The sequence below is a fragment of the Vigna angularis genome, chromosome 7 (assembly GCF_016808095.1).
Source record: "Vigna angularis cultivar LongXiaoDou No.4 chromosome 7, ASM1680809v1, whole genome shotgun sequence".
Classification (NCBI taxonomy): Eukaryota; Viridiplantae; Streptophyta; class Magnoliopsida; order Fabales; family Fabaceae; genus Vigna; species Vigna angularis.
The window spans coordinates 26099045-26169310 of record NC_068976.1 but is presented as its reverse complement, the minus strand read 5'-3'; the positions used below and the strand labels follow the sequence as shown (position 1 = coordinate 26169310).

General features: G+C 32.1%; 7 protein-coding genes across 14 annotated transcripts; 5 read left to right on the top strand and 2 right to left on the bottom strand.

Annotated features, from left to right (window-relative positions):
- Positions 1 to 1165: 1165 nt before the first annotated feature.
- On the bottom strand, positions 1166 to 2415 carry LOC108337533 (transcription repressor MYB4). Its single transcript, XM_017574086.2, has 3 exons — positions 2117 to 2415; positions 1783 to 1912; positions 1166 to 1655 (listed from the first exon to the last, which is right to left on the bottom strand). The coding sequence occupies exons 1-3, from the start codon at positions 2244 to 2246 to the stop codon at positions 1256 to 1258; spliced, it is 660 nt and encodes a 219-aa protein (XP_017429575.1). The 5' UTR covers positions 2247 to 2415; the 3' UTR covers positions 1166 to 1255.
- Positions 2416 to 17580: 15165 nt separating this feature from the next.
- On the bottom strand, positions 17581 to 21467 carry LOC108338405 (uncharacterized). Of its 2 annotated transcripts, none has more exons than XM_017575258.2 (6): positions 21198 to 21467; positions 20013 to 20310; positions 19708 to 19814; positions 19452 to 19584; positions 19135 to 19329; positions 17581 to 18238 (listed from the first exon to the last, which is right to left on the bottom strand). In XM_017575258.2, exons 2-6 carry the CDS (start codon positions 20292 to 20294, stop codon positions 17810 to 17812), a joined length of 1146 nt encoding a protein of 381 aa, XP_017430747.1. In that variant the 5' UTR covers positions 20295 to 20310; positions 21198 to 21467; the 3' UTR covers positions 17581 to 17809. The 2 variants fall into 2 exon arrangements, with proteins under 2 accessions (XP_017430747.1, XP_052735956.1); XM_052879996.1 differs by lacking the exon at positions 21198 to 21467 and adding an exon at positions 20884 to 21164.
- Positions 21468 to 28420: 6953 nt separating this feature from the next.
- On the top strand, positions 28421 to 37953 carry LOC108338122 (uncharacterized). 3 transcript variants are annotated; one of them, XM_052879993.1, is made up of 16 exons: positions 28421 to 28557; positions 28701 to 28774; positions 30259 to 30323; positions 30401 to 30588; positions 30788 to 30870; positions 31326 to 31383; positions 32280 to 32339; positions 32691 to 32820; positions 32914 to 33137; positions 33281 to 33373; positions 33453 to 33524; positions 34829 to 34861; positions 35577 to 35702; positions 36777 to 36833; positions 37417 to 37512; positions 37614 to 37953. In XM_052879993.1, the coding sequence occupies exons 4-16, from the start codon at positions 30493 to 30495 to the stop codon at positions 37659 to 37661; spliced, it is 1176 nt and encodes a 391-aa protein (XP_052735953.1). In that variant the 5' UTR covers positions 28421 to 28557; positions 28701 to 28774; positions 30259 to 30323; positions 30401 to 30492; the 3' UTR covers positions 37662 to 37953. The 3 variants fall into 3 exon arrangements, with proteins under 3 accessions (XP_052735953.1, XP_052735954.1, XP_052735955.1); XM_052879994.1 differs by lacking the exon at positions 30259 to 30323; XM_052879995.1 differs by lacking the exons at positions 28421 to 28557; positions 28701 to 28774 and having other exon boundaries at positions 30404 to 30588.
- Positions 37954 to 40546: 2593 nt separating this feature from the next.
- Positions 40547 to 44746, top strand: LOC108338121 (receptor-like cytoplasmic kinase 176). Its single transcript, XM_017574838.2, has 6 exons — positions 40547 to 40982; positions 41781 to 42097; positions 42310 to 42445; positions 42534 to 42676; positions 42754 to 42877; positions 44164 to 44746. The coding sequence occupies exons 1-6, from the start codon at positions 40931 to 40933 to the stop codon at positions 44592 to 44594; spliced, it is 1203 nt and encodes a 400-aa protein (XP_017430327.2). The 5' UTR covers positions 40547 to 40930; the 3' UTR covers positions 44595 to 44746.
- Positions 44747 to 48138: 3392 nt separating this feature from the next.
- LOC108337176 (uncharacterized) lies at positions 48139 to 51954 on the top strand. Its single transcript, XM_017573642.2, has 10 exons — positions 48139 to 48440; positions 48535 to 48610; positions 48713 to 48810; positions 49116 to 49217; positions 49370 to 49456; positions 49687 to 49803; positions 50148 to 50251; positions 50845 to 50984; positions 51084 to 51220; positions 51321 to 51954. The coding sequence occupies exons 1-10, from the start codon at positions 48249 to 48251 to the stop codon at positions 51477 to 51479; spliced, it is 1212 nt and encodes a 403-aa protein (XP_017429131.1). The 5' UTR covers positions 48139 to 48248; the 3' UTR covers positions 51480 to 51954.
- A 2699-nt stretch (positions 51955 to 54653) lies between these two features.
- On the top strand, positions 54654 to 58473 carry LOC108336449 (uncharacterized). Of its 4 annotated transcripts, XM_017572908.2 has the most exons (7): positions 54654 to 54992; positions 56949 to 57039; positions 57164 to 57274; positions 57347 to 57440; positions 57531 to 57613; positions 58055 to 58146; positions 58326 to 58473. In XM_017572908.2, exons 2-7 carry the CDS (start codon positions 56968 to 56970, stop codon positions 58327 to 58329), a joined length of 456 nt encoding a protein of 151 aa, XP_017428397.1. In that variant the 5' UTR covers positions 54654 to 54992; positions 56949 to 56967; the 3' UTR covers positions 58330 to 58473. The 4 variants fall into 4 exon arrangements, with proteins under 4 accessions (XP_017428397.1, XP_052735952.1, XP_017428395.1 ...); XM_052879992.1 differs by having other exon boundaries at positions 56952 to 57039; positions 58055 to 58473; XM_017572906.2 differs by having other exon boundaries at positions 54655 to 54992; positions 58055 to 58473.
- A 1877-nt stretch (positions 58474 to 60350) lies between these two features.
- Positions 60351 to 69597, top strand: LOC108336602 (DNA repair protein RAD4). 2 transcript variants are annotated; one of them, XM_052879990.1, is made up of 14 exons: positions 60351 to 60482; positions 61202 to 61267; positions 61350 to 61435; positions 61605 to 61892; positions 61982 to 62074; positions 62527 to 62619; positions 62740 to 62841; positions 63540 to 63589; positions 64163 to 64903; positions 65937 to 66180; positions 66260 to 66454; positions 66554 to 66706; positions 68415 to 68624; positions 68978 to 69597. In XM_052879990.1, the coding sequence occupies exons 1-14, from the start codon at positions 60440 to 60442 to the stop codon at positions 69380 to 69382; spliced, it is 2769 nt and encodes a 922-aa protein (XP_052735950.1). In that variant the 5' UTR covers positions 60351 to 60439; the 3' UTR covers positions 69383 to 69597. The 2 variants fall into 2 exon arrangements, with proteins under 2 accessions (XP_052735950.1, XP_052735951.1); XM_052879991.1 differs by lacking the exon at positions 61982 to 62074 and having other exon boundaries at positions 60382 to 60482.
- Positions 69598 to 70266: the final 669 nt, after the last annotated feature.

Sequence of the window (70266 nt, the reverse complement as noted above, 5' to 3'; positions counted from 1 at the left end):
AGAAGATGTTCAGTGTGATTATAACTTGTGGGCACTAGTAACTTCTGCGTCATTGACAAGAAACAAAAAGCAGGAAAGTAAGTACACGAACTAACTTTAAGCACAATAAATTACTTTAAGAAGCTTTGAATGTTCATCCTGATATTGGTGGTTGTTTGGTCTACTTGGTCTCAGAAATGGAACTGACTTTAAGGAAGAACAAGTAGATTTAGCAAAAGTTGTGGCTCAGAGAAGGTTAGGTCTTGATATTAGTTTGACTTCACAGTTGGTTACATCAGTCCTTTATAATTCATGAAGACTTACTATATACAATATAATATCTCTTACATATACTTTTCATTTTCCATGGACATCTTTTCATAAAAAAATACTTTATGTAGTTGTTAAAAGTTAATAATTATTCCCTATTAAAGTCCTTGTATTTTTTATGAAGTCAAGATTGGGAAAAAACTTTTTGATGCACTTATTAAAACTTATCAAAGCTCTTTACAAAATCACTAATTTATATTTATTAGAAAAATATACTGAGTTCATTTATCAAAAGAGAAAGGTCAAAATATTTCTTAATATGTACTTCGAATTAACTTGAGAGTTTGTTACTCTTATTTTTTGTCAAAAGTTACACTCCAAAAATAACCATAGCTAGAAGCTTGGTCCATTTGTAGAATATCTAGTGCTACTGTCAGACAGCTTTTGCATGAGCCTTATGGTAGCTGCAACCACCACTCTTAAGATATATAGCATTCACTTGAAAACTGAATGGAAATTGTACCGAACACTTAACTCTCTGATCTTAATGGAAATCTTGCATTCATTGAGGTAACTTGATTCTTAATTATTTTTTGCTTTGGCCATATATATGAACAAGTGTTCGAATTCCAATCCTGAAAAAACTAAAACTCTGACAATTTGCATGTTATTTTTCTCCGTATTATTTATAATCAAGGACTATTTTGCAAGAAGAAGCACGCGAACATAGTTTAGGTCATCAATATTATGAATATACAAAGGACACTTGCCATTACATGAAATATAAAACTCATGTTAAATCCTCCAATAATCTATCTTCCCTAAGATTTCCTTGTATAGAATTGTAGTGTATTATTTGGTGTATTAAATACGACTATTTTAAAAAGATAATAAAATCTTAAAGCTTCTTTTTAAGTGCTTTTAAAAAATTATTATTATTTCAAAATTATATTCTGTAACAAACATGCACTACTACTACTACTGGTATAGTACTTGGCAACATGTGCTAACAGTTGAGATCTATTTCCATGTCCAGTGTCTTGGTGGACTCGGAATTTTGTACAGGCTTGTCTTCCAAAGCACCAATCATAGAAGAAGGTAAAGCAATTGTTAGGTCAAGATTCAAAGAGGGTGACGAAATTATTGCTGATTCTTGTTCTGTGAAGGAAATCCTATGATGAGTGGCAGCAAGTGGAGATTTGAAGATAGGAACTTTATTATTCATGGATTCGGATGTTGATGCAGCCTCGGCAGAAGAAGCATGAGGACGAGAAAAGCTTTGGTGTGGCTTATGGTTATTTGGATCAATTCCCATCTTTATCAGTTTTCTTCGGATGTGAGAATTCCAATAGTTCTTCACTTCATTGTCTGTTCTTCCAGGCAATCTTCCAGCAATGAGTGACCACCTATATTTTCAAACATATGCATCCAATTAAAATGAATTATCTGCCAAAAGTTTCTCATAATGTGTTATATTTGTTAATGAAAAAGTTCTTATTCAATTTTCATAACTGATATAGTAATTGAAGTTACCTGTTACCAAGGAGGGCATGGAGTTTGATGATAAGGTCTTCTTCATCTTCAGCAAAGATTCCACGTTTGATATCTGGTCGCAAATAGTTTAACCATCTGAGCCTGCAGCTTTTGCCACAACGATGCAACCCTATATATATGTTGAACGACAAATGATTACAAAAATGGTACTGTAAGGAATTCTTGTACTGATAACAGTTGAATGAATTTCCATATGTAAATGAAACGTTTTCTTCTTTATAGCTTAAAATGATTCAACTGTGTTAAACCCTCTTGAAACTGCAACTCTCTCCAATGATAAACCCTCATGAGTGGAAGTAAAATAAAGACTAACCAGCAGCTTTGGGAATGGAACGCCAACAACCTTCACCGTGAACTCTGATGTAATCAATGAGCTTTTGATCTTCTTGCTTAGACCATGCTCCTTTATTGATGTTTTCTTTGTCACAGCAAGGTTTTCGCATAGTTTGTTTCTTTGTGAAGTCCAGCTTTGTAGGAGGTTGAGGTTGTGATGAGAGAGAGAAAAAGAAGGGATGGAAGGTCTGACAAACGGCAGAAGAGAGGGTAGATGGATATATATTTGTAAAGGAGAGAGGATGAAGTGTGGACTTGGACTGGTGGTTTTGCTGTGTTGTTGTTGGTGGTGGTGAATGGTTATTATAGCTTAGTGTGAAATGTGTTTGTTTTGGTGATATGATAGGTTAAGGGCATGCATTTGACCTTAGGTGTTCTTAGCTTTCGATTGCTTACCGTTAAGTAAATGTCCTTGTCATGAATCTTAAACATCTGCACACTATATAATATGGTGGTTATTGGGTCTAATTCACAGTTTTCGTACAGATATACAAAAAACTCTGGTGTCTGTAATAGCTTTTATTTGGAGAAAGTAACGCATGATAAGCCAAATTTTGGATAAAGACAGAGATATATATATAACAGGCATCAAACCGCCCAAGATCACTCTCTGCATGTCCTTCTTGACCATCCTACATCTAAAGCATCTTTCCACAAGTTTATCCATGTCAATTCAATGATTCAAACTTTTACTTTTCCAAATCTAAATCAACTTTTGTAAAGTGAAATTTATATTTACTTATATCTTTATGTCTAATACATGTAGTAACTTTCATTTGATTACATGTTTAAAAGTCATGATACAGTTGGAATACATATTTTTGAGGTAAAAAAAAAACTACAAATGAAATTTGTCTTAAGAGAAAAAGTGAGTGAGATGAAGAGCAGATTTATACGTATTAATGAGATGCATGTGATGGATGAATGCAAGTGAAGAAGTTGATGTCTCCAACCACACAGCGTGACTCATACGAACATCATCGTAGACACGGAAACGAGGTTGTTTAGTTCTAACCAAAATATATATATAAGAACAAACAGGTCCATCGTGCTGCAATCATGAATCATGGACTTATACCTAAACTCGGTATATATATATAACAAGCTAGCTCAACAACAAGTCGCATCTGCACTTCCTTGTTTATGTCGTTGTACTTATATTATATATCATTATCTAATATGATAAACTTATAAGATAATTAAACACCATAATCACATATATAGATAGACATAAGTAACTTGGTAGGCAAAAGCATAGTTGTGCTGCAATTTATTTTAAAAATTACTTAAATGAAATGGGAAAATTTGAACAAAATTACAAAAAATGGATTAGTAGTGCTAATGTGAGACAACTTTAATGTGAAAAAGTTGTATCAAGCATTTTTAAAATTGAAATCGTACTAATATGATACAACTTTAATTTTAGAGTAAGTTGTGTCACGTGACACAACTTTTATCAAAATTGAATTAAAATTGTGTTATCATGATAATTGACATTATTATTATTTTTTATTTCATTTATTTTTATTTTTTATTGATATTTTTATTATTACTTTGCATATAGTTAAGATTTTTATTTAATAAATTGTGGAAATATTATGCACATAAATAGAAATTCTTGAAGATTGAAGAATATTTTAACAAAATCAGTTAGCAACAAATTTTGTTATTTCAATTACAAAATAATCAAGTACAAATTCTTGGCTCATTCTGGAGGTTTGACAAAGTTAGAGAGACACACCTTAAGAATATAGGAAACTAGCTCTAAGAGATATGATAGAGGTTCATTTTGGACGTTAGAGACATTGCTCATTATTTTTTTTTTAGTGTTCAAACTATATGAGTAATTAACTTTCTTATTAACAAGGGTGTTGGACGTGATGTTAATTCTTTATGATTTTTACTATTCAATATATTTCTTTTCCATCACTATTGTCTTTTATTCTTGTTTTTAACTACATTATGTTTGTATGTTTGATATATAGTACCTACTAATTGAAAAATAGTTTGGAAAACCTTATTAGGATAGAATCGCTGATAGATTTCACATGCTAGACATATATGTGAAACAATTAGTCATTCAAAATATTAAGATGTTGAACTTAATACAAACTTATAATAAAATTTTCTAAGGCATTAGGGTTTTTACTATTAAAGTTTAAACTTGTCGCTAAGACATTAGGGCTTAGTACATGTGATGTGAATGCTACATTCTTAGAAATCTGCAATTTGGTAAAAATTAATCAAGTACTTAATGAAGTTATCCATTTAAATTTGTTTCCTTTTTCGTTGGAAAGTAATGCAAAGGTGTGGTTACATTATTTTCCTCACAATAGTTTGATTGTTTTGATTGTTTGGGATGATGTTGTTATAAAATTTACTCATAACTTTTTTCCTCAGTCAAATAAAGAAAGCAAGTGATTTCATCATTCTATCAGGATTTTGTTAAAAGCCAAGCATGAGAAAGATTCAAATGATTACTTAGAAAACTCCTATGCATGGATCTGATGAGCCAACATAGATCAACATAATTTTGGAAAGACGAGAGAACAAACAAAATTGATGTTAGATATGTCTCAATTAGAGGTATGATAAAATTAAAGACACCCAATAAAGTCAAGGTATTGATGGAGAATATGACTTCCAATGATTATGAAATGTAGAAAGAGAATACTCTAATACAAAAAAGGAGTGTATTGAAGCTTCAAACTCAAGATGCGTTGTTAGCTTAAAACAAACTAATGACCCAACAAATAAAAGCTCTCAATGGAGAAACTATGAGCATTGCCTCACATTTCTCAACCTCAACACCAATAGCAAGTACAATCATGTTAATGGGCAATGTGCTATGTAGAGCCCGACTCAAGAATAGGCTAATCACATGGGCAATCAAGGCCACCAAAGTAATTTTGGGAAATCAAGGATGGAAGTCTCATCCATGGGACAGCTTGTACCATCAAATAGGACACAACAACAACCTTCATTGCATAATAGAACATCAAAACTTGAAGAGAAACTTCAACAATTCTTGGAAATGTGACCATGTACAAAAGCATCAATTCGTAAGTTGGAGACTAAATGGGTAAATTGACACAAAAGTTGAAAGAGAAATTTGAAAATAAAATTACAACCAACAATGTGGTAAACCTTTGGAGCATAAGAAACTAACTCTAAGATAGATATGGCAAAAAGCCTCATTCTGGAGTTGGAGGCGTTGCTCATTATTCTTTTCTATAATGTATAGGAGTAACTAACTTTGTTATTCACTAGAATTTGACGTAATGTATCTTAACTCTTTTTGATTTATACTATTCAATATTTTTTTTCACTTATATTCTTGTTCTTAAGTTCATGATTATTGTCTACATGTTTAGTAACACCTATTAATTGAAAAATAGTTTGGAAAACCTGATTAGAATAAGACAACTAATAGATTTAACATGTTAGCACTAGTAAAAAAATAGGGTTTTTAAATCGCCTATTACGCCTCGGTGTTTGAAAACCCGAGACGTATAAAAACGCGGTGACAGAAATGTAATTTTAGAGACACTATACGCTTCGGTTCTTCTAAACCCCTTGTCTAACAGAGTATACTGTCTCGGTTGATTAAAAGACCGAGGCAAAAAACTGTGGTGACCACTTAAAAAAAATAATATTTTAAACTGCAGATCAGACATTTGCTTTTTTGAAGAGAGATACTACACCGGTTGCAGATTAAACGAAGTCGTATCACATTTATGCTTCGATTTTATTGTAACTGATGCCTATATTAGGGTTTATGCCTCGTTTTTTCTTATAACTGATGGCTATAGTTGGGTTCGAGGGTTAAAGTTCAAAACTTTATTCACTTTCACTATTCTTCTTCCCAAGTCTCTGCACAAAACCTCTTTGCCTCGCCGTTCACCACTGCTCTTGCTTCGCCGCCACACCACTGCACCACCGCCCCTGTCGTCTCAGTTCCCACTGCCAGGTGCCCCATTACCGTCGCTGGCTCAACCTCTGGGCGTCGTGGTTTCGACTGTTCTTCATCATCACCACTGGTCCTTGCCTCCCCGCCGTCACCACTACCAAGTGCACCATTACCGTCGTCGTCTTCGTCGCTAGTGTTGCTGATGTTCATCCGCCATTGGTGTTGTTGTTGTTGTTGGTCCGATATGTTCTTCTCATCAACCACCGCCAACCCCTCCTCCCTCCTCCACTCCTCCTCCATCGCCTCCCTCCTTTGTTTTCTGATTGATGCATGTGGTGGGGTTTGGCTGGACTTGATCTGAATCGATAAAAGTTTGAAGTTGTGGAGAGGGGAAGTATTTTTGGTGTTAGCTTTTGATTTTTTTGTTTGATCTTGAAGTTTTTTTTTTTGCTGCAACTCTTGGTTGGTCTTGGGGGATTCACCTCTGTAAGGTACCGAGTGAGGCTCTGTTGAAGAATTGAAGTGGTTTGGAGCTAGATTGTGAAAAGAAGGTTCTTTTTTTCTTGGGGCTTTTTGTCGGTGATGAAAGGATTGAAGGGAGATTTTGTCCTTTGGTGAAATGAAAAAGCATATGGGTTGTTCGATGAACACACTGTAAGGCTCCCTGTTTTCGGATTTTCGATGAACAACATTTGGGTTGTTCTCTGATGTATTGAACTGGAAGAGCTTTCCAGTTGTTGTCACCACCTCAGACATCCCCTTACTCAAAAGGATCCTTAACGACACATTGCCCTCTCCAATCTTTACCACCGCCTCACCTCCGACGACATCGTCTGGGACAAGTTCATTAGCATTCGCGGCCACCACTTGAGGCCTTACGTGGTCGACGACTAGTGCTTCCCTCTGCTGCCCTTTCTCCTCATCTCATTCTCTCCCAGCGGGATGGGCACCCCACGCAGAACCTGTTCGATGGAAGGCTCGTGAAGGGAAGATCCGTGGTGGAAGAACTGATACTACCTCGGTTTTAAGAGAACCGAGTCGAATCCTAGATACTGCTTCTGTTAAAGAGAACTGAGGCAAATCCTATTGACTTTTTACCTCGCCTGCATATGTCTCGGTTCCCAAACCGATGTCTATGGCTGAAAAAACCGATGTCTATTCCTTTAACTGTACTAGTGTAGATATAGATGTGAAACAATTAATCATTCATAACATTGGAATAACATATAATAAAAATTTCTAAAACATTAGAGTTTTTATTATTAAATTTTAAACTTATTGTTAAGACATTAAGACTTCTTGTGAATTAATAAAATGTATATTATTTAGTATTTATGTATGAAATATAACCTAAATGAAATCTTTGCCATATAATAACTATAAATTTTATTACTTTCTCAATTTTAAAGTTATTTAATATGAATAACAATTTTCAATTTTTTAAAGTTTTTAACCTTAATTAATTAATTAACATAATTTTCAAAATAACATAAGATCATGTGAAAAACAACATTTGAACTTATTCACTTTATTATTTATAAATTTTTTCATTTGTCAATTTTTTAATACATCACTTAGTTTAAAATGTAATAAATTAAAATCGTATTAAATTAATATGCTTTTAATTTAAAAATATTTTACATTAAATCACATAAGTCTGGAATAAATCTAGGCATATAACGTGACTAAATTATATCCATAGTTTGTTTTTTTTTTTTTTTGAAATCTAGCATATCTATAATTTTTCAAAAATATTACACGAGAGTGCTTTTGGAATTTGGCATATCGTTAATGAAACGGAAGGAACAGTAAAATTGTGTATTCAGTCACGGGAAAGGATGCACCTTAATTTGTTTGACTTTTGTGGGGACATTAGCTAACTAATCATTTCAGAATAATTACTTTCCCTTTTCATTGCTATGTTTTATTACATTTAACCAAAATATTAACCATTTTTACAGTCACAAAAGAAGTAGCTTTTCAGATTTCTCCACATTATATATCCCCACACCCTTCTAAATCAAAAACTTCGTTACAATTTCATTAATCAAGTACTATAATTAAACTTAGAATATCCTGATTGATTTATAATCACTCAATCAATTGTTCTATAATAATTAGTTAATTGTGCAACCAGTTCACATATAATATAGACTTATCTATCAGAGGTAAACAATGTTAAAAACTTCAACTCAGCAATAATCATTGACTGGATATAATTAAATTTCTTTAACCTAATTGTATTTGATAAGAATTAAACTTCACATGAAATACTACTTATTATGTTATTTTAATATTAATTTTGATCATGTTTATATGAAGTAGCATGCTTATACAATTTTGAAATCTATGGACTTTAGATTGATTAGCAATGTTAGATATTATATTACTACTTATTTTCATCTTTTTTAATTATAGTTACTTTAAAATAATCACAGTAATGAGTTATTTTCCTAAAAAGAAAAGATTTCAAAATATGTAATTAAATTTGAGAGAGTCTTAATTTTATTTGAATTAAGAGTAAATATTTTATTTAAAAAATGTAATGAAATAAAATATTTTATTATATTTTAATTAGTAACGCTTGAATTTTACGGTAATAGTTGATCCGAACCCATCGAATATAATTGACCATGGGTAACATTTAATTAGACATTATATTAATAGTCATTACGTAATCAAATGTAACGAATTTAATTATAGTAAATTAGTATTTAATGATATTAAAATAAAATGGAATTGTTTTATAATAATTTTTAGTGATATTATTATATATGTTAGAATGGATAGGATTGCATTCACACCATGTAATTTAAGAATCCAAAATATTTTAGAAAATTCATAAACAGTAGGAAAATATAATATTTTAGTGATATTATATGTTAAATTATTGTTTTTTGTATTTTGTCTTGAATCCGTGAAAGCTTAATATATAATATAACGATGGTGAAGAAGAATTATTTGGACTGGTAGGTTAGTCGAAGTTCAACGTCTAACGGTCTTACTTTAGTCTGTTAAAAGTAGATTCAGATTAAATATCAAAATCGCTTTTCTGCTTTGTGGTGAAGAGTCATCCAATTTTCACACACTCATTTCCACCTTATTAATTATTCGCATTCACTTCTAACATGCCAAACAAACTAACAACAAAATTCTTAATATTATTATTATTATTATTATGATATATATATATATATATATATATATATATATATATATATATTAATATATCTAATAATCTTATATGATTTAAGAGTTAAAATCAATACTATTTTAATTATATTTTATTCTTTTAATTTTCTAAGATATTTTTAAGGATTAAACCATTTCTTCAGTCTTTGATTGAGAATTTATTACAGTACATCAATAGTTTTATATAATTTAGGTTGTGTTTCTTTAGAAGTAATATATTATTGAAGAGTATTTGTGTAAACAAATTTGTGTTGGTTAGTGTGTTCGTTTTGATAAATTTAAAAGTGAAGAGAGAGGATGATTTGGAGAATTAGTTGATTTTTCATTCCTAGCATATGAGCAGCTGGGATTTGAGACTATAAAAGTGAAAAAATTAATTTTACCCTGAAAATTCTACTGTTGTAATTAATTCCAAGAAAAGAAGGAATCGATTCCAACTGTGTTTTAGTTTTGTGAATCAGTGTAATAATAATAAAAGTTAAAGACGAGTCAGAAATTCACGAGTTTGAGGTTGAAAACAAACCAAGAACTCATGAAAATGGAGAAATCTTGAGGTTGAAGACAAACCAGAATCTCTTGTAACCTTCCATGATGCAAGGAGGTGAAATTGATTCCTTGATAGAGCACGTAACAGATTACGCTAACACTGTAACCGATTCCAATAACTTGGAATCGAATACGTGAAGTAGGTAACCAATTCCACGAGTAACCGATTCCAAAATTTCTGTAACCAATTTCATAACCTTGGAATCGATTACCTGCGTTTGAGCTTTTACTTACATTACTTATTTGAATGCAGTTTCTGATAGTTGTTTCTGAAAGTTTTGGGGATTCGTATAATTGATGCCTAATGCTAAGTATGTGAGGAAGCTGCTACTTGAAGATAATTTCGTGCATAATCCATCAACCAAGCACATCCTGAGATTGTTAATGCTATCCGCTTCATTTGGTGTATGATTTTAGCACCATAAACATTCTTAAAATTTATTGTACTGTTTTCCAATAATCATAATGAGCATTGTCTAATGCAGCATATATATGAAAAATCATGGTATGATAGTTAATATACAATGGGAGATGGTTGTCAGCTCAAATGCAAGCATGAAAATAAATGTTGCTAAGCTGTTGAAAGTTATTGGAAGCTTATGCTTCCTTAACACCTGCTTACATATCATAATGTATTAATTATTTAATTATTTTTTTATTCTGTAATAAAAATTATTTTTACCAATTATTTATAAATATTATTTTATATTAACATTAAGGACAATTTGTAATTTTTAACTTTTATCTATTAAAACATTTTTTTAACTATCACATCATTCAAATTTCATATAAATTTTACTTTCAAATTCATTATGAATCATGTTCAAATCCTTTCAAAAACAACAACATACAATTTACTCTCAAATTTCCTCAAATCCATTTACTTTCTCCCTCAATTAAACACATTACACGAACTCCCCTAATCACAAACCACCAAAATTCACCCAAATTGAACTACTCAACCACATCCAGCACTGAAGTCACCTCTACCATGAACAGTCACCACCGTGTTCCCTCCACTAACAACCACCATAAACCTTCGATTCAACTCTCGAACCACCTCGTACAACCTCTTCAATGCTCCTTGCAACACTACACTTTTTAGAATAAACCAAAGCTTTGGAATGGTTTCAAGTCTTTTAGAATCGATTCCAAGTTTTCCAAATTTGGTTCCAACTTTTCCAGATTCGTCCAAATTTTCATAAATCCAGTTTCAAGTCTTCATATATTCTGCTAACTCCTAATATGGATTCTTGAAACTGAACTTTCCAAGCTAAAACCGAGCTTTTTGAACTTGTTTGTTGACCTTGTCAAGCTTGTCAACCTTCCTTGCCAAGCTTGTCGAGCTTGTGCCGAGCTTTCCAAGCATGCTTGCTAAGCTTTTCGACCTTGTCCTCTATTATCGAGCATGACTCTAGTTCTTAACACTTCTTGCCACAAACCACGAACATTTACCATGCACACACATTCTGAAACTCACGTAGCTCAAACAAACACCAAGTTATCTCCAAAGTTTCAACAAAACACCATAACACGAGTGACACCAAGTTATGTCCAAGGAAACATCACAACACAACTCCCCACCATCACTGCTCAACTAATAATATACACCAATACATCAACCAACTATTTATTGGTGCATTGAAAACATGAATTCAAGACTCACATGTAAATGATTAATGATTCAAAGTTGTATTGCCACCTCTGAAATTAGAAATCTCTCACGTATACTTCAAGTTTCTCTCTGCTACATGTGAAAAATAACATTGCATGTCAAAAATAGTTGTATGTGAAAAGAAAGCAAACAAACTTAAATCTCTTCTCTGTAACAAGATGTCAAATTCAAGTTAATCTCACAAATCCTCTCTTTGCATCACTCTCTTATTTCTAGAAAAAAAAAACACAAAAATCTTTCGGATCATTGTTTTATTCTCTTCTCAGTCATTCATTAAAAAAAAACAATGTTAAAAGTTGAAGACAAAATCAATTTAAATACATTTTTTTCTTTAATCCTTCAAATAGACTTTTGGTTGAAATAATATTAAAATTCTTATAAATATATGATTTCTAACTTAATGTGAAAATTATGACAACATTGTTGAAACTCTAATTTTAAAGTTTGTCTGTGAATGAAAATTTAAATTTAAAAACTATATTTATAATATATTTTTTATCAGCCAAATTTTGTAATTGTTATAAATAAAAGAGTGTTTTGATTTGTGTTTTTATTTTATGTTTTGGAGATGTTTTAGGTTAATTCGAAAATCCTAATCCAGAATAAGTATAAAAGGATGTGTAGGTTGTACATGGTTTGACTTTCCTGCCAACATTCCTCACATGTGTGAAGTGCTTAAAAGGACGAAATAGGAGGACTCATGTCACCTACTTCCAATCCAACCACATCTCAGTTAAACCACGTCTGCATCAAAAAATTTAGTAACTTTCACACCAAACTACTTTTCTGTAGTTATCCCATTTTCTGCCATTTGCAACACCCTACACAAACACCAAGACCGCTTGAGAAAATGTGTCTACAAATGTCAAATTTTGGATTCAGCACATAACACATAACCAATATGTTCTTTCATTTATTATTTTTTTGATAAACTGATAAGATATAAGCCAAACACAATATTTTTTTTTTCAAAATTATTAAAATAAGTCAGATTTTAAAAAGAAAATTACAAAAATAATAAGTCGTATATGATTTTACTGTAAAAGAAATATCAATAGGATAGGTTTTGACCATGACTTTGATACCATACTAGAAATAGGATTTAAGCCTAACTCAACCTCACAAACCCAATTTGTATAGTAAAATTTGCAACTCACTTATATATTATAATTTTACCTTATTTCTAATCGACGTGGGACATTCAATACACAACTTACATGTTTTCACAATTATTATTAAATTTGTCCATTTTGATAATTGTAAAAAAAATGACACCACTTTTAATACTTTTACTGAAATATCACAAGATAATGTCTATGGTTATAATAAATTTTGTCCCGTATAAATTTGAAGGTTATTAGTTAAGTTAATTATTGAGAATTTACGGTAATTTGTATGGAATAATAATGAGTTTTGATTCCATGATTGAGTTTGGTTGTAGGTTGCAGAAACATTCAGAATGGCAAATGGTTGATGTTTGAAGGATTTATGGTTGTTGTGGACAGAGATTTTAGTGCCATAATTGAGGAAATGGTGGTTGGAAGGGATATAGAACTTGTTTCTACTTTATACAATATCATGTAAAAACGTGAAGAAACGATAGTGTTACAAGATCACGATAGTAATAAAGAAAATTACTATAAATATTCAAACAAACTTAAGAGTTGTACTTTTCACTTTTCCGAAATCGAATTTTCGGGTAAGAACACTCTCATTGTGCAAACAATGGGTATGTCCAAAAATTCAAGGTTTATCATTGATCTTTTTTATATTTTCCTTCTTTATTATATACCATGTAACAATTCTGTAAATTGTTTTTTACATCCCAATTTAAGTTTATTTCTTACAAAAGCATTGTTTCTTACTTTTATAATGAAATAATTATCTTGGTGTGACTCCTTGCAAATTAAAGTTTTATTAAATTTTAAGTTTCAAATACATAATTAATTTTAATATTTTCATTTTATTTTTTATTAAAAAAATTATATATTAATTACCTAAATTTTTACATTTTTCAATTAAATTTAATTTTCTTATTAAGTGATATGATTATTTCTATTATTATCAAAAGAATAATCATAAAAGCCACTGGTGAGTTTTATATTCATCACAGTATCATTTATTTTATATTAGCCAATATATAATTATCACGGTAAAAAGAGAGAAGTAAACAAGATGAGAAAATATAAAAATGAAATAATAAAAATTTAATTAAAAAATATAAAAATCTTGAGTATTCAGTAAAGTAAAAAATAATAAAAATTTAATTAAAAACAGTCAAATTTATCACTTCAAATATAAAGTAGTAATATTTGCCGGCCCAAAACGCAATAAAAAGACAGATTTGGATTTTTATACACGTAATCCAATTTATCTCTTACATTATGAACGTCATATTTTTTTTCAGAAGCAGATGTTCTATTGTTTATTGTTTTAATCGCTTTAGCCATTTGGTTCATAGTTAAGCACATGCGAATTCTATGTTATAGTGACAACTTTTATAAATAAAGATACGAGTCTTGAATTTATGAATGTTGAATAAAGATCATGCCTATTAATGTAAGTGTCACAAAAAAAATACACAATTATATTCAAACAAACACATCTACACATGTACAAAAATATATTTTAGATCAGATCAAACATTAAGTAAGCTCGAATCGAAAATGAATAAGAGGATCGCATAAAGAAACACGCCAACAATTTTAGATTACCAGTATTATAGAGGAACAGAGAAGATTTCATAACTACGATGCAAAATGTGACAGACACAATAGTTAGACAAAGATAAAGAACTAAACTTAGAGAAATCAAAACACAAAGAATAGAAACAAAAGATTGGTGATAATGAGCAAGAAGAAATGATGCAAAACTAATCTTTAAGCACTAACTCAACAATTCAATAATAGTTAATATATAACATTATGCATCAAAGTGTGCAAACAAGTATCCGTTAATCTTATACTGGAGCGGCATAGTAATATCCATAGTAAACTTCTAGTAAAATAATGAGAAAATTCGCCAAAATGTTTCAACAAATTTATAACGGAAAACAGTCTACTACAAACATAAGAAATAAATAATCCATTCCTATCCAATTCAACAATTTAATAGAACCTAAAATTTTAGGCCACTTCTGATGAGGAAGGATCAAATCTGTCATGATAATATTCTCAGAAAACTTAACACTGTGAATGCAAATATATAACATTAGATACTGAACAAAAAAAAAGTTTTCCCAGAATCCTTCATGGAGCTTAGATGGATTTAATGATCCTAAAGACCCCTCACCCACCCAAAATATGATCCTCAGACAACCAGAGGACTGTCAAAAATTACCATTTTAGTGCAATTCAAAAACAGATATCCATACTTTTGCCATCACAAACACATTCATCTGCTGAAACAGTTAAGTAAATCATTGAAATTTAAAACGATTACTTTTCTATTCAAATTACATGTAGTAAAGATTTACTCTTCACATCTTCTTTGCAAGCAAAAGATCCAATCCAACAGTGTTCTTAAATCTTAGAAAGAAGCACGTCAAACATGATCAATTGGTTCCCCTACTTAATATGATACAATTGTAAAGGACATGTAATGTAATTGAATTGCTTTCAATTATATAAATTTAAAAAATGGCATGAACTATATAAATTCAGAAGGCGAATTGGCATCAGGTTTTACATTACCTAATCCAGCTCCATGATGCAAAACCTGAGGAGGTAATGCCCCTAATCCATTACTCAATCCATCAGTTCCAGACCCAAAAAACTGGCAAAGGAGCCTTGCCATGATACCAAGAACCTGCATTTGATTCTGGCACGCCTCAACATGCATCTGCATCATCTGCTTCTCATGCTCAACCTGCATTGCCACCATCCTCTGCCTCCACTCCATCTCCTCCTCCTCCATCTTCTCCTCCACGCGCTTCCGCCACCGCCGCTCCGCATCCAGCTCCCGCTCCAACCTCATCCTCTTCTCCAGCTCCCTCCTCGCCCACCTCAACTGCCGCTCCTCCAACTCCATCTCCCGTTCCTCCAAACACTCCCGCCGCCGCTCCCGCCGAAATTCCACCTCGCGCCGCTTCCTCTCCCGTTCCGCTTCCACCTTCTCCCGCCGGAACTCCCGCTCCCGCCGCCTCTCCTCGCGCTTCACCACCGCCTCCCTCAGTTCCACAACGGAACCCAACTTCCTCACCTTCAACATATCCTCGTCTTCATCACCACAGTCCTCCTCCTCCTCTTCGTCCTCCTCATCATCGGAATCAACCTCAAACCCTAATTTACCGGTGGTGAGGGGTTTAGGCGATTCCAACAACTGCACGTCGCCGAAGACTTCTTTATACTTGAGAAAATTCTCCCAGTGATTGTTCCCGTCCTTCCAATTGAAGTGGTGAGGCGCGAGGCGAATCTTCTGCTTGACGCCGAGATACTGGTGGCGCATGTTCTGAACCTTGATGGAGACGTCGCGCCAGGACCACTTGAAGGGGAAGGAGGAGGGGTCGCGGTGGTGGTGGACGGCGTTGACGTGCTCCGCCACGGGCTTGAACTTCTTCTCGCGCGTTTTGAGCTTGGCGAGGGTCCCCGAACGGAGGAGGTCTGAGTATTTGGACAGTAGGGTTTGCTCCTCCACTTCCGACCACTTCTTGCGCTTCATTGACGGTGGATTCCACTCAGATTGCGTGATCGATTGATTGCTCGATGCAGAATGAGTTTCGTTTTAAATCAACGCTGAAGCGACCGTGCTTTCCTTCTACCCTCTTCACACTCTTTTCTTTACCACAAATTACAGACAATCAGAGTGAAGTGAGTGGGTCAACCAACCAAACCAATGCCTTTTCCTTTTCCCTTTTATACTTTACTTCTTCTAATTACCATTAAATGGATAATCTATAAATTTTCCAAATTCTCTTTTACTTTTTCCAAACTCATTCAAATTTTTAAAGTTAATTTTTTTTATCATGTTGAACTTTAATTTGGCGAATTTAAATGTATAAAAAGAAAAAGCTAATTTTATGGGTTTAAATGAAAATGATAGGATCAACTTGAATAATGGTCTCGTTAGGTCAAGTTTACAAACACTTAAAGATTCCCTATAGCTTTAATGTCAATATGTTGCTAACCAAATGTTCACGTCATTTTCAGCACCACACACAGAAGACTAAACTTTTAATGCCACTCAACCTTTTCATATGGCTACATCTTGCTTGTCTCAAATATTGAAAGGCGTGTTCATGAGTTAGAGCACTTGCATTGAAATTTTTGTAGGAAAAATGTTCACATTTTTTGTTCTATACTTCTGTGGTTTTGATTAATCCAAGAATTCAAATAATCATTGGCTCTTTAGTATGTGTTTAATTTCACGATAGAGTTGAATTATATTCGCATCAGACGAGATTTTCGTAAATACGATTGTCAGATGAATTGGGTTTTGCTACCAAAACGTCTATTTGACTAAAAGTAATAAGAAAAAAATAACGTTCGAATTTGGATGAAAACATGTTTTTGTATGTATGTTAAACCTAAACATCAAGTCTAAAGTGGTAAAAGATGCAAAAACTACAAACACGAATTAAATTTAACGTAATAAATTCCAAACTCTAAAAAAATCATTTTTATAAAATTAATTTCATTCAAAATAATTTTTTTGAAAGGGACACCGAAACTCTCATTTGATGGTCGGTTAGCTGGTCATTGTTAATTTGTTTCGCCTGTGTGTGTGTCTAACATGTAAGTATTGCGTATTTGCTTTGTCAGCTCACTGCCAAAATCCACAAGAAACTGCCTCCTCGAGAATTGCCTTAAACCTTAAATCAACAACTTCCGTAGTGACGGTTGATGTCTATACTTAAATACCAAATTCACTTCAAACAACAACGGAGATGAATGCATAATATGCAAAACCTATTATGAAGCCTTTTTATTTCATTATGTTTTTCCAATTATTGGACAGTTGACGAAAGGGTATTTCTTCTGACATCTCCTAATTTGTTGGCTAATTTGCTATTCATTTTGGAAGGAACTTTTTGGAATCTAAAATTACATTCACAGAAAAGCCTACTTAGAAAATCAATGAGGTGATGAAATTTAAAGCCTTCAAGAAGACCAGCCTTGTAGGATAACTGACAAACAATTAAGGAAATTTATATATCTATCAAATATTAATAATAATCAAAGGTAATATAGGTAACCACAGCTAGGACGAAAATAATACATTATAAATCTTGGGCTCAATACGTGCTTCGACCACAACTCAATCATCTCAATTGTCGCGCACTGTATTTACAGAAGGAAATGATAGGCAAACCAGGAAACCAATAAGTCCTCTAACTGAATTTGATGCGCGTGTCATGAAACAAGACCTTCCCGAGCGATGCTGGTCACACGAAGTACAGCTTGCGCACTTAGAGGAGAAAGTTTTGATTGACAGAAGCTTTCCCAAGAACTCATCTCTGGATGCTCATTCACAGTATGATCATTGGCAGTGTGCTCATTGACAGTGTCATCATTGATAGTGTGTTCATCGATAGTGTGCTCGTTGACAGTGTGCTCGTTGACAGTGTGCTCGTTGACAGTGTGCTCGTTGACAGTGTGCTCGTTGACAGTGTGCTCGACGACAGCAGATGCCATGAGATCATGAAATTTCTCATACACGTTTTGAAGCTCAAGAAGTAGAGCTCGAGCTGCTTCCCTGGACTCAGGTAGCTGGTCACTCAACTGAGATGCGGCTACTTGGATCAACTTGTCAATCCCATATGTCTTTATGCCTTCTGCGCCCTTTTTAAATAAAAGTTCAAGGATACAAAACTGGACCTGTTAATTAATGCTCCGCATCCAAATTGCAAAAATAGGCTGGCCATATTCATTATCCTTTCTAGTTCAACAAAATCCTTCCAAATTCCAATTAGATAATGCAGGGTAATATACTTAAATATGTAAAAGAAACATTTTATAGAAAAACCCCTCCACCCTTTGTCAAGGTATCTATTGATGACGCAAACTCTAAAAAAATAGCAATAAAATAGAACTGATCTCTTTACATATATAACTACCTAAGCAAAGAGCCTGAAAATAATTTTGAAAAGAACAATACAAAGAAAGAGAAATAGATGAATGAACATATATTTTCTTTACAAACAGTTTCAGAGCATTGCACGATAGACTTAAAATAGAGACGAAGCCATTGTTACTGGCAGGTCAGACAGATTAGAACCAAGCAAGAAACAGTATATTTACTTAATAATCAAAGAAAAACTTTATATGGCATGACGTACAATATCAATCAAGACAAGTGCTCCTCATCGGCTAAAGAAACATCCTACTATTTGGTGAGGCCATGTTTCGTCATGTATAATAAAAAAATATTATATATTGGCAAGTTCATGACAAACCATTCTAAAATCATAAAGGAAGGTTTGTTGGATAAATTTTGGACAAGCTGATCAAGTTTAAAATTCTACAAATATATCCATAATCAAGGCAGACATTTTTGGACATCAAAGTCATCCGTTAGGACAGTTCATTTCCTGCATCATTAATATGCTACTTAACGTTTTAACTTTCCTTTCTTTTCATTTTTTTGAAGATAAAATCACTTTGTGACAAAAAGTAATCTATAAGAGCATGTCTTAAATATCACCAATATGGGCAAAAATCATAAATGTTTCTCATACCAGTCGTGGAACACTTCGAGAAAAGCACATAGATGCCTTTGCGCGAATACGAGGATTCTTGTTCTTAAGATATGGTTGCAATTTTGGTAATAGAGAAATGGGGGAAATCCATGTAGTCATTGATATCAAGGCTTTCTCAGCTGCCTCACATACAAAGCGTTTGTCCTGTGAAGCCTTGAGAAGAAGTTGTACTAGCTGCATTCACCATATATGTTTCAATAGAACATGTTAATTTGCAAATAACACTATTGTATATAGAAATTCCATTTTGCTTAAATGAGGAAGTTTATTAGGCCACATAACGATAGTTGACTTACCAGAGGATCTAGTGAATCTATTATAAGATCATTATATGTGCTGAAAATGTCAGCAGATGTCATAATCGCAGTTTTACAAACAGCGCTTCTAGGACTTTTCAGGGACTTTGCAATAGATGTGATCACATCTCCCCTGTTTACCAGATAGAATATGAATAATTAAACAAAACCAATTAAAAGGAAAAAAACATTATTCAGATATTTTAATTTAAAAAACATATTCTAATCTAAAGAAAAAAAAGTGTTTGTTACTTACAGCATATCAAGCATTGCTTCCTTATGAAATATAGATAACCGCCGTACGTTATTTAGTGTATCACAAACCAGGACCCAGTCCTTTGAGTCAAGTCCAGCTAAGAGGGTCTGTAACAAAACCAAATAACTACTTTCACATAATACAAGTGTTGCATTTCACACATAAGTCTAATAACCAGAGGTAAATTGCTAAAGAAAAAAATGAAACATCCTCATTATGTAAGCATTTGAGCAAGGCCAGTTTCAATGGTTATCAATATTAAAAAACATGCCAGTTCCTTGACTCAATAAGTGGATAAAAAATACCTTGAGACAAGTATCAATATCTTCTAGATCATTCAAGTTCTCAGATTCAATGTATTCTACTTCTGCATTCACAACCTCCGCACCAGAATTAACAGTAACAGTCAGATTTCCATTAACAGCAGGAGAAACCAAGGAGGAAGAAGTCTTTTTCTTTTGCCGTTCTTCAATATTTTCATCAGCATTGTCTACAGAAGGCTTGGTTAAGCATGCCTTACTGGAGTCCTCATTCTTCCTTTCAGTTCCAAGAATTGTATTGAGATCTCTAAGAGCTTTCTCTGACATCCCTGACAGCTTCAGTCTAGATCAAAAGAAAGAAATCAAATCAAACTCAATAATAAGTGGTACACAAAAACACCATTCATTTTCTGAAAACGAAATCAATGTAAAGAATGAATTTAACAACCAAAACCAAACACTCAAGTCAAGATCTGAACTTAACGATAAAGGCACAGTCATGAAAATATGATGCACTTCCATAACGCTCCCTCCCCCGACCCAAAAAGAAAATACTAACTCTACAAGTCCATTGAATTTAAATGACTCTTTCTCATTCTCGATTTCTGATTCACGCCTAGTTTTCCATCCTCCCCAAACTTTGGTATTTCAACACTGTTTCTCTTCCTGTTCTCAATCTCATCTATCCGATAAAAACACAAATAATCGAATTTCCAAAGAAAGTCAATCAATAAAAAAGCCAATTCCAATTTTAGAATTGAACTTCACTTCAAGGACAACAGACAGATACAAAGCAAATCACCACACGCAACACTCTCAACACACACACACAAAAAAAGCACAATTCGAAGTACTAAATGTGATTCACGAGTGTCAAGACAGATAAACACTACATAAACGCAGATCAAAACATTACCAAAATCAGAATACAACGCAGATAAAAGCCATAAACCAACAGATTCAATGCAAAATTGACGGCGCGCAGCCAAATCCGCCAAAAATCTCCAAGAGAAAAAGAAAATACAAAACAAAACAGCAAGATCTCGGTACGTTCCACACTACACTGCCCGAATCTCCAATCACAAACACTCGCATTTCAATCCTAAACCCTAACACCACAGCATTCAATTCGAATACAGAGAAACAAACGAAACAGTAATCGCAATTGCGCGCACGGATCACTTCAATTTCAGTGAACAGTAGAGAGAGATATAGAGAGAGAGAGATTACAAATAAAGATATGAGGAAAGAGAAAGTGATCGGAGCAAAAATGCAAAGAATGCGATGAGTAGCTGAGAGAGTAGTGAGCGAGTTACGAAGACTCAGTCAACTCAGTGTGAAGAAGACGGAGAGAGAGAATTAGTGTTTTTAGTAACCGACGAAGGAAGAGTGATGACAGTAGTCGCACACCCAAAACGACGGCGTATAAGGTACCGGGGCCGGCAAAATAGCGGGGCCAATAATAAATATAAATTGCATTTGCATTTGCATGTGAATGTGAATGTGATGGGAAGCAGAATCAGGTGAACCAAATTAATTCCACCTTTTTTTTCTTTTTTTTTTTTAGATTTCTTTTTCATATTTAATTATTTACCTCAATCGTTTTATTCGAATCACCAATCAACCCTTTGGTTATTATTTTTTAATAATTTCGAATTTTGATTTTGATTGCAGTAATTAAAACGATGGTTGTTTCGAATTTTGGTATATTATCGTTGTTTCTAACGTTAGGTGACATGTTTCTCCAGCAATCAATGACGCTCCAACACGATAAAGGTGTAAGTTTTGCGTTTTGAAATGATGCTTTATCATTTTGGACAAGGATTAAATATTTAATTAATTAATTCTGTTAAATAAGAGTGGAATAGGAAAAAATAAAACAATTATGGAGAGAAGGTTAAGTTGACAAATGTCAACTTAAGGTATTTTTCAAGAGTCACTAAATTACTCTTTGACCAATTAAAGGCTGCTTCTTTTAAAAGAAATATTTTATACATGTAGATTTGAGAATCAAATACTTAATTATTTTCTTATAACATATAATTATCTACCTATTATTACAATAAAGGTTATAGATTAGTACTTGACTGAGATCCTTAAATCTTAATATTTTAAAATTAAAAGTAGATAATTTATTAGGTTTATTTAATAAAATGCCAAGTATACTAAAAGCATTTTTTAAAAGATTAAGTACAGCATTTCAATAAAACACCGTTTTTTTAGTTTTCATTGAACATGGCGACGAAAAGATATTTTTTCATTCAAATAATATATTTAGTTTTAAAATTTATTTCTGACTGAATTATATAAATATTATGTGTATTGTAGATTGGATAGTAAGACGTTAGAACAAACCATCATCAAAATTAAATTTAAGTAATCGATTAACTATCAAGACAATTAATTACAATATTAAACAAATAAAATGTGTTTACTAACAAATAGTTAGTAATCAAAAGTTGATTTCAAAATTTCAAAAATTCATTTCAAAATCTTTATAAATATAAATATGAGATAAGAAAATAAATATAAATATGAAATAAAAAAATAAATATAAATATGAAATAAGAAATTAGGTAATTATATTTATTACATCATTAATATTTAAATTGTTAAATTTTAAGCGGATTTTAATGTTAGAATGTCTTTTACATATATCTTTCAAAGAGTTTGAAAAAAGAATTACAAAATACTTGAAAGAATATGTTGATTTCGATCATACCCTCCAAAACAATATGATTTTTTTAAAATTAATATTTGAGTTTTAAAGAGTTAAATTTTGAATTGAATTTTCAAATTTATTTTCTTTCTCCTTTAAAAGAAAAGGAAAAAATATTTGAAAACACAATAAAAATTGTCTAATTAATTTGTAAATCTATTATTTTGTGAAAAATATATAAAGAGACTTTTATTTATGTTTTTTCATTTTTTTTAATTTATTTTTCAGTTACAATATTTTCACATTGTTTTTTTTTTCAAATATTTATATAAAAATTACCCAAGACAACTGAAAAATAGGACACTGAAAAAAATGAAGATGATGATGGTAGTGAGACTAAAACCAGACAACAGAAACAGGGAACAAAGACAGTGCTTCTCATTTTAGCTCTAGAGGAAAAAGTATAAAGCAGTGGTCACCATTTAACCAAATTGTAAGGTATCCATTCAAAAGGTAACAATCATAGGTACTTCTGGCAACTAAAAAATATATATTAGCATTTTTTTTATTTAAAATTTAGTCTCTTGTTAAGGATACTGAGATATAGTAAGTCTTATTAAAATTTAATTTCAATATAATATTAAATTTATGTTAACCTTTCAACTTTAAACATATAATTTCAAATAATGAGATATAAAAACCGTCATTATACATATAATGCATTGCTTAATTAGGTTGTATTTATAGTTTTGGATTATAGTATTAATTGTAATTGCATAAAGTTAAACCAAAGGTTCCTTGATTATTGGAGAAAACACCTTGAGTTGAGAGCTTACAATATAAAAAGGTTGCAGGTGATTTTTTTGCATTAATGCAATAACGTGTGCTGTCAATCTTGTCCTTTTTCTCGGCCATCTCACTGTTGGAAGTGTTCATTAAGATAAGGAAACATCTTCCATTCATTCTTAAATCTAAACCTTTTTTTTTTAACATTCTTTTAAAGAATCAACCCATGTTCCCAATAATAATGCAAATAACAATATGTTCACACATTTAATTAGTGAAATACAGCACAATTAATCACTATAGATATATAGTATAGAGAGATTATTAATTTAAAATAATTATTTAGTAGTTTGGTATGTTCGTATAGAAATAAGTTTGTGATATGATTTTAAAGTGAACTATTATTGGGTGTAGCAAATGATGAGTTGGTGTCGGCGAGTTATTGTTGATAAAATATAGAAAATGGAGTTATGTTATGATGTTGAAATATAGTTCTTATTGAAAGATAACTTTTTATCACCATTGAAGTGTTCAGCCAGAAATTGAGTGAATCATTTTATGTTTGATTTTCGTTTATCATGTTACAAAGTTTTTTTCCAGTTTAATGGAACATATATAAATGTTATTCGTAATGTCTTGTGACTGGAAACATTTTAAGTGAATTTTTTTGCTGGGACTTCGAAAATATTGAAAGGAAAAAAAGGTATTTTAATTATTTTTTACATTGATTCGTATTAGACTATTCAATGTACAGGAATAACATTTTATTTGTTTTTTATTTTTCAAGTTGAAGGCTAAAAGAATGAATAAAAGAGATAAATACTTTTTTTATTTTCCAAGTTTAAGGCCAAAACAATGACAGTTCTTCTTTCCAATCTTCTTTTTATTCCAACAATGGATTCATTGTTTCAACTTTGAAATCACATCTTAAAGTTAATTTCTATGATATTATCCGTTTTAAAATCTGAAATTTTTATTAAAAATTTATGCTTAAAAGGTACCTCAAAATATTGAGGGAAGAATATATAAAATGAGATACCAAATCGAAATTCACCGAATCTCACTAAATTAAAATATTTATCTGGTTCTTGTATTTATTAAAAATTAGGTTATTATTAGTCTTAAAGATTTTTATAAAGATCTTTATTTTTAAGATGGGTAAAAATTAGGTCTTTTTTATTAGTATTATATTTATAATATTATATTAAATATGTGTCAGATGTTAGTTTTATTTTACCTTTTTAAAAAGTTAATTTTTTTTTATTAATTTATTTTAATTAAAAATATATATAATTTTCTACATATTAAGTAAATATCAGGTCAAGTGTTAAGTCTGAATCTCAATTTGATTTTTATATTTAATATTTTGATTTAATTTTGTTTTAACTTTTTTTAAATTAAAAAATTTTGTTTATTTTTAAATTGAGATTAAATTTAACTTTTATATAAATGTTATAAAAATATTTTTATTAAAATTGGCATTTTAATTAAATATATTTAACAAAATTAATTTTATTTAAATTTACATTTATATTAAAATTTATTTATATATTGTTTTAAAACTTTAAATGTATTTCTGTAGATATTTTATTACATCAAACTTTAATATACATTTTTATTTGAATTTATATTTCAAATAATTAAATATAATTTATAAAAATATAAGTTTATATTTCAAATACTTGTATAATATTATATATTAATACTTTATATACAAATGTTAAAGTTGGTTTAAAAACAATAATTTTATAAATTCAAAGATAAATTTTAAAATAAAATTTATATAAATTTTAAATTTAAATAAATTTAATATTGTTAAAAATATTTCTCTCTTTTTAATAAACTCACACCCACCCATCAGGAGATTCACACCAGTTCTTGAATTTCAAATCCTGGTCACTGCTACAACCTCTTTCTTCTTCTTCGTCTTTGTCTGCACTGGACACACTGTTTTGTCTCTACTACACATTGCTTTCGTTTCCTCTGCAGTGAAGGTTAAAGGCTGCATAAGGTTGAAGACTGGAAGAAAGGAAAAGAAAACTTCTTCTTCATTACTCATTGCTACAACATAGATATTTGGTTTTCCTTTAGATTTGTTCAGTATTTACATAGTATATGGACTGTATATAGAACATATGTGTTGTTTTGTTAACTATTTGAAACGGATTTCGAAGGATATGCATAGTTTTGAAATCTCAAAGACTTTAGTTAGGAAATCTCCAAATTTAGAAATTCGGTTAAAGCCTCACGCGAGTTCAGAATTTGGTTATGACATTCAATAGATTTCAGAAATTTTTCAAATCTTTATCGAATTCCAAAATTTAAGTCTGGTCGAATCTTGAAATTTGATTAAGGTCTCTTCAATGACTTTTTTTAAAATAAGTTAAGATTTAAGTAAGTTAACATAATTGATAGTAACATTTATCAACTATACAATGTTTACATCCTATTTGCATAAAAAAGATGATTACGCTTGTGTTTCATATAACAATGGGTTAACCAAATTATATTCACCATGGAGTAAAGAATAACTTTCTTGTAGGTGAACATGCAAAATTCATATTAATATAGACAAGTTATTTTAAAATGAAAATAAAAAGTAATAACATTGCACGAAATAATATCTATGAACATGTAATATAATTTATACAAAATAATTCAATTGTAATTTATATATTCGAAGAATAAAGGTTATGAATTATCAATACATCGAAGGCGACAACATATTCACTAAACATTGACTCTTGCTCACAATGAAGTAAAATTAGGGATGATATAATATATAAGATCAAACACAGATAGTATCTACTTGTTATCCAATCACAATAGAAAATTTAAAGTTAGATATCCATTTAAAAATATATGTGAATTTAAAAAATATCCATAAATACCTGTGAATGTTTAAAAGATAATAATTTGTAAATTTTTAAAGTAAAATCATAATAAAATTTCAAAAAAATAATAATATAAACTAAATTAAATATAAATATAATTTTAATTTGAATTTTAATTAAATTTAACTTAATAAAATATAATTTTAATTTTAATTTTAATTAAATTTAACATAATAAAATATAATTTTAATTTTAATTTTTACTAATAATAATGAATACTCACGTGCGATCCATTTATAAGTAAATAGTGCATCTGTTATTTGTTACTTATAAGTACTTTTTTTTAAGTATTCACTTATTACCTTTAGTAATTTTTATCGATAAATATTCACAAATACACACATTTTTATTATTCCAAAATAAAATAATTGTGTAACCATAAGAACCTTTTATAAATAAAAAATAGTTAAATTGTTTATACATTTATGTGTTATTAATAAGTTAAACAATGTGGTAGCTTATTTCTCTTTACAAAGGTAATCACATTATTTGTTTTAATAAGTTTGTTCAAAACATTATCCCACGTGAAAACTTTTTATATTTGAATAAATATTTGCAATTACTATATTTGTGTTATAAATGGTAATAGTATATCTCAATTAAATTCAAAGTGTCTATTATCCAACTTTACATTAAGCACAAGAACACAAAAAGTCACAGCCTTCCACAATCAAATAGAAGAATAGGAATTAAAGTTAAATAAAGTAATTATACGCAATTAAATTAAAGGTGTATTACGAGAATATTAGTAATTGATAACAATAGTGAAATCCTTTAAGAGTTTCTCAAATGATAATTGGACATAGTCCAATAATTAGGATGAACTAATGCAAATGCATCTCTCTTTCTTGTTTTTTAAAAGAATATGTTATTAGACAATTTAGTTTTCTTTTTGATAAAATATTTGTTCTATTCAACCTCTTTTCCAAATTTTGTGTGTTATCCCATTTAGAGTCATGTTTAGAGAGACAAATGAAAAAAAGTGAGAAAACAACTAATATAAACCTCTCAATATAAAAAAACAATGAAGCAAAAGAAGAAAAAGAATAAAATAATATAAATAAGACAAGTGAATCCTAAGTAAAACAAATATGTAAATTTTTCTTCTACTATTTTTTAAGTAGCTCTGTGTTCATTTGCTTATCATAAAAGTTTTAGTTTAGTAAGCCAAATTATGCATCTGTCCATAATAATGTTAGATCCTAACTCTATGTTGAACAAATAGATATTTATTCTTAAACACTCTAAGCTATGTGAGTTATAACTTATAAGTGACTTATTATTTTGAAAAATTTTTGAAGTTTGAAAAACTCCATAAAGAATAATTTGAGCAATTAGCTGAACAAATTAGAAAATTATAATACTTGTAATATATTTTGGGAATGACTTTATATAGCACTCATTTTAGTGGAATTTGACTAATAGATAAACAAATTAAACATAGACTTATATATATATATATATAATATTATTTATTTATTTTTTTCTTATCTATTTCGATCTTAAAACTAACTATGAATTATGATTTTGCTATTTAAGTAAACATCTTTTTAAAATATTATTGTCTATTATAGTTTTCATCATTTATTTACATATTAGACTTTTAATTTGATTGTTTTTTATATGTAGTTGGAGACTTTATAAACAATTTTATAATATATAAATAAATATAAATAAATACAAACTTTATTTTATAAATTAGTTTAGTTTTGTAAAATTAAATTAAAGTTAAGGTTTATTTTGTAATATATGTAAAAATTATAATCTAATTATAAAATTGTAACGATAAATCAACTACGTTCTAACTAGATGTAAATTAATAACTTTGACAAAAAAAAATAAAAAAAAAATTAGTTATAAGAAAAAGAAAAGAAAAGAGCAATTATAGAAAAAGAAAATTCAAAATAAATATTTTTTAAAATAATGAAACTACTTTCCCAAATTTCAAAATTACGATATCCTTTAGAATTAGAAGTAAGTCTGTAAAGGCCTGAAAAATAAAGGAGCAATTGGGCCTTATGTGAGGCAGTCAGGCCCATCAAACCAGAGATAACTTAGTTTAGAAAAGACTTTTCAGAAGTTTGGTTCAGTTGCTTGAGCTCTCTCTCTAAAACTCTTTTGTCCTAAATTCTCTCTGCCTTCTCTCTAAAAATTTCCATTCACTAAACCATTCAATCTTGGATTTGAAGGTGCTCAGGCGTTCACCACACCGAAGTTTCCTTTTGACCCGATCATATTTTCGTTTGGACCGGTAAGTGATTTTCCCCTTTCCTTCGTTGTTTCTGGAGCCTAGGGCATGCAACGTTACTGGTTGCATGTTGCTAGTGGGGTTTCGTCTTCATATTTTCTGCCAAATCAAGCTCTAAGAGCTGTCACCACTTTGGTGGTTTGTAGGGTCAGGTTGAGTTCTCGTTCTGTGAAGGGTACTATTAGGGCAGTTTCAATTAGTTGTGCTTGGAGAAACCCAGGTAAGGGGAGCTGGATCTTGCTTTCTGTTCTGTAAATTAGGGTGTGCATGAGATAAATTGTTGTTTGATGTGGGGAAATAACGTATGTATGGATTGTTATGTATGGGTGTTGTTCGTACTGGAATTGGAAATTTTGTATGTGAACTCGATTGCTCAAATGTGTATCTAATAGTGAAACTGTGGAATTGTACATATGAATTGGTATGGATAAAGTTTGAGGCAGATATTGAATGGTTGAATGAAGTGAAGTTTGTTATATAGGTGATTAGAACAACACTTAAGTGAATTAGGGTGTTTAGGGTCTTATTAGAGGAACAGAGGTGGTCAAATTGAGCATTGGGTATTACAGATTATTCTAGTCAGTTTAGGTGGCTTAGGCAAGTCAATTGGGACCTAATTAGACCCCTAAAATGGTCAAAATCAGACTCAAGGTGGTAGAATTAGATTTAGGCCCCTAGGTTGAGAGATTTTCAATTTTCAAGTATAAATCAATGCATAAACACTTTAAAAAGATGTTAGGAAGGGTTAGAATCAGTTTAGACATGTTTAATTCAATATATACTTCGAGTTGGGGGTGTTAGAATGAGTTTTGAGTGGTTGAGTTGTGCAAATCTGCAGAATTTCATTCTGCAGAATTTGCAGACTCGCAGAGCGAAGCCTTTCGCTCAGCGAGTCGCCCTGGCGAGGTGCTCTCTGTCAGGGCATTCGCATAGCGACTCGATGCGCGATGCGAATTATAACAGAGGATTGTTCTCTGTTTGGTGAGTCGCGTAGCGAATGAAGTCGCTTTGCGACTGTTGCTAGCCTGGAAAATTAGCCAAATAAATAGAATAGGAAAGAATGACGCATAGCGAGAATTTTAGGGGGTTGGTTTTGTGGCTCTCGCATAATGACCTGGGTGCGCTATGCGAGAGGTTGAAAGTCTGATACATGCTGCGTGTTAATTCGCATGGCGAATTAGGAGTTGTTTTCAATCCTAGTATATATGAGATGATTTGCATAGAATAAAAACTAATTTTCATATATTTGTCTTGTATTTTATATCTTTTTCCTCTTATAATAATAATAATAATAATTAATAATTATAATTAATAATAATAATTATTATTATTATTATTATTTGAATTTATTAAATTACTATTTTTATATTTTAATAATTAATTTAATTTTTTTTATCTTTATAAATATTTTTACAATTAAACATAACATTAACAATTATCATTTTATATTATTTTTATAGTTAAAGACATTTGGACGAACTTTAATTTATACGAATTAAACAATTTTTTTATTTGTCATATTTCTCAAATCTTTTTTTAATTTTCACAAATTTTACTTCAACTCAATCCTAATTCACTTTCAAATTCACTCAACCAAATAACAAAAGAAAAAATTTACCTTTCAAATCCTTTCTCTTCGTCTTACTGGAATCATCTCTTCATAAAAACACCTCCTGAGAGATATTGTTATAAATTGCTTTGAAGGTTGTTGGATAAAGGATGTAATTATAACATGCGAAGAATTAAATCCAATCAAATTTATTATAAAGGTAATTTAACTTATTTTATATTTTAATTTTGTATCAATTGGCTCTAGAACATTGTTCTCATTTCTCGATAATCCCAGTAGCACAGCAACATTCTCAGATTCTACTGCCACTACAACAGAACCCCAACATCTCGAAATTGATAGTGTATCTTGTTCATTTCCTCTAATCTATGGATTCTGAAAAAGCATTAGAGCTTGTCAAGCACGGTGTCACTCTTCTCTTCCTCGATGTTCCTCAGTACACCATGGTCGCCATCGATACTCAGGTACTTCATTCTTCTATTATTTTCTGATTGCCAAGTGATTGTCTTTTTATTTTCTTTTTTTATTTCAATGCTGTCATCATGGTATCTGAAAATAAAATTTGAAATTCGTGGGGGTGGAAAGCTAAATAAAAATCCAACCTTGATTTCAGCCTTTTTTCACACTGGCAATCTGACATTGTTTTTCTTCTGTTCTTCGTAGATGTTCTATGTGGGGCCTGCTTTTAATGGTATTAAGATGATTCCTCCTGGCACTCATTTTGTGTACTATAGTTCATCAAGCAGGTTTGATCATCTTGCCCAATTATCCAGACCTATTTTTTAACTCGCATTAGTCTCTCTTTTGTTTAGTGCTTTTTATTCCTGCAAAATCTCATGTTTCCCTTGTGGATATATTGGGGAGCCTATTAGTAGATTAAGGCAATGATTAGAGAGTGGTGGGTGCTCTTGTGTGTGATAAGACATTGCTTTTCCTATACTATTGTCTTTTCTGCGAGTATTAGTGTCCTTTCAATTTTGTGTACTGTGGCAAAGTGTATTTTTTGGGAAATAACCTTGGATCATAGTATTTGAAATGATTTATCTCTTTCACATGGTCTCTCTGTTATCATGTTTGCTGACCATATAGTGTTAAGCATAAGACGTCACTGGTTCTGTCGGTTGCTAGAATTAAATTTCATGATTTTTCAAATTATTTCGTGCATTGAATCTTCTGTTATTCTTTTGGGGGATTCATGCAGAGATGGGAAAGAGTTCTCACCAATTGTTGGATTCTTCATTAATGCTGGCACTTCAGAGGTATAAAATTTAAAATTTCAGTGTCTATAATAGTTCAATGAAATTTACATTAATTTTGGTTTGACAGAGCTTTAACAGAATATGTTCTATAGTTTAGAAATTACGATTGTTACCGTATCTTGGTGTTGTAATTGCTGTTCTTATTATTTGACAATGCAATCACAGTTCAGATGAGTTGTAATCTATATGCTTAGTTTTTGAATGATTTTGTTACTATTTTGATGAAATGGATTTTTGCTATGGTTTTTTGATAGATTCTCAGGAGTTCATTGTCTTTTTACTGGCCTATTGGAAAATTTCCATGATACGTCAAAGCTTAAAAATTTAAGAAATGAATTAGTTTTGAGTAACACTAGTACTAATTTTATGTAGATGTTAACTCATAAGACGGTAAAGTGACTGTTAATTGTGCTAGAATCTTACCTGTGACTCTATTTCCTTGCGGAATGATGGTGAAGTTAAATTTATTACATGTAGTCATATCCTTCTTCATGTGCAATTTTTTTCTTACCTGTACATAATCATGTCTTTCAATAATTTGTGTAAGTGCACTTTAACCATATTCATTATAAGTAAAATGATATCTAAATATGAAGACAATGTTATAAATGTGGGAGGTAGGAGTTATCTAAAAAAATCAAGACCATGAAGAAAGGTGAATAAAAATGTTAAGAACAAGAAACATCCAACACAACTTGCTAATTTCTCTGTAAATCTAACAAAGACACTCCTTTAAAAAAGCCACCAGCACAGTATCACCGATAATCAAGGGGAAATACTTAATCTATTAATCAATGCTCATATGTTTTGACCCTGTTTGTGGTTAATTTGTATTTCCAAAAATGTATTACAAAATTGTGACTGATTATGTGGTTTTTGGTCTCATGACCATGCAGGTAATTGTTCGGAAATGGGACCAACAAGAAGAAAGGTTAGTTAAAGTTTCTGAGGAAGAGGTATGTGTTCGTTTAAAATTTTAACATGGATATTATTAACGTAACATGTCTGTAATGCAGCCAAATGTCATGATTGATATAGTTTACGTCCTGTTAGTCAAATTAGGTTATTGTGAGAACACTATTTGGGAAACTATAATTTTAGTGAATTTCCTTCACATAGCTTGAGCATTTTTGTAGAAAATGTGGGGTATTCCCTAAAATTCCATCCAATCAGTGCTAATCTGTGTCTGCGTTTATATATTAGCCACAACTTACCAAGGAAATAATTTTTCTGCTTTCATTTCTTTTTATTCCATGCTCTTCAATTTATGACATATATTTATTCTGTTTTGTTTGTCTGTCCTTTAGGAAGAAAGATACAGTCAAGCTGTTAAAAATTTGGAATTTGACAGACAACTTGGGCCTTACAATATTAGCCATTATGAAGATTGGAAACGGTTATCTAATTTTATCACAAAGAATGTCATTGAACGGCTTGGTATGCCATTTACTTGACTGAGGTTTCTGTGTATTAAATACTTCATTGATAAATTAGTATTGTATTATATTGTTAATGTTAACTCATGAACAGAGCCAATTGGAGGTGAAATCACTGTTGAATGTGAAAATGAGATTGTTAGAAACTCTACTAAAATCCCAATGGAAGAAGCACCAGAGAAGCAGTTGAAGGTTGGCAATTCTGCATCATCTGTTGGCAAGTCTCAGAGGAAAGGATGTTATTATACTTCAATTCCACGTGTTGTTAAATGCAAGGGTATTAGTGGGCAGGAACTTACTTCTTTAAATCTTGACAAGGTTGGTATACACACATTGCTGAATGTTTGGTCCCTTAAAAGTAATTGTGATAAAAAGCTTACTATAATCAATTCTCTTACCCTGAAATTTTACATATTATTGGTTGCTGATTTGTACACTTTTTTTTTTGTGTTCCTTCTCAGACACAATTGTTAGAAACTTTACTGGCAAAAGATTATGGCGGTTCTGAAGACATGCTTCTTGGAGAACTGCAGTTTACATTTGTTGTCTTTTTGGTACTGTGGACAAACATATTTTCTTTATATATTTTGTTGAATTTTGTTGAATTCAATGTGACATTTTGCAATGGTGCAGATGGGTCAATCGCTAGAAGCATTTCTCCAATGGAAGTCATTAGTTAGCCTTTTGTTTGGCTGCACTGAAGCAGTAAGCATTACTTTTTAACCAGATTGGATAATGCATACATAGACTCTGTGCCTAGACTTTAGACTTGCTGGTTTATCTCATATACTTGTCTGTGTGGTTACTCATAAACCAACTATCTCAAAACTTCAAGCAGTTAGGTGAAGCCATGCAAGTTGTTTTATATTGCATCTCTAACATGCACCCGTACGCAAGAACCCTTTGGGCTTGAAGGGTGGATAACATCCCTACCCATTGAGCTCAATGTTAGAAGAATCAGGGTGGCAAATATTGAGCTTAAGACCATCTGATCATAGGGACTTTGATACCATGTTGTGAACCATCCCAAAATGTTTTAGCTGTTGGGTGAAGGCAGGGGAATGTTGTGAACAAATGTTGAGCTCAATATTAGAAGAGTCAGGGTGAAAAATATTGAGCTGAAGACCATCTGATCTTAGAGACTTTGATACCATGTTGTGAACCATCCTAAAATGTTTTAGCTATTGGGTGGGCAGGGGAATGGTTTCATATTACATCTGTAACAATCTGCTTTTCTTCCACCTCAAACAATAAATATATTGAATTGATGATGTTGAATATATTAAAGCTGTTTATCAAACTTTCCAAGCTATATGAGATGTCTATATTTAATTACTCATAATAATTGAATTATTAACCATTATGATTTTCGTTAATCTGTTGTTCATTACAAGTAATATATGTGCGTGTGTGAACAACTAACATTCATCCTTTAAATTTATAAACTCGTTATTGTTCTTGATTATTTTATTAACAGCTTGAGCTTTAATTGAATTGGCTCCATGACATCTGCTTAATGTCTGTTGTTGCTCTATACTCAATGAGTACTTCTGTTTTCTTGGATGCTTATTTGGCTTTCAACTTGGTGGGTCAGTTTTTTAAGTTCTTTATTCTAACTTGGATTCTGTGGGCTTTACCATTTTTACTTTGCATCATTTGCCAGAGGGTTCCTCATCGTTTGAGATTTGTGCTTCTAGCCAGAAAGTAGATATAAGCATAATAAGAGACATCATTGTCTATTCTCTTTTATGGAGATTTCTGTAATATTTTTTCCCATGAACACAGATTGCTTCTTTCTTAGGACATTTTATGGTGGTAGAACCTCAGTTTTTTGTTAGTAGTCCCATGTTAAATAGGATAAATTAATTGGATATAGATACAAGACCCTTGTTAATTTTGGTAAGATATCTATTGTGGGTTGTGTAGGTGCAAATCAATTTGAATTTGTATGATTTCATAAGTATATGTTTTGTGATTATGTTTGCATGACTTTGTATGTTCTTTTGCAGCCTTTCCGCACACGAACTCAACTATTTACAAAGGTGAACTTTTAATATAATTTTCTTATCTTTGTTACCTTTAAGTACAAAACAGTGGCATTAATCCTTGGAATGGTGTTAAATTCATCCCTGGACTTCTGAATGTAGTCTTGGAACTCCAAGCTACTGATTATTCATTAAAAGAAGAGTCATGATCTTGAATCTTGTGTTATTTGTCAAACTCATTTCAATTTTGGAAAATCAGAATTTTCACCTTCACACCTTTTGTGGTTTGGGATGTGAAAGACGGGGAAAATAAAATAAAGTTCCATTTAGATGACTATATGCAGTCCTAGAATTAAGGGAGAAGTGTTTGGCAGACCATTCTAGTCTTGATATTTTAATGTGTGGACAGTATTTATCAGAACAAAAAGATCTGCAGAATAATTCAAGAGAGGCAGCAAATAATATGAATTATAATATTGTTCATAAGTTTAATGTGCTAGTTATTTGGGATAATTTATATTTTCTAATTTTTCTTCTTTGACTATTTGTAATATGTAACTTTTTATTAAGATCCTGTCTGGGTCATTATGTACGTCAATTTGATTGGATTTGTTTTTTATCAGAACCCGTCGCTTTTTAAATTTCATGGTATATTTGAGATGTTTTCGTTAATACTTTAAAGTTAGTCTAAAATTCTAGTACCTTAGCTGCTCTCTCGTTTGCTGATCTTACCTTGCCAAACTCATTTCTAATGCATTACGGATTCTTGCAGTTCATCAAAGTCATCCATAATCAACTAAAATACGGACTACTGAAAGATCACATGGGTGAAACAGGATCAGCAGTGTTGGATGATTCTTTGATTTCCGCTGATAGCTTTTTGCACCATGTTTGCAAGGTATTTTCACTGATGATAACTGAATAGTCACATGCAGATTTAACTCTCTGACTTACCTTTATTAATTATAAGTAGCTGGATGGGCACCTGTTCTGGTCAGTTATGGATTTTAAGATCCTGAAATTCTGGAACTCGTCATTTTATCATAAAAAACATAGTCAGTCTCCAACATGGAGGTTAGCAGTTCATATATATGTGGCCGGTCTTCTTGATTTATCATGGTTAACATCTTAGATTGTGTATTGTTTTTCCTCGAGTTGATATTGCCTCCACTTTCTGATCATCCTTGTCTTTGTAGTAGTTAGTGCCCATATGCCCAAAACTGTTAAAATGAGCAACTCATTCCAAGGTGAAAATAAAAAAAAAGTTCATAATTTTCATAAGAATAATGTAGGTTTTTCAGAATGCACTTCCTTTCCTTAATGAAAATCAATTTCCCAGATTTTAAGCATACCCATCCTTCCTACTGGAATCCGCATCCCTATTCCAGAGTAACAAAATTAATGTGTGCTTATAACAAACAGACGTGGATGTAAGAATGATAGAATATAAAGATGATTTTGTAAGAACTAACTTCTACAAACTTTTCAAGGAAGCCTTGGTCAGGGTAAATGAGGCTAGAGGAAATTTCCCCATTCTTGTTCTATGATTCAGTTATCCTCCTTACTAGGCAGGTTTTATTTTGGGGAGGCATTTGATTCTTGTGGACCAGTTGCCCAAAAGTATTGTTTGTTTCTTCTTGTTAAATATATTGCGTTTTGTGTTAACCAGGGAACGTAGACTTTTGTTATTGTTTGATATTGGTAGATGTTGTTGAGATTGTTTTTTTTAACAACATATTCTATTTACCATATTTATGTTTGGTTGCAATATACACTTGTATCATTCTTCATTATAAATATATTACCCTATGTGTGTTTTAGACACAAGGGAAATTAATTCTATACCTAGTTTTACTATATTTAACACTTCTAATACTAATTGATTATTACTTTACTGTCACATAAATTTGATTTTATATGCTTTTCTGAGCTAAACTGCAACTTATTCCTTTTGATTGTTTTGGAATTGCAGGACTTCTTTTCATCATTGCTAGATGGGTCGGTTGTTGATGGAGATCTTTTAAAATGGGTATGAGCATGTAACTCATGTTTTCATATAATGTGATATTTATTATTGATATTGTACCCTCCCCAACTGCCACATAATAAAGCATTGATGTTTTTAAAGAAAGAAAAAAGAAAGTGAAGAGTAAAAAAAGTATTAGAATAAAGGGACTTCAAGATGCGCTTCATGTGCTTGAAATGCATTATGCAGGAATATAATATTTGATGGATAGATTTTTAAATTTTTCATAGAATTTTTTTTCTTTTTCAGGATATGTTGGTTCTCCACGTTATTTATATGAATTTTTAGGCTGAAAACACGTTGATATGGTATATACAATTGCCTCTATGAACAATCTCTGTCATTATTTAAGGAGTAGCAATTCTAGCACCTTAAACACATGCATGCACTAATTTGAGATTATTATGTGATAGGGTTTAAACTATAAAGTACAAATGCCAAGTCTATAGTGACTGTCTATGCTTTTGCTTTATTTTGCCTGCTATAAAATTGGTTGCAGACTTGCAGCATTTGCTGCTTGCTAGGTACAATGTACATGTATTTGATTATTTATGAAGAGGAAATTGTAATCTCCCTGTTCTTGCAGACAAGGAAATTTAAGGAGCTGTTGGAGAGCAGTCTAGGGTGGGAGTTTCAGCTTGGCAGTGCTGTTGATGGGATATATTTTGAGGAAAATGATGAGGTCAGTATATTAATCTATCTCAGTTGCTTTGCTTTGTGTATGTTACTTTTTGCTCTGTGTAATGTTTGTTTGTTCATGGGCCTTACTGGTTGACTTTGCAGTATGCTCCTGTAGTTGAGATGCTGGATGATGAAGCTCTAGTAAGTTAAAAATGTTGATAATGTCTTCACTTGGCTATAACAGATACTAAATCATGAATGTCATGCCACTTTGCGTTGCCCTTTGGCCTACTCACTCTCACAGCCATACCCTTCTCATAGATTGTACAGTAGGGCATACCAAAGCTCCACCTTTGCAAACTAACTATAAGATCATGTTACTGTATTTCAAATTTCAATTGAGTTAAAAGTCATGTTGGATCTGAAGTAGAAATTCAGTAACTTTTCTTTTTGGTGTGATAGACTTTCAGTAACTTTGATGGAGGTTGATGTTCATTTTTCAGAGCTGCTCATACTTGGTATTTTTCTAGCTTTCATAGATTCGTCATGCATAGGATACTTGTGGATTTATTTTGTCTTGTTTGAGGAGTTGCTGAGTGGAGTATTGGCCTTTGAAATTGAGACAATGAGATAATCAGAAGCAGATAAATTGTTCTCCATATATGACTTGAAAATAAGAAAGAACCACTATTTTATGATGAATTCTTTGTTTTTTTTTTTCTATTTTTTCTTCTATGGCTCTTCTCTCTTGTTCATACACTCCAAACATTTGGTATATTTTTATTTCATTATTTTGCTGAACTGTATTAAAAGGTTGTATAGTGGACATTGGCATCACTTATATATGTTTGACATCATGCAAACTTTAAATTATTAAAAATTAACTTGATGACAAAATTGCTCTTAGGTGAATAAAAAAGGGCTTTTTGTTCTCATTTTTAACATTTACATGACAACTAAGGCTGCCAACTTGTTAGGTTTGTTTTTAATTATATAAAGTAGAAAGTTATTATTTTTACATGGCAAATTACTCAATTCCAATTGACCATTGAAACTTAGTTAGAATATTTTATCATATTAGTGTTTTGTTTGATTGTTTTAGAACGTGAGCTTAATTTTGACGTTGAAATATAATGTTAAATTTCCTTGCACCATTGTTTATTCCTGTGTTCACACTTCATTCAATAAATTTAGGCATATTAATGATCAATGAAGTTAATGTCAGGTTATTAAATACAAAGAAAGGGAAATATATTATTTAATGCATGTCGGTTTTCTTACGCTTACAAGTTATTTAAATAAAATTCATAAAATGTCTCATTTTCTCATAAAAGTTGGTAAGACATGATAAATCTTTGCAATATAATGATAAAACATGCACGAAGAAAACTCACTGATAAAATGCGTCCAAAAAAATTGAATGATTAAGTATGTGAAAATTACAAATTGATGAAATATGTAAGAAAATAAAACATGTGAAACTATAGTGGTGTAATTAAATTATTTTTTTTATTAAAATTAATAATAAAACTATGACTTAAATATGCTTTCCATCTTCAAATAATTATAAAAAATTATGTCTTGTTCCTAAACTAAATCATATAGAACACTTTCTCAATAGACAACATGTTCATATCACAAATTTGGCTATAGTTTAGTTTAATAATGAAACAATTTTTTATAATAATTTGAAGCCAAAAATACATTTAATCCTTAAAAGATTCTTTCATAACTTCCAATATGATATATTACATAAATTTTAGATTTTTCTTAATTTCTTAAAGACTTTGATTTGTTCCTCTTTATAACAAAAAAAAAATAAACTTTAGGTAACAAGTGCTTACACAAAAATGAATTAAAGAATGAGTCTTTTATAGATTTAGGTCTTAAATAATGAATTGGGTTGATTCAAAGTAGATTGATGCCAAAGTCAATGGTATAGTGTGGCATTGAAGTATGGGCAGTGATCTGAATCACTTTGTGCCTATTGCCACTTGGTACTACAATGGTAGACTAGGGTTTGTCATGCATGACCACATTAATTGAAAAACCCAGGTTTTGGTCCTCTCTCCTTACTGTCCAAAGCAAGTGGAAAATATAGTAAGAATTTTCCCACTTTTTAATGCCATGGCCATTGCCAAATATGGTTTCTTAAAATTCATGCTCAATGTCAACCCTAAATCCTCTACACCAACTTCTGTCAATATGATAATACTAAACTAGCTGCATTCATTTCCCTCTCCACCCCCAACTCTTTCACTTGTTTGGTCAAAATAAGAGAGAAAATTCATACCATACATATTAATGGCTTCTTGTTGAATGATAAGAAGAAAAAGTTTCAATATTTAAAAAATTCAGAAAAGACAAACTCTATAGGAAGTTTGCAATAATTTCAGTCAACAAAAGCTTTTTTTTTTTCCTCTGTCCAAACCGAACATAGATCTAACTCTAACCTTTTCGCCTGAAAAGTTGCTTTTTTTAAGCCTCCATTTGGAATAAAAAATTATGATGCACTTGAATCATATCCTTCAATTGTTTCCAACTTATTTTTCAGTGATACTAGTCAACAATAGCACCCAACCAGGCATTGAATTGTCTTTTGGGTTAAAAAAGCTTTGAACTTTCACAACCATTTCTTTTTTTTTTCTCTCTCTCTCCCTCTAAGGTAATAAACTTGCGGTTTAGACCATGCGAAGTTGTTGTCCAAGAAAGACAGCGAGCAAGGCAACAACGAGGAAAAAAGATAAGGTTGGAGCATGGAATCGATAAATTCATGTATGACAAGGGACAACCACAACGGCACACCCTTTATCACTTTTGAACATGTTTGTTATCAATTAAAAATTTACTAAAAGTACACAAATTATTAAGTAAGAAATATGATTTATAAAAATGATACTGATATGATGTTCAAGGTTCAATTAACTGATACAAGTTGCTCTGACGATCTTGAATTCTGTCACGGATGGTCATGACTTTTGTGATTTATTATTATGGTTTGCTTTTTATCTGATCTGAGTTATCTCTTATTTAAAGAAAAAACATGTATTGATAATATTTGTGACAATATCATGTTCCACCTGTATAATCCAATTAATGTAAGGAAACTGCGGCATGAGGTCAACCCAGTTGTGGTTTTTGTTTTGTCCCTCTGATTGGTCAAAAGTCAAAAGCATGAAATTTCCAAGTTCATCACTTCTGAGGCATTCACATTCACACACCCACAATAGGCACTGGAAGCCATTGCATTGAATAGGGCGGTTAAATCCGCGGTTGACAGCTAACCTTCATGCGGAAATAGCGTTCCTTTCACACTTGCATTCTTGTTTTTCTCCTTTTCACGGGCTCTCTCATCTTTTCCTTTTGCTTCACCATCATCATCTTTCATCTGCCCCACTTTCCACAACTTCAACTTGTTTCTTATTTACTAACCCCCCCCTCTCTCTCTAGCTTCTGTGTTCTTCTTCAGTTCTCTCTTCATGGGGTGCTGCTTCAGTGCCCAGATCAAAGCTGAGAGCCCTCCACGCAACGGTAATAAACATTCTTGCATGTGTTGTTTTCACTCTTCTCTGCCTCCCCTTTTGCTTCAACTTTTTAGGTTAATCAGCTTGTTTGAATTCCTAGAGTTTTAATGACTTAACTAACTGCTGTGTTTGTGCTTTTGCTGTTCTTTCTGATAAAATACGGTTTTTGGGTACTTGAAACATGGATGTTATGTTAGTTTTGGCAGATTCATGTGTGGAAGAGGAAAGCTATTTTGGGACTTTTTTGTACTTTTGAAGTATGATTCACTGATCGCAACACGAGGGTGACTTGCTTTAATTGGATTTTTGTGCTTGCTTGGTAGTTTTTGCTGTCGTGTAGGATTTGGTGAAGGTGCAAGAGTTTATGATGAAGATAAATAATAAGTGGAACCCTATTGTTGGCTTCTTGCAAAAGATTTTGGAAACAGTAAAAAAATGAATTTTTGATTTATTTAGTTTGGAACATTGAATGAGTCAATCCTCGGGTCAGGATTTTCCCACTGTCTTCGATTTAACTTGCCTTGTTTCAGTTGTTAAGACAAAACCCAGGGCGAGAATTAGAATTGAAAATCTTCAACCCTTGGCGTGCTTTGTGAAATAAGTTCATGTAATTTTTGAAGTGTTGGATGTTTTAATGCTCTAACCAAACATTGCAATGTATAATTGGTAGGAAAGTTGTTGTCTTCTCTATGTAACCCTGATCGTGATCTTTCTATTCAAGCCTAAGCTTGATTTGTTACTATAGTTTAAAATGCTTATTTTATGGTCTGAAAAGTGAACTTTGTTTTTCTTTTGAAATGGGCAGGTTTGAGCTCAAAGGATGGTAACACAGAAGAGGATGGCTTAAGCGGCAAGATCTCCACTCCCTCCGTGCCTCCAACACCAAGGACAGAGGGTGAGATCTTGAAGTCCTCAAATATGAAAAGCTTCACCTTTGTTCAGCTAAAAACTGCTACACGGAACTTTCGTCCAGATAGTGTGGTGGGTGAAGGTGGGTTTGGTCGTGTTTTTAAGGGGTGGATTGATGAGCAATCACTTGCACCAGTTAGACCAGGGACTGGATTGGTCATTGCTGTGAAGATGCTTAACCAAGAAGGTCTGCAGGGACACAGTGAATGGTTGGTGAGTGTCACTTAGTAGGGCTTGTTTACAATTTGGAACTTTGCTTGAAGCCTCAGAATTTAAGATGCAGTTTTAATGCTCTGGGAAATGCCAAAATTAGTTTCGATGGGTTTTTCTTTTTCTTTGAGGAATTCCTTTATTGGATACATGTAGCAAACATTAGTATTTTGGATGATTTTCTTTGTTTGTAATTAATTAGCCTTGTGCTATAGACAGAAATCAACTACCTGGGGCAGCTGCATCATCCTAATCTTGTGAAACTGATTGGTTACTGCTTAGAGGATCACCAAAGGCTTTTGGTGTATGAGTTTTTGACAAAGGGAAGTTTGGATAATCATTTATTTAGGAGTAAGTTATCCATTGTTTATCCACTGTGTGACATTGTTTATTTCCTTAAACATCTCAGTCTCTCAATAATGTGCTCTTTTTGGAACAGGAGGTTCTTACTTTCAACCACTTTCTTGGAACATCCGAATGAAGGTTGCTCTTGATGCTGCTAAGGGTCTTGCATATCTTCATAGCGATGAAGCAAAAGTGATATATCGAGACTTCAAAGCTTCTAATATCTTACTTGATTCGGTAAGCCAATCTCATTGAACTTATATTTTACTAATCATAACACACTCTTTTCTAACATTCCTTTTTGTTGATGACAGAATTACAATGCAAAACTTTCTGATTTTGGCTTGGCAAAGGATGGACCAGCAGGTGATAAAAGCCATGTCTCTACAAGGGTAATGGGCACCTATGGCTATGCTGCTCCTGAATATATTGCCACAGGTACCTCATTTCTTGAGTACTCAGTTTATGAGCACTTTAATTGGTCTTACAAACTTCTTTAGATATAATATAATCATGTCTTCTAAATTATTCTGCACCAATCATGTAATACATTACCAGAAAGAAGAAACCCCCTTATTTGTTCTGTTTCAAACTATGGTGGAGCTTTTCAGCTTCTTTTTGCCCCTTTATTAGTAAGCAACAATTTCCCACAGCAGCACATTTCATCTCCCAATGACATCTTTCATTTTACTACTGAATTAGAATTTGGGCCTAGAGTTTCAAGGCTCTTAGAATTTTTGGTAACATCTGTCATCAGTTGACTCATTAGAAAATGATATACCATCAAAAGTTTTAGTGCAAGTCATGTCCTAAAAGCAGTTAACTTGTTTACAAACATAGCAGGGTGAAATTGACTAAGGCATTTTGCTATGCTAACTGATATTCAGACATCTCCCATAGTAAAATCCATTCACTTTCACAAACACAAAGACTTCTGTGACTAAAAGGCATGAATAAGGTATACCACATGGTTATGTGGATATGATGTGATATGGCTACACAGCAAATTTTAAAAGCATGGTGCACAATGCGACCAGTATGCAATACTAATAGTATTAATTGAAATAAAGCTCAAATCTTAAATGATAGAACTGATTGAAAGATGAGCCGTGTCATTCTAAGCTCAATAGAATTGCATAATACATCTAAAGATAATCTCATCTGTGTTACTATAGAAGTTTAAAACAAGTAAATAAAATTATAAAATGCAGTCAAAATTTCCATAAATTCTCACAAACAACTATGACATTAACATGATTATTATTTTGAAGTATTCAAAGTTCTTTTAAGGATTAGTGTTGACTCCAGTTCTTGTCATTTTGAAGTATTCAAACTGCAGGTAGAAGTTTTGTGACTTCTAAGTGTCCATAAATTGTCTGACGAATACCATCTCACATAAGTATGCCAGGAACTCAATTATTATTTCAAAGTATTCAAAGTGTTTTGAAGTATCAAAGTTGAATCCCGTTACTATTATTATTTTGAGGTCTCAATGCTATGTCTGGAGTTCAAGTGTAAGTTTGAGTTTTTACATCGAGCATAAATGAGAAAGATAAATAACATATAAAAATAAAGATCTATGAACCTATTGTCGTAAGGTTTTGAGTTGGAGGTAGTGTCATAATCACCACTAGAACGTCATGCATGATGAAACACTACATTTGAAGTCTCTTAAAGTGTTTAAATAGAATCAAAGTTGAGACCTTGCTCGTGTTTTTGTGAAGGTCACTTGACAAAGAAGAGTGATGTATACAGTTTTGGGGTTGTTCTGCTTGAAATCATGTCTGGCAAACGTGCCCTTGACAGCAACAGACCAAGTGGGGAGCACAATTTAATTGAATGGGCCAAACCATACCTCAGCAACAAACGCAGGATCTTCCAAGTCATGGATGCTCGCATCGAAGGCCAATACTCGACGCGCGAAGCCATGAAAGTAGCCAACCTTGCCATTCAATGCCTCTCTGTGGAGCCAAGATTTAGACCAAAAATGGATGAAGTGGTGAGAGCATTGGAGGAACTTCAGGATTCTGGTGAAAAAACTGTTGCAGGGGTGGGAAGCCATCGTCATCATCAAACTGGGAGGAGTGATCATAGCTCAAGAAGCAGTGGCTACAGACAACATAGAGGTAAACAACATGAAACAACAAAGAAGTGAAAGTGCATGTTGGTTTCAAGTTATCTGATTTTGCTGGAGTTCGTAATTGTACGTGTATGTATATCATGATGAACTTCCACTTAAACTTGTCTTAAGATTTCTGATTGTTGTACAGTTGTTGATTCAGTAATAATATTCAAATTTTCATATTAGCGTTTTTTAAGCATGGTATTGATATTAGAAATGATATTTTGACACATTAAAAGTACAAAAATTTACTTTTTATGACCATTTTACTCTTATAATATGTGTCAAATAAATATAAATGTGTATTATTTTACTATTTTATGACCATTAGTATTGGAATAATGGTAGGGTAACATATATTTATATTCATTTGATACAAATTATAAACCTAAAACGGTTATAAAAGAATAAAAGAGTAAAATTTTGTATTTTTAGTAAAGAAAAAAATGTAAAAAGTAAAGAAGGATAATATCAAATAAATGTAAAATTTTTGTGTCTAAGTATCTTGCTACTTATATGAATTATTCATTGCTTCAAAGAGGATATGAACGACACAGTATCTCATCTAAAAATGGTTTATTAAACATGTATTATAAAATTATGATATTATAACATTAAAATATGCATTATTCTTTTTTTGTTATTATTATTATTCAATCAAAATTAATTCGTTAAAACATCGGTCTCTCATAGAGATGTTGAACATAAATCTTATAAGGAAACATGGAATAAACTTACCTTCCAAAATAACAGTTTAATACCTAACTGTAACATGCATAGATAATAAATTTAGAAATTACTTGGAGAAGCAGAAGATATTTGATCTATTCTATTTTCAGTTTTTATGGTTTCAGTGGTGGAAGAGAGAAATTATTCTTATTCTACTGTGTTTTTTCTTTTTACTGCATAATTTCAATTGTGTGATTATTATATTAATGTTTATTGAGATTAAATTATTATTATACAACACTATTAATAATATTTTGATGTGATGAATAGAGAACAGAAACAATTTGTATTCCATATTTAACCTTATTTGACTGTGTAATCTCAATTGGAGCAAGCGTTGTAGCATATATGTTCAACCATTTATTAAGAACAAAATTAAATAATTCAATTATTGTGAAACTAGAAGTAAAACAGTATAAATATCACCATTTTTGTAAATATAGTGACTTTAACTTAGAATTTACTGTAACAAAGTAAAATGGTTATTCTGTTTCAGAAATTATGAAATATGGTCAATATTATTGAACACTTTGATTTTCTAAAAGTTATTTATAGAATGAGTAAATTCTTTTTAAATTAGGCTTTAAAGTTAATTTGAATTGGAAAAAAAATAGCAAACAGTTTTTTTTTATTTGTTGCAACAACTTATAATGGAAGGGAGAAAGGGAAATAATTCAAACATGAAAATATATCAATGTATAATTTTTTATTTGTTGAATAAACGTTCTACGATAAGGTACAGAAGAAACAGTGTTAATGACATTCACGTTTGACAATAATAATAATAATAATAACTTTCTTGTTTTTTTCTAAAAAAATTTTAAATTACTATAAATAATAAGACTAAAATGAAAAGTAATTGCCTTGGCCAATTTCAATACTTGTGTCCCATATATCCATTATCACTATTATGTTAAAAAAAAATTTAAATGCTTACTTTTGTTTAGTATCCAATTTTAAAATTGAATCTATTGAGTCTCAAAGTCCTAAAAATTGTATAAATAAAGTCTTCTCCATTAAATTAACATAAACGGAGTTAAGTCCATGCTAATCTGGCTGCACTTTTTTTCTCTTTCCTTTGTTGTTATTGTCATCTTTTTCTCTCTCTCTTATTCTCTTCCCAATCAAGGTTTTTTTTATCCTCCTCCTTCGTATATTTATCACCCAAAGAGCCTTCCTGAAAAATTCAACCCCAACCATTAATTCAACCAATTCATCACAACTTTTCAATTCCAATATCCATGCCCATATTGCAATCCTGCTAAATCAAAATTTCAGACCCTCCATAAACTACACATTACTTTTGACTCAACCACTTCCATCATCAGCACCCAAAGTCCCTCAATCCCTAGATCAAAGTTAAAAGAAAGAAAGGGTTTCTCCTGAGCTGTCATAAGGGCATGACTTGCTTGCCCTCTTGTGGAGATGATGATTCGCGTTTTTGATGGTTGTGTGATTTTGGATCTGGATTGTTTGGTTTCTCTTCTTGTAGGTGCGAGGCGCGACTTTGATGGTGCATCTGGTTCGCGCAGAAGATTGGGGGTGGTGCGTCTGGCTTGAACAACGACGCGATTTAGGTTGGTGAAGGTTTCACAATGGAGGTTGTTGCGCGAGAATGATGGAGAAGGGGGTTGGTCGGTGGTGTCCTGGTTACACGAAGCTATGGAGGTTTTTTGTGAAGAAGATGAGTGTGACGGTTTCGCAATGGCTTCGCAATTGGGGTTTTTTTGATTGCAGGTCTGTGTTGATGGTGGTGAGGCGAAATAGGGTTTGATGGCGGTGAAGATGATCAGTGGTGGTGCTAGGTTGCGGTGGTGGCTTGTGGTGGTCCACTTCCCACAACACACCTCTCTCCATTCCCATCCTCTCCCTATTCCTCCCCCTCCACTTCTACATCCTCATCACCACCGCCCAAGACCACTTCTCCCTTGTCACCATCAAACTGCAAAAAGAGAAAAAGAAAAAAAAATGTCTATTTATGAAAATTATGAAAATCATTAATATAAAAAGAGAAAAGTTAACGTTGTAGAAAGAATACATGAGAGAGAAGAAAAAAAAGTCAGATTTTATAACACGGACTTAACTCTGTTTATGCTAATTTAATAGAGGGGACTTTGTTTATACAATTTTTACAACTTTAAAACTCAATAGATTCAATTTTAAAACTGGTACTAAACAAAAATTCTCCTCTTGAAGACGAAGTAAGTATTTAAGTCTTAAAAAAATAAGCTAAAAGTATTAAAATAATTTATCATGCATTTAATATAATTATTTTCCTTTTTATATAAAATTCACTCTAAATAAAAGACAATTTATAATTGATTATATATATATATATATATATATATATATATATATATATATATATATATATATTGTAAAAATAATTCTTTTTACCTTTTTATTTAGCCAAATATATTTATTCTATTAAATTTCTCATATGTTTTTGCCTTTTTTTTCTTTACTTACCTCACTCTCTCTTTTTTTACTCCCATACCAAACAAAGCCTTAAAATTTTAACAAAATTCAAAATTTTATTCTTCTTATTCTCACACATTACCCTATTATAATTTCAATAAATATTATATATCAATCAATCACATAAATCGAACTAAAATTAAAAAAAAAATTATATATAACTCCAAAATTCAAAGTAACTCTACAAGATCTCTTTTTTGAAGAACTTTTTTTTACAAGCAACCAAAGACTGAAAAATAAGCATTCCGAAAAAAATACTCCAAAATAATGGTTGGAAAAGGTTTTTGTTTTGTGTTTGATTTATCGTTGTAATTTTAATTATTATTTTTAAAAAAAGTACAAAGTAAGGGTTTAAGGTTTAAGGATTTAAGCAGCAGTTTTTTTCTTGTTCATTTTGTGAGTTTTCATTATCTTCTTGTCATCTCATGCCAAAGCCAAGAGTGAAGAAGCAAAGGTAAGATTGAACTACCCTCCAATCCAATGCTGGCGCTGATTCAGAACTGCTCCATGCCACTCGCACGTACGGTGCGACCTCCGTCTCGCACGCAGGTGCAACCTTATTTCTCGTCCGCTGTGCGTGCATCCATGTCCCCACGTGTCAAATCCCCGTCTCAGGTTCTCCTTGGTTTGTCAGAGAAGGAGCTGGAACAGCTTGCCCTTAACTGCGGTCAGGTAAATTTATCATCTTTTTCCAATTTAATTGGAGCAAAACATAAATGAAAAAAAATATATTTTAATTTCTCGTTTTTTGGCTCGATTTTTTCAGGAAACCTACAGGGGCAAGCAACTTTATCATTTCTTATACCAGAGGAAGTGTAGAGAAATTAAGGATTTCTATCAGTGTGGGTTTATTATTATTTTTCTACTCTTTTTTATTCATTCCCTTTTGTCTCTTTTTATGTTTTATTTAATTATGGTTGTGTTATGGTTTTCTTACATTGCAGTGCCTCAGGGTTTTAGGAATAATCTTGAAGAAGCTGGATGGAAGGTGGGACGGTCTCCTATTTTCGAAACTGTAACTGCAGCTGATGGAACTGTTAAGGTGAGGAGTGTAATCATAATTCAATAAAAAGTTTTAAATTGCGGTTGTGGTTTCGTTTTTATATATTTTGATGGTTTCTTGTTTAATTGGCCGTTTTATGTTTCAAGATGTTCAATTGATGATGCAATGTTGATTTTTGTGGACGAGTTCTGAATTATTTTGGCAATGACTTTTTTTTCTTCTTTTGATGATATACTTGGCACTTGCAAAAAGTAGGATGTTGACTTGCTCTTTGAGGAATTTGGTTTTGGGGGTTTCCTTGGCTTCTTACACTTTTAGGGTTGGCTTGGCATTTGATTTTGCAGTTGTTGTTAAAGTTGGAGGACAATAGATTGATTGAAACTGTTGGCATTCCAGTTATGGATGATAAAGGTTTGAGTCGCCTCACGGCATGTGTCTCATCACAGGTGCTTCACTGGTTTCTAAATATTTAAATAACTAGCTGATGTTTTACCTCTTTCCTGGAGTATTTGATCTGGAAACTAATTTTTGTTCATGTGATAATTAAGTGCTGATGTTTCCATTTTGTTGTTAATGCCATCTGTTGTTTGGATATTAGGTTGGTTGCCCTTTACGCTGCTCCTTTTGTGCCACTGGAAAAGGGGGGTTTTCAAGGAATCTTCAGAGACATGAAATCGTTGAACAGGTTTGTGTCATATCCATCCATGTTTGTCCATCAAAGCAGTTTGATGTTAGTTTATAGCAGGGTTGATGAGATAGTGCCTCTGTGATTAATTTAAAGAAATTATAAAAGAGAAAGTAAAAAGAATGTATAAAGTAAAGATAAGAGGCTTTGATTTAGGATTGTTAATGTTCTGAAACAAGCTTGACCTGGTTTTCTGCAAGACAGGGATAAAATTCATCTTATGTGAACAGGTCTTGGCCATTGAGGAGGTCTTCAAGCATAGGGTGTCAAATGTAGTGTTTATGGGAATGGGTGAACCAATGTTAAATCTGACGGCAGTACTTGAAGCACACCGTTGCTTGAATAAGGTGAATAAATATGTGACATTATTTCCTTCTGAAGGCTTACTTGAAATTTGAAGTTGTAAAAATCCTCTATGAGATTGAGAGATCAACCTTTCATGTATTTGTATAATATATTTTTTATGAAGACTTTCCAGACTTACTTTATGCCACATGTGAATGCATATGTAATTCATCTTCAATACAAGTGCAAAGTTATATGCATACATTTCTCTCTCCTTCAAAACTTCAAGTAATCACATTGTCTGCATAAAATTTGTCCTTTGTTTCTGTTTCTATTTTTCATTGTATTGTGATAAATTATTATAGTAAGTTTTTATTGTATATATGCTTTACTGTGTTTCTTTTAGGATGTGAAAATTGGGCAAAGAATGATAACCATCTCCACTGTGGGCGTTCCAAATACAATAAAGAAACTTGCTTCTCACAAACTTCAATCTACCTTAGCTGTGAGGTAATTACCTTTGATATGAATACAATTTTGACTTGCCATTAATTTTACCTTCATGCTAAGCTAGACGTCAGGTAGCAAACTGACATTTGTACCTGTATTCGGACCTTTAGGTTGCCAGCCCTGTATCTTGAATTTTCATATTATTAGTTTTTAGTCAATGCAACTTCGTAATATTTCCAAATTTTGGGATAAAATTTGAACTTTCATGAGTCTATCTATCTTTCATTTTATTATTTCGTAATTTTCTCTAAAACCTAAATTTTGGCGGCTGCTCAACCACAGGCATTATTAGAATGTTGCAAGTGCACTTTCTATTTAGTTGAAGATATAAACTTTAAAATGACATTTCTCTTCTATGACTTTCTTTTTTGTAGAATGCTCTGAATTGCTAAACTGATCTCTTCCCCGCCTGCTTTAAAATCATAAAATAAAAAGAAAAATAATTCGTTGTCAACTATTTTGGATTTGTGGCCAGAGTATAGCATTATTCTGAGCTTGTGTATAATTTCAGATAGCTTTTTAATGGATTCTTTTTTATCCATATATATATGTATATTTCTATTATGTGAATTTTCTTTTGTGTTTTGTATCAGCCTGCATGCTCCTAATCAGAAACTTAGGGAGACAATTGTTCCAAGTGCAAAATCCTACCCGCTGGATGCACTTATGTCAGACTGCAGAGATTACTTTCGGCAAACCAACAGGCGGGTTTCCTTTGAATATGCACTTTTAGGTATTGAAAGTTCTAATACATACTATTTACTTCTCTTACTAAAAGGTTGTCTAATCCTTATAATTCTAATGGCACATTCATGGCACAATGTTTGAGTAGCTGGAGTCAATGACTCGGTAGACCATGCAGCAGAACTTGCTGAGTTACTCCATGGAGCGGGCAGTGGATATCATGTCAACTTGATACCTTTCAATCCAATAGAGGACTCTGAGTATAAGCGTCCTTCCAAGAGAGCAGTATGATAATTTTCTTATCATTTTTAACACACAATTTAGTTTGTGCCTTGAGTCATCTTTGTAAATTTGGTTGTTTAATCTAAAAATTCTAATTGGCTAGGTGCTAGCATTTTCTGGCGCTTTGGAGTCTGCTAAAATAACTGTCAGTGTTCGTCATACAAGAGGGTTGGATGCAAATGCAGCTTGTGGCCAGCTACGGAACAAGTTCCAGAAAACTCCTCTGGTCACCGACCCTATTGGTCTTGGAGTAAGCTGTTGATTGCACAATGTCTCTTTCTTGGCTGTTGATTTTACCTACATGCCTGTATGTCATACATACAGTAAGAAGTTTGCAGTAAGCAGTTGGTGAGAGGCTTGATGAGCCAAAAGATGAGCATAATATCTACTATTGTTATGTATGATGAAGGTGTTTACTGTTGCTGCATCAGTTGGCAATTTTGCTGGATCATGTAGGGCTTCGAAATTTTTGCTGGATCATGATGGCTACACTGAGAGCAACACGTTATGAAACAGCAGAGTTAGACCTAAAAGGCAAAGAGGGAGAGATTTTCCTATGTGTCTGACCTCTTATTGCTGTAAAAACATGCTTAATTTTCTTGTTGTAAGATGCACACTTTCCCAGTAGAAAATAACAGAGTAACAATTTAAAAGTACTATCTTGTTTTGAGATGTACCAAAATATAATTGTTAATGAGGTTGTTTAAATGAAGCAAATTAGCTATTGTTTAATATTCATTTTGAGAATTTTTGTCGTTCATATACTTATTCGATTTGAACATGGAAAAAGGGGGAGCAACAAATTGTAAAAGGATATCTTTGGTTTGGGAACATCAATCCTTGGAAATCAATGAAATAAATAATTTGTAATAACGTAATAAAAGAAAACTATTAAAAATTTAAAGTTCTAATATTTTATCAAATAGAAACATTTAAAACAAAGGTGAACCTCTTGTTGAACCAAAATAAATACATCTATAAATAGTTTTTGGAAGTAAATAAAATATTTTAAAAGTAATAGCACACTTTCAATTAAATTATTTATCTTTTTTTACTATTTTTTGTATAAAACTTTGATTTGCATGTACCTGGGCTAAAACTAGTTATAAATTCTCCTTAAGTACCAGAAAAAATACGTTATATACCACAGCAAATAATTGTTTCCAGCTTATTAAATATTTTCTCAGGTTTTAAAAATTAAAGTAAATCTAACTATTTGTCATCCCTTCAAAAAAGAGACCAGTTTTAACTTTACTTCCATTTACTAAAATCTGAAACTAACCATTGATTTTTTCTTTAAATCTAACAATTTGTTAACTAAAATATAATTTTTTTTATATCAATTGTTAATTAAAAGTACCATTTTTAGTTTAAAAATGCTACTAATTTGTTATTTAAACTACTAATGTTAAAATTTAAAAAATATGCCGATTTTTAATGAAGTTTCCAAGGATTTATTACTATCTTTTGTTTTAAACCTTTTGCGTACAACGTGATGTTTGTAATATTGGTCTCTACTTTTACGGGTTTGATTTAAAGTGATTCTACCTTTTAAAAAGGTTCAGTAAGATCTCATATTCGTTAAAAAGTGTTCAATCCGGTCATTTTCGCTCACGCCGTTAAAAACATAACGGTGCAAATGCTATCGTGGCCAAACATGAGTCAGTTGTGCAGTTTGATGAATACGTGACACGTTTGAAGAGGTTGCATTGTGTAAATATTTAAAAAAAATTAAAATGATGTAAGTTAGCTACAAATCCCAACAACCACCACTTTCGGTGGGTACTGGAGGGAATCCGGCAGACCCGGGGGCGCGGGGAGCTACTAGCTGGGTATCCTCAACGACGGCAGCAACAAGGAAGGAAGAACGCGTGGCCTCCGACGGCTTGTGTGCGAAATAAGAAGCAACCCTAAGCTACATTCCAGAACAACTCGAGAGAGTGCGCAAGAGAGAAACAACCACTTTTTGTCCTCCACCATGAGCGTAGTGAGTAATAGAGAGAAGACTGTGAGTACCAAGGAGTTGTGTAGGGGCCCTTGTTGTAGTCACGGGATTTTCTAGGAACCAATGGGCCTTTAAAGAATTCACTGGAAAACCTAGGTAAGGGGAGTTAACTTTTTTATGTATTGATTGAGCATGATGTGTTTCCTTTGAAACTTGTTAATCTTGAGAAACAATGTAGATAGATAGTATACCAAATTGGAAGGTTATGGGTTGCTAAGGAAAAAAAATGGTTTGAGATGTTATTCCCAAAATATGAATGCACAGGTTGAAGGATTATAGTGCATGTGGTTTTATAATAAGGGATAAGTGCATATCGTGAATCTTTGGAGGGTAGCCGTGGGTTGGCTAGGTTAAGAATGTAAATAAGAGTAAGAAGTGTTAACGTGTTGTATAAGTAAAATATGACAATAGAGTGCATTGGTGATGAGTTGTGTTCTCAATAGAGATACCAACATGGGTTTATAGGTATACTAAATTATTATTTTGTAATTGCATGAAATGTTTGATGGGTATTAAATGTATGGAAGTGGTATAAATGTGGAGTATTGTAATGTCATCACATAATGGTATGAGTGCATGTTTTCTTTTTGCAAGTGAAGAGTTTTAATGCATGTGGGAGCCAAGGTAAGATGAAGAGAAATATTATATTTTCTTCTTGTATAATGTAGACATTGGAATCCAGAGAGTTAGAAGGGGTTCTTGATATTGACATTTAATGGTTTTCGTGGTACCTACCTTGGGAGAGAAATCATAATATGGTTAATACCAAGTGCATGAAATTGTTGTTGTGCATGTGCTGCTATGTCCCTTATTGATAGGTAAAGTATGCAAATGATATTCTCGGGTTGCATGAGTGGATTATAAGAATGGTGAAGGGTTACAGGCTAAGGTTTTCGTTGTACAGATTTTAAATTTTGGGTCTATAAAATAGGTCTAGGAAAGCTAAATGAGTTTTCTTTGAAGATATAAAGATTGATGAGAGAGGTGCAGAGGTTATCTAATGGTCACGGTTTTGTTGTTAACAAGCAATGATTCTTTGTTTTAGTTATATTGATGCCGTCCTAGTGAAATATCTAGTGTTATTGGTTTCGAAAATTATATAATTATTAAGTTATTATTGAGTAAAATAGTATATAGAGTGATATAAGGTGGAATATGAAAAAGTGGGTGTATAAAACTGATGCATTATTGGATAACATCCAGAGAAATATTTTCTCTCTAATCAATACATCAATATTTCTCTCTTCAATAATTTACATTTCTCTAAATATTTCTCTCTCTAATTAATACATCAATATTTCTTCAAACAATCATTTTCGTGTTTCTTTTTGCATTTAATTCTTTGAGCTAACTATAGTTACATTTGTACCGTTATATTTTACTAACTAAATATTTTGTAACGAAATTCGAGTTTTACTCAACTTTTTGAAAAGGAAGAATCAGTTTTAACCCAACTCCTAGGACCCAGGATCCAAACGATGTTAAACCTAATATTTATTATTTCACGCTCTGCCGTGTGACTTGCACAAACCCCATCAACCACCGGGTGAGACCGGCCATAGCACAAATCCCTCCGATTCCGGTGATAGATCTGCACGCTGCAGTAACTTAGTGCTATTCTGCAGCAACTCAGCCGCGACTGTGCACGTCTTCGCCGCCGTTCTGCCGCAACTTCGTCGCTGATCTGGTGCAACTCTGCGACGACTCTACCGCTGTCTTCTGTAACTGCGCAGTGAGTCCGCGGATGATTCTCCACTGATCTGCTGAGTTGTAAGTGACACTATTTCTCTCCCTTCCTTCCTATTGGCCGTGCATTTTGTGTGTCTCTATCTCTTACTTTATAGTTTGGTTGAGGACTGTGACTACTCTGTAAATTTTGCACTGTATGAATTAATCTAAATTGGCTAGGCTATTTCTGAACATTTCCTTCTCTGTTTATGAATTTATGAGTGTTGTATTCTTGAGTTTTAAAGTAAAATGTGGATTTGTATTATTATATTTTGAAATATGTATTTCTCTAGTCATCTCAGGTGAAACTGCATGAAACTGTTTGTATGATGGATGATGAAATGAATACTAATAAGCTCCATAAACATCGACTTCAGCCAACAAATTAAAAAACGGAGTGGCTAATATTGATATATATTCAGTGTCAAATTAGGCAATTTTTTTTTATATTAAAAAGAAGTTGATAAATATTGGAGTGAGATAATTAGACAAATAATTTTATATATATTTTCATTATCCAGAAACAAAACATTGGTGCATAAAATACCCAAGAGTAAATATTGGATATTTTCGGAGAAAATTGGGGGTGGAAGAACCATCACCCCCTCTTCACACCTGTTGATATTATTCTTTTATTAAAGTTTCCTAAGATTTTTTCAATTGACATTAACAAGTTTTTCTTCATTGATGTTGGTCGAGGTTGTGTTCACTTGATATCAACCGCAATTATTTAGACCGACATTGTCAAAGTTATTTTTATGATATTTTTGGTTGAGATTTTTACCATGATGACTTTTTGATGGATGTTGACTCAAAATTCCCTCACTGATGGCATTGTGTCGTTGATGAAAAAAAATATATATCACTGCAGACACTATCAAAAAAGAAATAACCACGACAGTCATTAATTTAAAAATTTAATTCTTCCGTCAAAAAATAGTCTCCTCAACACTGGAAGAGACAACCCTAAGTAACATCAATAATAAAATAGCTTTGGCAATGTTAGATAAAAAAAATATACGATCGACTGACTTTAGTATGAAAGAAATAATTGTAGACATTTATAAAAGAAATGTTGAGGTCTTGACATGCAAGTCTCGACCAAACCACCAATTCTTAATCTTATTGAAAAAAAAGTAATTAATCAAAAAGGGCTACATTTAGTAGAAAAAAGGTGCAAATAAAGGTTGAGCCCAATCAAACATAAAATTAGTTTATGGGAGACCCATTATCACAAACTCACAGAGCCTAAACAAGGTCACTGGAGTAAGTATTGTGATCTCTCATCACAACGCTATCTTGTGTTATTTTGTCAGAAAGATCATCTGATTCAACAATCCATTCAATTTTGTGCCTTCACACCGCAAGACTGCAAAAATTGATCACTCAGTAATACCATTCGTCTTTCTCATTTAATTTATTTTCTATGGAGCTCAGTAGATTATATTCTTTTGCAAAGTGTTAAGATTTAGGGTTATTGTTGGAACTGAAAGCTCCCTCTGGTATTTTGCAAGCTCAAATTCTATATTTTTATACTCTGCCTTTTTCTTGGAACCTTCCATATACGTGGCTCGCTTCTAACAACTAAACGCATCAGACTAGTCCCCTGTCTTAAGTTAAATGGATATAACTTTGAAAGCAAAACAAGAGCATCTAATTTATGTATGCACAAAATCTCCTTTCCTTGCATTTTACTGTTTTTAAGAAATTAGTGATTTAACTGAGATGTAGAGTTGGTAATTGATACACTCATACACAATTATGCATATAAGTTTTAAACGCTGGAAAATCTGTTCTAGCCTCATTGAGTTCACCCCAAAACACAATACAGTGCTAGTAATCCACTACACTGCATAATACACGCCTTGACCCAGTTGAATACTAAGTTGAGTTTTATGACATTGGGGATATCCGGTTCTTCTTATCTAAATTTCCCTATAAATGAAATTTTCTTTACTGATGTTCTCCTCACTTTTATACTTTTAATGGTGACACTAGAAGGTAGAAACCAGCATACATGTTCACCAATGACCGGAGGCAACAAGAACGGACAGGGAGATATGGAACTTCCAGAGTGGAATTCCTTCAGGTTTTTCTTCCTCCTCTCATTTTCAACTATAAACACTTAACTTGCAATCAATAATAATGTACCAATAAATTGTATGTCTTGTGATGTTTTTTTCGGTCCTAGATGGATATAATGTTTGTTTCAGGAATTGGTGACTCAGTTTCAGAACACATCTGCAGATGAACCAAGAGAGAAGATTTTGGCAAATTTGGCCAACTTTGCCTATGATCCTTACAACTACAACTTCTTGCGTCAGGTAGGACCTATCAGTTTACTTTCCAGAAAAAACTGTACAACGTTAACTAAATGCACTTGCATAACATTGCAGCTTAACGTTTTGGAACTTTTCATTGACTGCTTAACGGAACCGAATGAAAAGCTTGTAGAATTTGGTATAGGAGGGATCTGCAATTCGTGTGTTGGTAATTCTAGTGACTATATCTTTAGTGATATCGTTATTTCTGCTTGTCTAATTGTTTATCTTATTGACAAAAATTACAATTTTTGTGTAGATCCTGCCAATTCCGCAATTGTAACTGAGTTTGGTGGGATACCCCCAATAATTCAATGTTTATCAAGCCCAGTTAGGAACACTGTAAGAATAAGTGCTTGCTTTTTTGGCTCCTAAGATGCAGACCAATGTAGCTTGTAGGTCAAGGGAATTGCTAAAACATTAACATCCAGATTTTAAATATTTCTGTTAGCATTTCCTCCCATAAGTTCAAGTTTACAGGCATGATTTTGTTTTTTAGTCCATCACTAAATATATTTTTTACATGTGAAAAAAATTGTGATTTATCATATGAAATTTAATTATTTGAGACCTGCACTTTTTCACTTATCAGAGCAATATGTTCTAGTAGGTACTCTTTTAATTACCCAACTCACAATACTAACAACTCATTATGATTTTTTTTTTTTGCATTTGCAGAGCAATGTTCCTTACATTTGCCTGTACATTCTAAAGTTATTTTTCTTTCATAAAAGAATCAATTACAATTTGGTACATTAACAGGGCATCTATCTGTTGTTTTAGGTAAATTATGCACTTGGGGCACTTTATTATATCTGTAACGATTTTAACAAGGAGGAGATTTTAAAGCCCGAAGTTATTGACATCATTAAAAGGTATGCAGCCGCCGAAGATGTTAGTGTGAGTTTCAGTAATCTGGCTAAAGCTTTTCTGAATAAACATCTATCAGGGAACGACTGAGAAACAGAATTTAAACTTTTTTGCTCACAATTTACACTACCTTCTACAATTAAGTATGTACTGTTATTCAAACTGTGAGTCTTGTCTTACACAGATGAAAACAATTGCTTTTAGGGCGTCCTCCGAGTATGTGTGCAAACAAACACATTTATTCCCGTGTTCTGGGTTGAATTTGAGTATTGGTATCATTGTATATTCGAATGGTGGTGTAGAATTTAAGAAATGGACATGATTTCAGAATAGGAATTTTTTCTGAAAACCCTATAGACACAATTATTCCCTTGGTCTGGGTTGATTTTGAGTACTAAAATGACTGCATGTTCTGATGATGTTAAAAATCGTGCTACACAAATCATGATGAACACACAAATCATGATTTTGTCTAACCTAATTCTATCAAAATAAACCTACTTTACTTTCAACAATTCACTTCTGTTAGTCTTGTGTTTTTTCATGTAATAAAACAATTTTCAAACTACAATGCATTTGTATTATATATGTCTTACATGCTCAAAAAGTATAATTAATTTAATTATTTGTTTGTGTAAAATTAATTATTCTAAGTTTTGGAATGGATAATTGAATTAAAATAAGATGTTCAGAATGAACATATTCAAAACTTTCCCTCCACAACAATATTGAAAACGAAGATCAGACCGATTATATAATACTATACCTGAAAAAAAAGTTAAAGTTAAATTTGCAAAAAATGTCGTGATATGTAAGAACTGTGTTATGAAGCATTTTCAAATTTATACCGCAAAAAAAATTACATAAAATTTTAATCATTTTTTGGATAAATTTTGTTTTTTACTCCTATAAACTATTCTTAGTTCCATCATCATTATTAACTAAAAGAAACAATTGAAATTTTATTTATAAAAGCAATTTCTGTATAATAAAAACTTCTTTCCAAATAAAATTTATCAACTTTTATATTCTTTGAAATTTGACCTATTTCATTGATTTCAAAATAAATTACAGAGATTTACTAAAGTAAAAAGTAAATATAACTATCCAACATAACTAGTCAATCACATTTTTAGTAGTTAAAAAAATATAGTTTGAGTTTAAAATAGACTATTAAAATAATATTCTTGAAAAAAGAAAAGTACAAAATTATTGAAAATGGTTTTTTAGATGATCAAGAATAGTAATAGTATAATTGGAAATTACTTTCTCAATTCTCCAATCAAGAATGAGTATATTATATATTTCTTTTTGAATTCTTTATGTAAGATGGAGATTAAACAAATCATCTCATAGAATTTTAGGAAGATCAATCCATTTCACATTAAACCTTATGATACTATAAAGATTAATCATAAGGCTTTTAGTTATATAAGCAAAATATTTATAATTAGATTCACAAGATATATAAATATCAAATATTAAATTGTCTTAACTATTTGTATCACTTCACCCAATATCACAGTTTAATTAGACTCTATTAATATTTAGTTTGATATAAAGAGATGTACCAAGTTCTAATATAAGAACTAACTTTCTCTTTAAAAGGATATTTTTATCATAAAAATCATATGTTAAAATTAAATTTATTATCTTGTTTTAAAAGATATTCCATACACCTCTTAAATATCTTTAACACTTTAACTCTTAGTATATTAGTATAGGTTTCATTATTTTTTTTCTTCTCAATTTTTTTAGATTTGTTTCCATCATACTTAATAGTTCCAAATATTAGGAATTGAAATTAAGTGCAATTTAATTTTTTTAAATATTTTAAAAAAATAAAACTATGACGAAATTATTTAAAACAAATAATACATTTATTTATATGATGATTAATCTTAAGAATAAAATTATCTATAATTACTAAAAATGATAAATGATATATTGTGTGTAGAGTTGATATCATTTCAAGTTCACTGTATTATTATTTATTTCTATCACCATTATGTTAATTTTTATTTTTTTTAAATCGTCAACTCTAAAAAAAACTTAAATATCACAACCCAAATAATGAATTGTAAATTTAAAATGCAGTTAATACACATTTAAGTAAAATACATATATTTATCATAAAATCTAATGACATAAAATACACATTTAGGTTCAAGCTTACACTTTCTTAAGGTTTTTTTTTTCAGGGGCTTTTTCGCCCTTTTCTTTGAAAAAAGACCCAACAGTTTTGGGCGCGACGTGGTTCACTTGCTTTCTCTCCCTCTCACTCATCTCCTAAGAAGAATGCGACGCGCTTCCCAACGGAAGAGGCAAACCTCAACTTCAGGTATTCAACAACCTTCCTTTCTCTTATATCAAATTCTTCTACTTTTTCCATTCCAACTTGTAATCGGCGTATCAATTGGAAGGTTTGTTTGCTTTGTTTCGTTTTTTAGTTTTTCACTTTTTTTTTTATTTTTTTTTTTGTAATTTTTCTTGGTTTTCCCCTAATTTTTCAAGTTTAGAGTTACATGGTTTGTGGTTAACGGAAAGTTTTAAACCTCCATTTTAGTACCTGAAAGTGTATAACTTTGTCACACTAGTCCTCCAAACTGAGTAAGTTTCAAATAAGTTTCTGAAAAGGCAATCTGTCAATCACATACATTGGTCCAAAATTTAAAAAAAGAAAAATCTGTGACTTGGTGATAATACTAATACATGTTTAAGGATCAAAATGATACTAAGGATTTAAAAGTTTAGATGAAACAACTAGAAATTTAAGGAACTTGTTTGGATTTTTCATAGTTTCTAGGATTGATGTAACAACGCATTACACTTTTCGGGGCTGATGTGATAGAGTGTCACACTTTCATATGCTTGAGTCGAGCTCTAGACTCATTTTCTTAGGGGAATTGAAACAACAAATTAATAGGAGAGGCATAGTTTTCTTAGCTTTCTCCTAATCATGAAAATCAATGCTCTACTCTTAATGTGCTCTCATTTTAGTTTTACACCATTTGATGGTAACATGAATATATTTTTGAGTATTTCCCGTCAATTTTGCAGAAGATCAAACTGGAGCCCGACAAAACTCAGAAGATGGAAACAAATTTCAATCACCTAGTGACAATGGTTTGATAAAATTATGTCCAACAGCTATTACTGAGTAAAATTATTTTACTCACGAGTGCTCAACGTTTATACTAAATTTCAGGAGCACTGACCGAAATATCTCGAGAGGCTGTTGGAAAGCTTCTACGCCGTGCTAATAAAGTTGGCACTTCCCGGAAAAAAAAGACAGTTGGTCCCTCTAATTTGTTATTTTTACTTATCGTAATTTGTGCTGTGCAATGCTTTTAGTGATTTAATTTTGTGATTTGACTTTATTCTTAGGCGTTTTTACGTTTAAATCATATTATGAGTGTCTAAATTCTTAAAGCAGCATGTTATTCTTCTGATATTCTTATAGGCTGAGTTTGAGCCTGAACAAAATGGAACCCAAGTCTTGGATCCAGTGCTTCAACCAAAAACTTCAGAGGTTGGACATTGTAGTAGAAATCCCTTGGGAAATGCTTCTGCTGGAGAGAAATGTAGTAGTTCAGGTCAGGACCACTTGGATAACAAGGAAGAGCTGGATGACTCCGATTGGGAAGATGGTGTAATTGCCAGTGATGATCATCCTGTAACAATTGAATTGAATATGACCCCACATTCAACTGTACAGAAACAAGTCCGACGAGCTTCTGCCGAGGATAAGGTCAATTGCTATAACACTGAACTTGGCTTGGCTTTAATATGAAAATAACATTTAGCTATTTGGTAAAAGTAATATGTAAAATTCTTCAGGAGTTGGCTGAACTTGTACACAAGGTTCATTTGCTTTGTTTACTCGCACGAGGAAGATTAATAGACAATGCTTGTGATGATCCTCTTATTCAGGTTGACCATTGTTAATTTTTAATATTTTGAATGGATAAAAACTTTATATTACCATTTCCTTTATATGCTACATCTGTGTTATCAAGCTTTTGCCTCCTTAGCACCACTTGTTTGTGGTAATCCATAACTCAACTACTGTATCAGATATTACTCTTTTTGTTATATTTTTTAAAACAGTTGTTAATATAGGATTTCGTTACAACGTGTTCATTATATGTATATGTTAAGCCACTTCGTCAATTTTGATTGAGTTTACTTGTTCCTAATTCTATTTTATAATGTTTGATGGATATTTAGTTTGGAGAACATTTTTCTAAGCTGTCTTCTGAAGCTGCAAAATAAATATGATGCTTGGCTGGCCACAATAAAGGCTAATCTAAAAGTGAAACAATTTAAAACTTGTTCTCTCTCCAAAATTGCTTGTCAAGTTGTGCATTTCTTGATAATGGCAGGCTTCTCTGCTTTCTCTACTTCCAGCACACTTGCTCCAGCTATCAAATGTTGAAAAACTCACTTCAAAGGCTCTATATCCTTTAATATCATGGGTATGGTTTAATTTAATTAGGATATATACTATTTGGTTACATTTAATGTGCTGTTTTATGTAAATCCATGCTATATCACTTGTTATATCTTGTTTGATTCCTTGTGTGAAACACATGCAGTTCCACAATAATTTCCATGTTAAAAACTGTACGAGTCGAGAAACTTCACCATGCTTTGGTTTGGCATCAGCTTTAGAATTACATGAGGGCAGTCCTGAAGAGGTACATCTATTTTTATTATGGCCTTTTTTAAGATGTCTCACACTGCATAGGAATATGGCTAGATACTGCTTATAGGACTTGTGCAGTCCTGCTCTCCCAATGTAGTATTTTGGGAGCGAGTTATGCTTAGTTGTGTTGTTCTCTAATATGGTATGTAAGCCTCTTTGATATCAATGTTGGGCTATCTGTAGATGTTCAACTCCGCAAAATTTAGGCTCTAGATGTCCAATCTTGAGGGGTTGTGTGCTTAAGATAACCCATATTGATTAAGAATATGGTCTATACATTTTATAAGGCTTCGATAATGCTTGTTCCTTGAGCTGGCTTTTGAATGCATGTTTGGCCCGGTTCATTTTTAATAGCATTTTTGTTAATATGCTTCACTAGATGTTGAGTTTGTCTTTTAATAAAGCTTCCATTCTCTGTCATATGATTACCCAGGCATATAACAAATGCTCTAGTTCTAAGGTCGGAACTTGAAAGTGCAGGATATGTTACTACTAATTCTTTCATTACTTGAAAAAAGGATCTGATGATGGTCTTCATCTGATTATTATTCACTAACCTAAATCAGTAGTAAAATAAAGTTTCTTGAGAGTGACTGGGTTGATTCTGTTATCTTGTATACTTTATATAATTGCTTAGTGCCTTGCAGAACATTTACAAGGGCAAGTATTTTTTTTTTTTTTAAATTGCAGATTGCAGCATTATCAGTGGCTCTATTAAGAGCTTTAAATCTTACAGCCAGGTATTAAAGCACATAACAGAATATCTTTCTATCTTTCCTGAATTACTTTTTATATTACTGATTGGAAAATTGTGTACATTAAATACTTTAAGTGCAACTTTAAGCTAGTATTTTCTATTTGATAGAGAAACACCCTGATATTACATATTTATATTCTTGGTTTCCAACTGCTGAAGCATTCCCTAATTTATGAATCATCCACTCCAAAATGCTTTCATATTTCATATCTTTAACCACTTGCAGGATCGTACTTTCTATTATTTGAGCTGGGAATGGTAATATACAAACAGTGACAGTGCATGTAATGAATCTAGAAAAGGAATGATAACAACGATAACGTAGCAATTACTCTATTTTGACCTTCATGGTATAGAATGAAGTTCTGATTCCAGATGTCATGGCAAGTCAGAAGTGTGACTTTAAATAATTGGTAATAAAATATGTAAAACAAAAGATGTTAGTGGATCAATACTATTGCCATGAACAAGTGTCAGTAACGAAATTTATTCAATTTTTGTGATTCATGGACTTCTGAGGATATCTGCTGTTAAATTTATGAAATGCATATTTCAGGTTTGTGTCCATTTTGGATGTTTCTCCTCTTAAACCGTTTCAAGTTGCAAGTGGATCTAGTTGTGGGATATTTAAAACTTCTACACCAATGATATCTAAGCGAAAATTGGATTTTAAATCACCTCAAGAATCATTATCTTGTCGTGAGGGAGAGAATGTCTGTGAAAGTTCTCTTGCCCCTTCGCAGAAAAGTAAGAAATGTCGTGTGACAAAGCACATGGATCAGTCTAGAGATCTTCCTATTCTTGAAGTAAGAAATGATAGTGTTGCAAACTTGAAAGCTTCTGAGACACAAGATAGTAACCTGGAATCGTGTCTCACTGACAAATCTCGTAAATCAAAGAGGAAAGGAGATCTTGAATTTGATATGCAGTTGGAAATGGCTCTTTCTGCTACAGCCGTTGAATCTAAGGAGAGTAAAAACAAGTCAGCTGCAAATCCTGAGTCTTTGTGTTTTTCTTGTCCATCCAAAAGAGTGAAAAGGGTTACCGGTGAAGAATCTTCAACCTCCTCTCAAGTAATTTCTACAGCAATTGGATCAATGAAAGTAGGATCTCCTCTGTATTGGGCAGAAGTATATTGCAGTGAAGAAAATTTGACAGGAAAGTGGGTGCATGTTGATGCTGTGAATTTGATTATTGATGGAGAGGACAAGGTTGAAGCCATGGTGGCTGCATGCAAAACATCTTTGAGATATGTTGTTGCCTTTGCTGGGCAAGGGGCCAAAGATGTGACCCGCAGGTTTGATATTTTCTCTATATGTGTTAAGTATGATAAAGTGAAGTTTTTTTAACTTTTATATTATTGCCTAACTTGCTTTATTATTTGTTTTTGGGAATTTCAAATATTCTTAGAAATTAAGAATGAATTATTTGTGTTTCTTGGAGATCAAACATAAATTCTCTCTCAATACTTCTTGGAAACTAACTGAAGGACAATAGATGACAAGTTTTGCAGTGAATAAGCACTGTAGGATCAGTTATAGTAACTTAGATTGTAATATACTATATTTTTTATTAACTCTCACTCAAGTGAGAGGAATACATGGGGAAATCCTGTTCACTAAAATATCCATGTTCTCACTGAATACTTCTTGGATACTAACAGAAGGACAATAGATGACAAGTTTTGCAGGAATAAGCACCGTAGGATCAGTTATAGTAACTGAGATTATAACACACTATAATTTTTTTAACTTTCATTCAAGTGAGAGGAATACGTGGGAAATCCTGTTCACTAAAATATCCTTGTTTACTTTGGTCACATACACAATGATACGAAAAAACAAAATACTTCCTTAGACATTGGAGGGATTAGTTTAAGGCTAATAACTTGAGCTGCTGAATGGGTTTCTAAATTAGGAAAGGAAACATGGTGTGAAGACACAAGTGAATGCCTTTTTATAATTTTACCTTGTTAGAGTAAAATTTTTGAGGGAACAGGTGGGAAATCTGGGGGCCAAAATCCCACCTTTCCCATTTTCAACCCAACCCTTCCCCCCCTCCCCCATCCCGCCCTTCTCCAATATTAGGATCAGTTTGGGGAAGAAAAGTGTTTTATAATTTCTGAATTGTGCTGATTAAATTGTCTTTAGATATTTTTCCCTATAATATTTAAGGTTGTAATAGTACATAAATTTTTCCCTCCCCTCCACCCTCTTCTTTGAACATGTTCATGATTACTTTTTAGTAGCTTTTGTTAAGGCTTGAGACACCTCTATATAAAGTTACATCTCATGGTGGCCTGAAAATGCTACCACATGTTGACATGTCAGGTATTGTATGAAGTGGTACAAGATAGCATCACATCGAGTCAATTCAACATGGTGGGATCCGGTGTTGGCACCATTGAGAGACTTGGAGTCGGGAGCAACTGGAGGTGTGAATGATTTAAGAAACAGCCAAATCATTTCTAAGCAATCCAAAGTGAGGGATTCATTTTTCCCTACTAGGAGCTCTATTGAGGATATTGAGTTGGAAACTAGAGCATTAACTGAACCTCTTCCTACCAATCAGCAGGTAGGTCAAAAGTAATAGGAAACATGATGCTTAATACTCTACATGGTGATATATATCTTGACTTTTTATGCCTTTGCAGGCCTACAAAAGTCACCCACTTTATGCCATAGAAAAATGGCTGACAAAGTATCAAGTACTTCATCCAAAGGGTCCAATACTGGGCTTTTGTTCAGGTCACCCAGTTTATCCTAGGACTTGTGTGCAAACAGTTAAGACAAAAGATAGGTGGCTGCGAGAAGGACTTCAAGTTAAACCCAATGAATATCCTGTGAAGGTATCAATTGGCTGACTATGTTAGCGTTGCTTTCCTGATTCTGTTGTTTTCTTTCACTTTAATTAATGTAATTTATTATTTACCAATAAAATCCATCAGGAACTTCAACGTTCCATAAAGCCTCAAAAAGTAGAAGATTCTGAAGCTGATGACTATGGCTGCAATGATTCTATGGACAAAATCAAACTTTATGGGAAGTGGCAACTGGAACCGTTAAATTTGCCTCATGCAGTGAATGGGATAGTTCCCAAGGTAATGTCCCTTACTTTCTGGGTGTTGTTTAAATATTGGAAATAGCATGGATATGTATGGTAATGGGTGTATGAAAAATTCTATGCAAAGTATTCAACTATTTACCACATGACTTGCACACCGGATCATTGCAAAACAATTGTTGGTTTGGCATTTTAAGATCATGTCAAGTAGATTTGTGACCCCAACTGTACACTCCTAGTGGTCTAGTGTATGGGTGTTCTAATGAAGTATTTCTGTTCTTAGTTACCGCATTATCTAGACTAGAGTATGAGATGACAATGTAAAAACCTCAATCATATTATAATCACCACACGTTCTGGGACCGGGAGGCGCCTTTCAAATAGTCATTTTATTGTACTTTAAATGTATGGAAGCAGTAGGGAGAAAGAACTTTTATGTTGTGTTTGGATGAGGTAATTTAGAAGGATAATTAATTTATTTCAAGAATTTAAAATTCTTTAAACTAAAATGACTTGTTTGGAAAAAGTCAACTCAGGTTGGGCCTAATCAGCCCAAGTCGAATCTGTTGGAGTTGACTCAGGAGAGTTACTCCCTCCACCACACACTGCTCCCTACATCTCCCCAATCTTTTTTAGTTCCAAAAATACCAGTTTTACTTTTCCCCTTTATCTTTTTTAACTTTTTCTTAAAACCCTAATTTTTCTTACTCTCTTATTCACTCAGCCACACACTCCACTCTCACCCCCACATCCTTTACCTTTTTTAACTTTTTCTTAAAACCCTAATTTTTTACTCTCTTATTCACTGAGCCACACCCCACTCCCACACCCTTTACCTTTTTTAACTTCTTAAAACCCTAATTTTTTATACTCTTATTCACTCAGCCACACACCACACTCCCACCCCCCACCCTTTACCTTTTTTAACTTTTTCTTAAAACCCTAATTTTTTACTCTCTTATTCACTCAGTCACACACCACCCCCCACCCTTTACCTTTTTTAACTTTTTCTTAAAACCCTAATTTTTTACTCTCTTATTCCCTCAACTGCACACCACACCCCCATCGCCCAGACTCTTACTTTCTCTCTTCCTCTCTTATTCTCCTCTTCCTCTTTCCCCAATTTCCCATCTTTCTCTAATTTCCGTGGGAGTATTTGGGTGTGGGGTGCATTGATACAGTGGGTGAATGTTGAAGGTAAATACATTTTAACCACCACGAATTAAATATTTTATAAGGGCAAAAGTGGAATGGGGAGGTGTAGGGAGCAATGTGTGGTTGTGGAGGGAGTAACACTCTTGACTCAGATCGAAAGTCGAGACAAGTTGTCCCAGATTAAAGATCGAGCTAACTCAACTCAGGTTCAATGATAGAGTTCAGTTTACCTTAAAATAAAAATTAAACTTGCTTATCCAAATAAGAAAATTGAAATCTATGATATTTCAATTACTCCATCCAAACAAACTATTTAAGAAATGAAGATAATTCAATTGTAAGTAATTCAAATACTATACATTTTAATTTCTTTGAATTGTTGAAATCCCTTATCCAAACGCGAGGTTAGGTTTAAATTGAAGAGAATGAAACTAATGGAGCTTGAATACAATTACATGCTTTAGTAGCTGCACCGTGTTAATACACATTCACATGAACTAACTGGAAAGCTAGTGTACATTTGCTTGTTTTTGTGGAGATTATAGATGTTTTCGTATTAATGACTGTTATATTTCTTATTTTACATCCAGAACGAACGAGGTCGAGTAGATGTTTGGTCTGAAAAATGTCTTCCACCAGGGACTGTACACTTAAGGTTTCCAAAGGCCTTTTCTGTTGCCAAGAGACTTGAAATTGATTATGCGCCTGCTATGATTGGTTTTGAATTTAAAAATGGTCGTTCATATCCTGTCTTTGATGGTATTGTGGTGTGTTCCGAGTTCAAGGATGTACTGCTGGAGGTATTTTTATCTTTCTTGCTGAATAAATATTGTTGCAAATAAATTGAACTTTGACTTATGAAGCTAGTATATCATCTACTTTATTGCTCTCAATATAACTGTTGAATTTAATTTGATAAACTTTGCTTTGCCACGTATGATAGCTTTGGTAGGGTAAGTTTGATGTGGCTAGCATTTTATTTTTAAGGATATTCTTGATTCTAGAAGTTGTTTAGCCTCTTTTTATTTAAGTTTATTTCTAAGAAACACTGAACTTGCTTCTTCTTCGCTTATGTAAATTTTGGTGAATTTTTGTAGCTTTTTCATAACGTTTATGATTTATGTTATTAATTTTATTTTACTCCTTTCCCTAGGCTTATGCAGAGGAAGAAGAAAGGCGACAAGCTGAAGAAAAGAAAAGGGATGAAACACAGGCTCTTAGTCGGTGGTACCAACTTCTTTCTTCTATTGTAACTCGTCAAAGGTTAAATAATCGTTATATTAGTAACTGTTTGCCTTCAGAGATGCCAACTGGTGGCCAGTGTATAAATAATGAGTCAAGTGTCACAGTTAGTGAGAATTATGACAAGAATCATAACGTAAGACACCAACAACAGGTGGACCAATGTGATACTACTAGTCTTGATGCATCATTAAGCCCTCCAGTAAAAGATCACGAACATGTGTTTTTAAAAGAGTTGGAGAGCTTTGACAGGGAAACCTCTTTATTGACAAAGCGATGTCAGTGTGGATTTTCAGTACAAGTTGAAGAATTGTAGTATTCGTTAGAAGATAATTTCATGTTTAGATCTTAATTCTCTGTCCATGGTGCTACAATCAACGCAAGACATTTTTTTCCCCTTCAGTTTTGTAGTTTTTGGAGCTCAAGTTGTTGTTAATTAGTGACTTGGTAGTGAATAGCTCTGATTAAACAACTTGGCTGTAAGATATAGACTTAACTAATTCCTAAAAAAATCATGATTATAGTATAAAATGCGCCATTTTTTTTTGGTTAGCAAAATCCTCAAACCATGTTTATCAAATGATCTCTGGTTAGTTTTTCATTATGAGAATTTATTTTTTTATTTAGGCTCTTTAAATATCATGGGTTTCTTAAGTAGTGTTTGGAAAGGGGAGTGGATGTGAGAGAGAGTGAGTGGATGAATTGAGAGGAGATTGTGGTGTTGTTTGAATTAAGAGATTTGAAAGGATGAATAATAAAGGGATTAAGGAAAAGTTTGTGAAAGTTTATGGATGATTTAATGGGTGTAATGGATTTAAAAAAATATTTTAATTGATAAAAATAGATAATTACAAATTTATTATTTATAGAAATTTGATGTAAATATAAATATAATTAGTAAAAATTATAATAAAATAAAATTGAAATTGTTATTGATAAAAAGAAATTAAACTGTAAAAAGTAAAATTAAGATTTATAAAAAGGATTTGTAAATTTGAAATACATTTTCTTAAATAATAATTTGTATATTATTATGTAAATTATTGTTAATAAAAATATATTAAAATTTATAAGATAAATAAAAATGTCTACATTCATGATTGAAATAAGTTTTGAACATGATTTGTTAACACAGACTCAATTAGTTAAACTTAACAATTTTGAAAAATTATTTAATTAAACTTAACAATTTTGAAAAGT

Excerpts from the sequence above, each read along its gene's own strand:
- LOC108336602 (XM_052879990.1), top strand. The coding sequence starts at position 60,440 with ATGCGACGCGCTTCCCAACGGAAGAGGCAAACCTCAACTTCAG. Across the intron at positions 60,483-61,201 it reads GAGGCAAACCTCAACTTCAG|AAGATCAAACTGGAGCCCGA; the intron begins GTATTCAACAAC and ends TCAATTTTGCAG. Across the intron at positions 66,455-66,553 it reads CCAATGAATATCCTGTGAAG|GAACTTCAACGTTCCATAAA; the intron begins GTATCAATTGGC and ends AAAATCCATCAG.
- LOC108338121 (XM_017574838.2), top strand. The coding sequence starts at position 40,931 with ATGGGGTGCTGCTTCAGTGCCCAGATCAAAGCTGAGAGCCCTCCACGC. Across the intron at positions 42,446-42,533 it reads GGATAATCATTTATTTAGGA|GAGGTTCTTACTTTCAACCA; the intron begins GTAAGTTATCCA and ends TTTTTGGAACAG. Across the intron at positions 42,677-42,753 it reads CTAATATCTTACTTGATTCG|AATTACAATGCAAAACTTTC; the intron begins GTAAGCCAATCT and ends TGTTGATGACAG.
- LOC108337176 (XM_017573642.2), top strand. The coding sequence starts at position 48,249 with ATGCTGGCGCTGATTCAGAACTGCTCCATGCCACTCGCACGTACGGTG. Across the intron at positions 48,611-48,712 it reads AATTAAGGATTTCTATCAGT|TGCCTCAGGGTTTTAGGAAT; the intron begins GTGGGTTTATTA and ends CTTACATTGCAG. Across the intron at positions 49,218-49,369 it reads CGGCATGTGTCTCATCACAG|GTTGGTTGCCCTTTACGCTG; the intron begins GTGCTTCACTGG and ends TTTGGATATTAG.
- LOC108336449 (XM_052879992.1), top strand. The coding sequence starts at position 56,968 with ATGTTCACCAATGACCGGAGGCAACAAGAACGGACAGGGAGATATGGA. Across the intron at positions 57,040-57,163 it reads CCAGAGTGGAATTCCTTCAG|GAATTGGTGACTCAGTTTCA; the intron begins GTTTTTCTTCCT and ends TGTTTGTTTCAG. Across the intron at positions 57,614-58,054 it reads CAAGCCCAGTTAGGAACACT|GTAAATTATGCACTTGGGGC; the intron begins GTAAGAATAAGT and ends CTGTTGTTTTAG.
- LOC108338122 (XM_052879994.1), top strand. The coding sequence starts at position 30,493 with ATGGATTCTGAAAAAGCATTAGAGCTTGTCAAGCACGGTGTCACTCTT. Across the intron at positions 32,821-32,913 it reads GAATGTCATTGAACGGCTTG|AGCCAATTGGAGGTGAAATC; the intron begins GTATGCCATTTA and ends ACTCATGAACAG. Across the intron at positions 37,513-37,613 it reads ATTTTGAGGAAAATGATGAG|TATGCTCCTGTAGTTGAGAT; the intron begins GTCAGTATATTA and ends TTGACTTTGCAG.
- LOC108337533 (XM_017574086.2), bottom strand. The coding sequence starts at position 2,246 with ATGCGAAAACCTTGCTGTGACAAAGAAAACATCAATAAAGGAGCATGG. Across the intron at positions 1,913-2,116 it reads TTCCATTCCCAAAGCTGCTG|GGTTGCATCGTTGTGGCAAA; the intron begins GTTAGTCTTTAT and ends ACATATATATAG. Across the intron at positions 1,656-1,782 it reads CATGCCCTCCTTGGTAACAG|GTGGTCACTCATTGCTGGAA; the intron begins GTAACTTCAATT and ends TTGAAAATATAG.
- LOC108338405 (XM_017575258.2), bottom strand. The coding sequence starts at position 20,294 with ATGTCAGAGAAAGCTCTTAGAGATCTCAATACAATTCTTGGAACTGAA. Across the intron at positions 19,585-19,707 it reads GAAGCAATGCTTGATATGCT|GGGAGATGTGATCACATCTA; the intron begins GTAAGTAACAAA and ends TCTGGTAAACAG. Across the intron at positions 18,239-19,134 it reads CTCGAAGTGTTCCACGACTG|GGCGCAGAAGGCATAAAGAC; the intron begins GTATGAGAAACA and ends TTATTTAAAAAG.